Genomic DNA, 72,089 nt, shown 5'->3' with positions numbered 1-72,089 from the left:
ATTTCACCAGCCTTTATCCAAACAGTAAGCTTGGTGTTTTATCATGTGTGGGAAGCCGTAGCTCTCGCGAGATGTGGGAAGCCACAGCTCTCGTGATGTGGGTGGCCGCAGCTCTCGCCGCCATTACTAGATGGCGCCGGGCAGTCAGGGCGGTGGTCCAACTAAGTGATAAACAACCACTTAGCGCATGCGCGATGCTGAGATGACGTAGTCATAACTCCACCCTGGAGTATGCAAACGAAGGTTCTGGCGAACTCACCAATCAATGCATGAGGTTTTGGCAAATGCACCAATCAGGGCACAGCACGTCCCAATAGAGCATATATAAGCAGCAGTAGTTTGGGGTTTCGGGGTCTTTTACCGCATTATGAAAAATTAAATGCTTGTGGAAGAATCCTGTTGTGGTGCGTCTTTTCTTGCTGGCGAGACCTGGCACGCGACAATCATGATTTTGAGTTTTGCCCCACATTTCCCTTCTACTCTAATCAAGCCCTTCTAATGTGATCTCTTTCATAGCAGTCGATAGTGAGAGCTAGGCACCATCTAGTTCTTCTGGTCTCCAGTGGTGGAGGGTGATCGTTGCTTGAGTCACTAGTCATTGATTCATTGTGCCCAATCAGTTCTCCTCTTCTGCTGTCCTCTGGATAGGGAGAGACCAACTCTTGCCCCTTTCCTGATTGCTCAGGAACTTTGAAAATCCCAGAGACGATGGTCCTGATCCCCCAGCCTCAACAACTCATTCCCTCACAGTTTTTGCATGTCTCAGAGATTTTTTTCCACCCCCACCCCGTTTTATGACATTGGTCCCTGTATGCTCCACCATATACCTGGATCTATTTAACAACCTAGGTCAATACATTCTATAAACTTTTCAATGGCCGAGGATTCTGAAGAAGATTGCCAGGCTTCTCTTTCACAGCTCCTCTAAGTGGGTTGGGAATGACAACTTTTCCCTTAATAGCAGAGCTCATTAACTGTTTACACCCCTAGATACTTCTTACTCTTAGAAAACTCACTGCCATCGAATCCATGCTGACTCACAGCCAACTTATAGGGCAGCGTAGAACTGCCCCTGTGAGTGTCTGAGACTCGAACTCTTTATGGGAGCAGAATGCCTTATCTTTCTCCCACAAAGCAGCTGGTAGTTTCAAACTGCTGATATAGCAATTAGCAGCCCAACTTGTAGCCACTAGGCCACAAAGGCTCTTTTTCTTCTTAGCAAAGAGAGGGAAAATAAGCAAACGGAACATTCCCCTGGTGCTTCCCGTGGATGCTGCGATGGGAGCTGGATCCTGAAGGCCCGGATTGGCTAAAGCTCCATTTACATAGGAACACATGCCTCCCTTGTTAGTATTTGCATTGGGCAAGCCATTTCCTGCGCTGACATTTTGCATCTAGTTAAATGCCAGCAACTCCAGAGAGATGTAGCTTTTACCTGTGGCTCTGCCCTTCTGGACAAGCCTTTGGTGCTCGATGGGGCTACTTTCAGTCTATGATCTTACATGTCCTTTTGGATCCCTTCGTCTCTTGTTTTTGTTTTGATTAACACAAACTGGATGAACAGCTTCAGGCTTAATATAATCGCTGCTGAATATTTCATTGGGAAATGTTAAGAAGGCAGTTGGCATCCATGATCTAAGTGTATGCATAGAGATTTCTTTTCAGATGGTAATGTGGCTTTGAATAATTATTGTTATTATTAGTGAATTAAAGACAAATGTGCCTCAAAATGTGAACATTAGGTGTGTGTGTGTGTGTGTGTGTGTGTGTGTGCATGTTTTAAAGAGCACATGGCGTGGTGATAGAGAGGGCGAAGCACTGGTGAGGAGCACATGACAGTGTTCAGAGAGATGACAAAGGGTAGTGATGAAACAAAACAGATTCCAACCTCAAATCCTCTGCTCCCTGCCTCAGAGGGAGGTCGCAACAAGGAGCAGAAAAGCCAAGGGCATTTCCTGCCCTCTCACAGCTGGCAAGCGCCACAGAAGGCACAGGGTTTTAATGCCGAGGCTTTGCTGCTGTGAGGCAGGGAGGGGGGCTTGCCATAGTTTCCACACGCTGACATCACAAACATACCGCAAGTGGGTGCCTTTAACACACCAAAGTCAATGTTCTCACAGCACCGGAGGCTGACAGCATCATGCCAGTGCACCAGCTTGATGGGCACGCACTCTTTGTCCATCCCTGGGGGCTGAGGGCTGGTGGGCGGTATTCTTGTTTTGGCTTCAATGACCTCCATGGTTGGTGGTCCTTGGAGCTCTCTGCATGGCAGCTGCCTTCTTCCCTTGGAGTTGGTTTGCTTCAGTGTTGAATTGAATCCTTTTGTATCAGCCAAGTCATTGGTGTAAGGTACAGCCTCTTTAAGTCACAAAGAAAATATCTGCCCAGGTGGGATTACATCCACAGTAAAAAATCCCACTCCTGTAGAGCTCACTCCAGTTCATCATGGCCCTCTCCAGGGGGGTTCCATGGCTGGGCATCTTTATGGAAGCACACAGCCACAGTTTTTCTCCAGAGAAACAGCTAGTGGGTTCTGAACTACTGACCTTGTTGTGAATAGCCCCCTTCTTAACGTGTGCGCCAGAAGCCCTGCTCTGCGGTTTGATGAGCAGCCCTTCTGGCCATTGCTAAGGGCTACATGGCAAAGCCATTTGGTACAAGCAACGTTGTCATCAGCAAAGAATGAGTTTAGCTGGCCTCAGTAGGATACTCAGCCGGGAAGTGATAAACTGCTTGGCTTGGGTTTTATGCAGGAGAACCATGGGAGTTGAGATGTGCAGTCTCTTGATTTGAACCCAGACACTCTATCTCCCAGCCTGAACTCTCACCATCATACTCAACTTTTGGGGGTCAAATGTTTGACTCACCTGAGAGATGTGCAGGTGAAAGCTTGCCCCAGGAACATCTCCCTCTCATCCCTGTCATCTCAGAGAGTTCTCCAGATAAGGATTGGTGGGTCATGTGAAGGGACATATTGTAGCATTTCCCTTGCACTCCTCAAAGGCAAGAAAATGACCCACAGCACCTCGAGTTGCCAGCAGTGTCAAAGGGGATGTGCTCCTTGAGACTCAAGCTGAGTCCCCAGGAGACGAGCTCTCAACTGTGGAATTAGCGCTTTTGAAAAGGGGCAAATCTTCCAGCAGTTCTCTCTTCAGAGGCCTGGCCGTACGCTCTGCAGACTTGTGGGCACGCTCACTCTGGTGAACCCAAATTCTTGGGAGAGGCTGATCTGTCCCTAGAAAACTGGCCACATGCAAAAGCATAGAGACCAATATCTGTCTCCTGCTGGAAGGATCTGGAAGGAGAAGGGTGGCTGGAGTCCTCTAGGAGGGAAGTTGAGAGCCAGGAGAGGCAGCAAAGCCACAGTTCCAGCAGGTGGTGTCCTAAGGCTAAGGGAGCTTGCCAAGGATCAAGTGAGTCCTGGAGGTGTCTGCAGCCCATCTTGCTGAGGGCCTCCATTTATTTCATATATCTATGGATAATGGGAAGGGCCCCCAAGGCCCGCTGGCTGACCTCATATGATACGCCGTGAACTATCCACCTTGGCATCCTCCAAAGTCTCTGAAAGCTGCAGCCCCTCCCACCCACTGGCAGCCTTCTTGGACAGGATCTCCTCCACACTGCTGCAACCATGGGCTCACACACAAGGACCATTGTGAGGACGGTGCAGGACCAGGTGGTGCTTCAATCTCTTGTGTGTACTTTTGCTATGAGTCAGGAGCTCACTCAATGGTATCTAACAAGTTATTGTGAGATGACATAAGAGGACTTGGTGGAGGCCCTTCCAAGAGAGGGTTGGAACATAGCATGGTAAGAGGCCTGGTCAGGAATGTGCTCATTGTGCTCATTGTTTCCATCCCCTTCTCCCGGAAGCCAATGCTCTAGGGAGGAAAGGCAGGCCCAGAGACAGGGAAGGGCTAGGGAAGAGGGAGCGATAGGAGAGCAATAGAAAAGACAGGTTACTCTCCCTCATTCCCAGTATAGCTCCTCAAACCTCAGGTAAAGCCTCTGATTCTGAGGCTGAGGCTTATAATAGGATCAGACTGAACATTTAATCCCTCAAGCTGCCTGGAAAGTGTGGGAGCTGATTAAGATGGCAAGAGATGAAGAAGGAAGGAATCTACTGGTTACAGATGTGAAAGCACCTGTTAGTGAAGCCTTCTCAGTTTCTTATTGCCTTATCAATGTCATCAGTCCACTTAATGTACTCACTTTCCAAACGCCTATTAACCAATTGTACATACCTTGAGTTCTTTCTAGGAGGCAATAATAATATTCTCATTTCCGAGTTGAGGCCACAGAAGTTTGGACAACTTCTGGTTGTTGTTGTTGCTGGCAGGTGCTCATCAAGTTGGTTCCAACTCATAGCAACCCCTGTGCATACCGGAAGGGAGCATGGCCCCGTCCTGTGGCCCCTCTCTGAAGGGCACTTGCCTCAAATCTTTAAATTCAAAGCTTCTTGTTTTGTCAAATGAAATCATTTCTTCAGTCAATCTCAGAAATCTTTATGTAAAAACGTTGGAAACGCCTTTCACTCAAGGTCTAGGGAGGCTGAGTAAGGTGGGAGGGGCTCCAGGACAGATGGTGGGAATCACTCCTGCAGGTGGGTGGTAGGTTGGCGAGGCCAGTCTCACTTGCCTCCCTGGTGACTGACCTCAACCAGCAATGTGCAGCTGGACACATGGCATGAAGTGACCTCTGGTCTTCGTGGCGGTGGATGCCAGTAGACCGTCAGGTATGGGAGACCCATGAGAAAATAGGTTACTTTTCTCTTTCTCTCCAAGTTTCTCTGTGATCTCTTTATGCTGCCTGAGCCCGCATGCATACTGACAAAGGCAGACATGTGCACACACATGGCAAAGTAAATAGAGACGCCCACATTCACAGACGTATTCATCCACGTGCAAATAGGCACATATGTGCACATGCATGCCAAAGCAGACACAGACATCCATGAATGCACATGTATTCGTGAAAGTTGATTTTCATGGGGAAAAAGATCAGATCTATCACTGTCAAGTCCACTCCAACTCAAAGCAACTGTAGAACACAGAGGAGAACTGCCCCATTGGGTTTCCAAAGCTGTCATCTTGTCAGACACAGTCAGCCACCACTTTCTCCTGCAGAGCAGCTGGGGTTTTCCAACTGCCGACCTTTCACTTAGTAGCCGAGCACTTGCTGATTTTCATAGGAGTCTGGAAATCAGTTTCATTGCCTGCTAGTCACACCTCCTCTGTGAGTTAGCACAGCCTGGTAAGCTTGGAAGGAGAAAAATCTTCCTTCCCGAGGTAGTTGAGTGGTTTTCCCCTGAGGAAATGGTTCAGAAAAATATTTCCTTCAAGAAATCAGAACACTCTTGAAGAGAAATTTCCTGCCAAAACATTTGTTTGCTTGACACTGAGACAAGTGAAGCAGCCCCCTGACTTCCCCCTTGGGTCCTCTTTCTCATCATGACTGCTCTGCTCAGCTACAAGGCTCCAGGTCCTGGGAGCAAGGGTGCCCTTCTATTTGGAACCTCACAGGGCTACACTGTGAGTCAGGGAAAGACCTGGAAACTTGAGCATCCTGAAACGAGGCCTGCATAGCAATATCATCTGTCATCAGGCTCATCATTTCTCTCATTTTTTGTAAGATCATTGAGCCCTTGGAGCCCTGAGAAGTTCTCTCAGAGGAAGCCATCCTCCTCCCATGAATCCAAGAGGGACTGCTTAAAGATTGTTGTCTTCTACTTACAGGAATACCAGCAACCAATTGCCATTGAGTCAACTCGGACTCATGGAGAGCCCAAGTGTGTTAGAGAAGTCCGGTCCCTAGAATTTTCCATGGCTGGGGTGGGTTTTTTTCCAGAGGCATAGCACCAGGCCCTTCTTGGAAGGCACCTCTGGGTGAACTCAAACCTTTAACCCGTAGTTCGCAGCCTAGCTCATGAACAATACCATCCAAGGACGGTACAGTTACTTGCTAATGGTCACCTGCAGTAGATGAACCGAGGTCAAGTAACTGCCTGAGAAACATCAACCAGAGGAAAGCAGAGTGAACCCCAGGGTTCTTGGGAAGAGGGCCAGAGAGAGAAAAAGGAGAAAACAGCTTTCTCGGGACATCAGAAAGGAAAGGACTCCACTTTGTGGATGCCATAGAACAATCCCAAGCCAAGCATGGGTGAGAAACAGACCCCACCCAAACCCAGCGGGCTGGATTCTGTCGCCAAGTGTTGAACACCAGACATGGATATGACAGAGCCGCTAGTCGTCCGTGGAAAGAAACTGTTTGCCCATTGTCTGGTAGTTTTGTAGCATTTGAACAACCAGGCCTCTGCTGCCTCTTCTGGCCTGAAATATAATTGCAGCCATAACCGCCCAGCGTTTCAATGGGTAGAACTCCCTGGGGAGGGCTAACTACCCAAATCATTTGGGAGATCCTTTTAGGATTGTCCAGGAGATCTTTCTTTGGCTGTGTCTATAATATGAACGATGGTGTCTTTGTTTTAAAAAAATAAAGTTTTTATTGTAAGGTGGGTTAAGGTTTACAGAGAAAATCAGCTTTGCACGTAACAATTTATACACGTTTTGTTATGTGACATTGATGACAATCTCCTGCAATGTAATATCACTCATGCCATTGAAACTCTGCTTCCTGTTTTCATTCATCCTTCTCCCCTAACCTTGCCTGCCTTTTTAATTTGGCCTTGGGCAAATACTGCCTATTTGCTTTTGAATGGTTGATGGTTCTGAGGAATGTGTGCTCCTCAGTGCTATGATACATTTTGGTGTAGTTGTTCTTATCAGGTGCCATTGAGCCAGTTGCAACCCACATTGACCCTATGCCAAACAGACAGAAACACTACCTAGCCCTGAATAATTCTCCTAATTGTTCCCAAGCTTGAGCCCCTTGTTTCAGTCACTGTCAATCCATCTCCTTAAGGGGCTTCCTCTCTTTCACTGTCCCTCTACTTCACCTGGCATGATGTCCTTCTCCAGGGACTAGTCTCTCTTAATAACATGACCAAAGTATGTGAGAGGAAGTCTCACCATCCTTGCCTTTAAGGAGCCCTCTGACCATACTTCTTCTAAGACAGATCTGTTTGTTCCCTTGCCAGTCCATGTTACTTTCAATATTCTTCACCAGCACCACAATTCAGACATATCAATTCTTCTTCAGCCTTCCTTATTCAATGTCTGACTTTCACATACTTATGAGGCAATTTAAATTACTATGGCTTGGGTAAGGTGCACCTTAGTCCTCAAAGTAACATCCTTGCTTTTTAGCACTCTACAGACGTATTGTGCACCAAATGTATCCATATGGAATGCGTCATTTGATCTCATGATTGCAGCTTCCAAGAGCATTGATTATAGACCTCATCAAGACAAAAAATCCGTGACAACTTCAACAAATAACAACAAGTAAAAAAAACAACAAACTTCTCCATTTATCATGGTACCTATTGATCAAGTTGTGAGGATGTGTGTCTTCTTGACATTGAGTTGTAAACCATACTGAGGGCTGCAATCTTTTCTCATAAGGTTCACTTTATAAACCTGTCTATTTTTCAGGGGGTTGAATTCAGTTCCAGACCTGAAGGGTGATGAAGGACCATAGTAGTGGGGATCTCACTAGTCTATCTAACCAATAAACCTCATCTTTTACCATTATTATTATTACTATTGGTAGTAGTAGTATGACTTTCAGTTTTCTTACACATTACTCCCCACTCTATCTAGGACCATGTACCATGATCCCTTTCAGAGCAGCTGTTTGTCATAGGCAGGCACCATTTAGTTCTTCTGACCTTAGCATCATAGAGGCTGAGGTACGCATAGTCCATTACTGATTTGGACTAATTGTTGCCAGGCATCTTGAGCTTCTTCAATGTTATTCGCTCCAGACAGGGTGCAATAGTTTATTGTGCCAGCCTGGCCGATAAACACAAGTAGGATTAATCGAAGGGCAGAGGGATAAATGGCTTCGTGAGCCTCGCCTTGCTTGTTCTATGCCTCAATTTAAAGGGGTACACTACCTGTGGGATGCCTAGCTTGTGGACTCTGTCGCTGTAAGTTGAGGTCCATTTAATCCCACAGGATTGGAATGTTCGTCTCTGGAGCTGGGGACCGACAGTTGGTGACAGTTGGTGACTTGCCTTGCTGTTTGCTGCCTGGGTATATATAGCCCAGCTCTCTCTACAGAAAGGGACTGGCAACTGGCGGCTCTCAAGCCTTAAAGGACTGCTAGTGTCTCACTGTTTTATAATTTAACTGTTAGTTTCTTGTGTTATCTATCTGTATATAATTTAGTGGTTCATTTCTTGTATTGCATATCTAGCTTTATAAATATATTTATATATAATTACTAGCAATATGGTTTTGTCTCTCTAGAGAACCCTGTCCAACACATAGGGTGAGACCAAGAACCGACTTTTAGTTTGCTACTCACTAGCTTTTGAAGATCCCAGTCACTTCCCTGATGGATACAGAACATTGTCTTTGTGAGCTAGTTTGTACCAATTGATCTTGAGGTCTCTCAGAGCTATGTTCCTGATCCCCGATATTTAGGACACGCTCCCTCAAGGGGTTTTGTTCTAGCTAAGACATTTCCTAACTATGCCTCCTGGATGCACTATTATATTCATGGTCATATTTGTAGTATATGCTAATATGTATATAGAACTATTCTCTGGCAAACCTATATTTATTCATGGGGCTATTCCCATTCCCCTTCCCACAACTGCTCAGATTTTGTGGTTTTTCTATCTATCTATTTATCTCTCTAGCTATCCTTGTATGTTATTGTTATTATTGGAGTATTTATCTCTGTTGCCTTTAATGCTTGTAGTCTACTGAGAAAGGATAGTGTTTTGATGTTCCAAATGTTTCCCCATTTTCTGGGTTACATGACACAAACCAATAGAAGAAGAGAAAAGAAAAAAATTTAACCCAAGTAATAACACCAACAATAAAACCAATTTAGTCTTTTGGTTAAGAATTAGTCAGACTTTCCCACTCCTAGGCTAACCCTTGAAAGAAAATGAATGAGATAAAAGACCATAGGAAGGAAGAAAGGAGAGTGGGAGGCAAGGGAATAAAGAAAGAAGGTGGCAGGGTTGTGTGAACAATTAATGTGGACCTTCTTTGATGTGTATTAAAAATAATATTGACTGGTTTTTTCAATACTCACCAAAAATTATTTATATCAATCAAGAAAACCTCATTACCCTGGAATCAATTCTGACATATAGCAACCCTTTGGACAGAGTATAGAACTGCCCCTGTGGGTTTCCAAGGCTGTAAATCTTTACAGGAGTAGAAAATCTCATCTTTCTCCTGTGGAGTGGGGGTGGGGGGAGTTTCGAACTTCTGATGTTGCATTTAGAAGTCCAACTCATAATCTACCACACCAACAGGGCTCCTCCTTTCATCATTAATCTAGACTGTTTGACCTTCTTGGCTTACTGGGTTTGGTTTTCTCGCTTTGGAAGACATGGTACCAAAATACACACCATTTCCTAGCCCCCCAAAAAATCAAAAGTAAGCAAAACAAAACAGGAAAAACTAGCAACCCAATCCAAACTAACTAACCTATTTAGCCATATAGATAAAGGATACTTGTAGCCAACCTCTGTTTTGGGGGCAATAGGGATGGATGGGGACTCTGGTTAACAGGCACGTGTCAGCTCATCCACAGGGGACATTCAAATTCTAGCTCCAGACTGTTGTTGCCTTGGGGAAATGCAAGGATTTTAAGGCCTGATTTTCTGTTTGTAACTGAGATGCTGAGAATATAAAATTCGATGTGAAATCGTCAACTTTTCAAATATTGGATCACATTAGTTAAAACCACTTTTCAGGCTGCTCATCATCATACTAGCACATCATTAGGCTAAAATCATATCAAAGACATCTGGTTTGTCCCCTGTGCCCTTTAAGGACATCTGAAACATAAGGACGGGAATGGGACATTCATTCTTCCTCTAGACCCTCACCCTTTGCCTCCATCGGCTGGCGTTCATAGAAGAGGCAGACGGTTTTGTTCAACTTCAGCATAATCAGAGTCCTGAGAGTTAAACACAATACATATATAATTTAATACTAGTCATTTTAATATTAGCCCAAACAAAACCAACAAAAACCCAACCCATTGCTGTTATGTTGGTTCTGGTTCCCGAGGACCCTCTGGGTGCCAGGGAGAAACTACACATCACAGGATTCTCAAGCCTGTGGGCTTCTAGAAGCAGGCCATTAGTTATTTCTTCTGAGGGGTGCAGCTGCCCACCTCTTGATACGTTGAGTCCTTAACCATTTGTGCCACCCAGGGTCTCCCAGTCTTCGTATGTGACCCCCAAATTCCTTGACAGGTTACCTATAGGAAGGTAGAGTCTATGCCCTTTCCCCTTAAATTGGGATGTTCCATGACCTCTGTGACCAATAGATTATGGAGAAGATGACACTGTGACATCTAGTTTGGGCAACCCCCTTCCCTCCCACAAAGTGCTTCACAGCTTCTGAAAAATCCCTTCAAAGACTTCTTCTTGAGTGCTCACCCTTAGAATGTCCAGCCTCCACGTGCTACCTCTCAGGACACTTCTCAGCACCCGGACACTATGCTGAAAGAAGCCTGAGCCGCCTGGAAAGGCCACGTGGAGACACTCCAACCAACAACCCAGCTAAGCACCCAGCTTCAGCTTCCAGCCCTCTGAGTGCACATGTAGGCACTGGAGTCACCAGAGGCCCCTGCCCCAGCTCCCATGTGACTGCCAACTCATGGGAGACTCCAAGCACCACCCAGTGGCCTCCCAGCAACCACACGATGATGGTCCTTGTTTGAAGCCACTGCGTTTGGGGAGAGGGTGTTTCTTGCCCAGCCACAGGGATGAGAACCTATATCTCAACATCATGCAGGTGGGTGAGGGGGCCGTCTCTCGAGCAAGGCAGCTTCCCTTCTTGTCAACTCCTGGGGATTTTTGTTGTTCTTGCCACTGGTGCCCCAATTCCCCAGGAGCTAGAGGAAGGCAGGCAGCAGGCCTCAGGTGGCCAGGAGGCAGGAGCTTTTGTGGGATGCAGTTACAATGGGAGACATAACTTTAAAGGCAGGAGCCTGACTTTACCTTTGCCTCCTGGAGATTTGGGATGCAGAACACCTGTCAAATCCCATCTTCTGTCCAATCCTGATCATATGTCTGTCTTATGTTTGCACACAGGACACAGACTTGTGAACACCCAAAGAACAGGGTCTGGCGCCAAGAAACCAGCACCACAAGGAACTGATGTTTCTCCAGCAATGGGGAGGGGTGGGATGAGAGGAAGAAAGGAGTACAAATCACTGGATCAAAACAAGGTGGGGGAAGGAAGGAGCAAAGGAGAGAGTGAAGGAGGGAAACTGGGAGGCCTAAGGGAAAAGGCAGGGAAGGAAAGGAGAAAGGTGGCGGTGGGGAGAGAGGAGCGAAGAAGAAATGGAGGAGTTTGGGAGGGAAGATGGAAAGTGAAGGCAGGCAGGAAGACGTGAGCAAAGGGAGGGAAGGAAGAAAAGAGAAAGAGAAGGGCAAGAAGAAAGGAAGGTAGGGAAGAAAGGAAGAAAACGAGAAACCTAATGTCAATGGCACCCTCTATGTTTTTATTTCCTGTTTTTCTGAGGTAGCCTCTTCAGCAGAAGCAAATGGGCTGAATCGCCTCAAACTCTACCTAGGTAGAAAGCACGGGTTTCATTTCGCCAGGGCCTGTGAAAATGTTTGAAGTGAGCAGCATTAACACGGAGACAGCGATGACCCCACGTGGCTGTTGCACTCTGATGATACCAAGGCAATGGGAATGGGGGCTCATTATTTCACCAGGTGACAAAAAAAATTGTATTTTGATGTTTCACCCTGAATGTGGGGAAGGGTGGCGTGGGGGAGGAAGCAGGGGCCCTTTGTGGAGTCTCCTCTTGCCATTGTGATGTCCCTTGGCCTGGCAACAACCTGAGGTCCTGCACGCTGCCAGTGAGGGGCTTGGCTGCAGGCCCTAGCCCAGCATTTCTTATCAGATTTACTGTGACAAGTGATGGGAGAAAAGCAAGATGCTGTTAACAGCGCATCCGTTCAGACCCTGCTATTTAGAAATTTGGATTGATATTTTGTCAGAGAGAAGTAGCACTGATGTTAATCTTTGCACTACCCTTGGAAAAAATCATTCATAATCTTATAACAATAATCCATAGCATTTGTGGAGCTCTGAGAACCAAGGGATGGTCAGAAGCATTTTTAGACAGATGTCTCATTTCATCTTCAAAGCAACCCAGTGAGGAATAAGAAAAGTTGGCTTATGACTTCCCTTTTGGAAAGTGAGTCTTTGGAAGCACAGAGAGGTCCAGGTTTGCCCAAGGTCACATAGTCAATAAGTTAGAGAGCCTGGATTTGAACCTGAGCGGTCTGCTGCCAGAGGTACTTTTTTTGCACGTGTTTATTAAGGCAACTTGCAGCTCTGGCAAGGATTCAGATAGAATTGAGGATCATTTTTTTTTTAACAATTTATTAGGGGCTCATACAACTCTTATCACAGTTCATACATATACATACATCAATTGTGTAAAGCACATCTGTACAGTCTTTGCCCTAATAATTTTTTTCTCCTCTTTTCCTTTTTTACATTTTATTAGGGACTCATACAACTCTTATCACAATCCATACATATTCATACATCAATTGTATAAAGCACATCCATACATTCCCTACCCCAATCATTCTCAAAGCATTTGCTCTCCACTTAAGCCCTTTGCATCAGGTCCTCTTTTTTTCCCCTCCCTCCCCTTCCCCCCCTCCCTCATGTGCCCTTGGTAATTTATACATCGTTATTTTGTCATATCTTGCCCTATCCGGAGTCTCCCTTCCCCGGTTCTCTGCTGTCCCTCTCCCAGGGAAGAGGTCACATGTGGATCCTGTAATCAGTTCCCCCTTTCCAACCCACTCACCCTCCACTCTCCCAGCATCGCCCCTCACACCCTTGGTCCTGAAGGTATCGTCCACCAAGGATTCCCTGTACCTCCAGCCCTCATTTGTACCAGTGTACAGCCTCTGCCCTATCCAGCCCTAACAGTGTTTCTCTCTATCCTTGTGGAGCCCTGGTGATGGGCTGGGCTGCTAAGTAGTAGGTTAAAGGGGCTTTCCCCTCCTGTGAAAAGTTACACTCTCGGGAAACTCACGGGTGCCAGTCCTACCCTGTCCTCCAGGGTTGCTCTGAATCAAGGTCAACTCAATGGCAGTGAGTTTGGCTTTTTAATGTCTCTCCCTGTTGTTGTTGTTGTTAGTTTGCCATCCAGTTGGTTCTGGTCCATGGCAAACCTATTCACAGCAGAATGTAACAATAACAGCTCCTCCTCCATCCACCCAAGTGTTCCTATGCTCAGTCCTCTTGTTGTCGTCACTGTGTCAATCCAGCTCTTCAAGGGCCTTCAACCTTTTTTCACAGCCCTTCCATTTTTCTAAGCATGATGCCTCTCCAGGGACTGGTCTCCACTGACAACATGTCCAAAGTCTCACCATCCTTACTTCTAATGGGAATTCTGGCCGTACTTCCAAGACAGATTTTGTTTGTTCTTTTGGCAGTCCATGGTACTGTCAATATTCTTTGCCAGTACCATGGTTCAAATTCATACAGTTTACCTGGGTCTTCTTCACTCAATGGCAAGCTTTTCACATGCAGATGAGGCAAATGAAAATACTATGGTTTGGATCAGGTGTACTTCCTGCTTAAAGTAACATCCTAACTTTTCAACATTCTAAAGAGCTCTTATGCAGCAGATCTACCCAGTGCAATGTATCTTTTCATCTCTTGACTGCTGCTTCCAGGAGCATTGCTTGTGGATCCAGACAAGACAAAATCCTTGACAACTTCAGGTTTTTCTCGATTTATCATCATGTTACCTATTGGTTCAGTTGTGAGGATTTTGGTTTTCTTTGTGTTGAGTTGTATCCCACATTGAAGGCTGCAATCCTTGATCTTCACCAGCAAGTGCTTCAAGTCCCCCATCCTTGTCAGCAAGCCAAACTGTGTCGTCTGCATATAGCAGGTAGTTAATAATATTTCCTCCAAATCTGATTCTGTGTTCTTCTTCATATAATTTGGCTTCTCTGATTATTTGCTCACCATACAATTGAAAAAGTATAATAAGTGGGTGCAACCAGGATGCACACCTTTCTTGGTTCTTAAACCATGCAATCTACCCTTGTTCTATAAGTGTTCTGGAATTCTCTTCTCAAAACTATCCATGTTTTCTTATGATCCACACAGTCAGATAGCTTGGGTGTTAATAAAACATAAGTAACCATCTTTAGGGTATTCACTGCTTTCAGGCAAGATCCATCTGATATCTGATATCCTTTGTTCCACATCCTCTTCTGAATCTGGCTTAAATCTCTGGGAAACCAAACTCACTGCCTTGTAGTTGATGACAACTCATCCTGACCCTATAGTATAGGGTAGAACTAACTGCCCCTGTGAGTTTCTGAGACTGTAACTCATTATGGGAGTAGAAAACCTTGCCTTTCTCCCACGGAGTGACTGGTGGTTTTGAACTGCTGACCTTGGGGTTTGCAATCCAACCTGTAACCACTGTGCCACGATGGCTCTTGAATGCTGAATATGGTAACTTTCTGTCAATGAATCAATGCAACTGTTGTTGTATTAGCTTCAGTACAATTTGACTCACATGTGATGCCAATGATAGTGTTACATAATTTGACCATTCTGTTGGTCTCCCTTCTTTGGTATGTATACACATATGGATCTTTTCCAGTCCGTTAGCCAAGTAGCTGTATTCCAAATTTCCTGACATAGATGAGTGAGTGCTGCCAGTGCTTTATCAGCTTGTGGAAACATTTCAATAGATATTCCAGCAATTCCTGGCATCTTGTTTTGGGCTAGTGCTTTCCATGCATCTTGAATTTCTTCTTTCCTGACCATTGGTTCTTGCTCATATGTTACCTCCTGAAATGGTTGAATGTTGGTCTATTCTTTTTGATACAGTGACTCCATATTGTTTCCATCTTCCTCAGATGTTTCCTTCATCATTCAATATTTTGCCCATAGAATTTTTTAATATTGCACCTCAAGACTTGACATTTTTCTTCAGTTCTTTCAGTTTAAGATATGCTGAATATGTTCTGTTTTGGTTTTCTAACTCTAGGCTTTTGCACATTTTGTGATAATATTTTACTTTGTATTCTCGAGGTGTCCTTTGAAATTTTCTATTTAGCTCTTTACTTCATCATTTCTTCCTTTTGCTTTAGCTACTCTCTGATTAAGAGTAAGTTTCAGAGTCTCTTTGGACATGCACTTGTATCTTTTCTTTATTTCATTTTTTTTATAATTACACTGTGCTTTATTCAGAGATGTTCTCAAAATTTGGTTGGTTATTATCAAGGTTGTATATTGACTCTCGTGTACTTGTTTGCATTTTCTTGAACTTCAACTTGAGCTCACATATGAACAATTGCTGATCTGTTCCACAATCAGTCCCTGGACTGGTTTCAGTTGCTGATATTGAGCTTCTTTTATTGTCTCTTCCCACAGGTGTAGTCAATTTGATTTCCGTGTATTCCATCTGGAGAAGTCCACATTTATGGTCACCTTTTTTGTTGTTGATCAAATGTTTGAAGAAATCATTAATCATGCAAAATTCTAACATACAATCAAGATAAATTGGTAATTATTGGTGATTGGAGTGCAAATGTTGGAACCAAAGAGGAAAGAACAGAAGTTGGAAAATATAGTATATGCTATCAGCAATTTATTGGTCTTGCAAACTCTGTCATGCGATCTCCAGCTTGGTTTCTATCACCAAGACCATATTTTTCAACTACTGATCCTTCCTCTTTGTTTTCAACTTTTGCATTCCAATAGCATTTTGATAGCAAGTCTGACAAATTTGGGACTGAATATGGTGGTAGAATTATTCAATTTCTGCATCACCAGCTTTGTGTGGTTGGTGCATAAATTTGAACAATAGTTGTATTGATTGGTTCTCCTTGAAGGGGCATAGATAGCATCCTATCAAAGATAGCATTGTACATTAAAATAGATCTTAAAATGTCCTTTTGATGATGAATGCAATGTTGTTTCTCTTGATTGTGTCATTTCCAGCAGAGTAAACCGTAAGATTTTCTGTTTCAAAATGGTCAATATCAGTCCATTTCAGCTAACTAATGCTTACAATATCAATCTTTATGTATTCCATTTCATTTTTAATGACTTCCAATGTCCCTAGATTCATATTTCATACATCCCAAGTTTCAATTATTAATGACGATTTGAACTGTTTCTCCTCATTTTGAGTTGTGCCCCATCAGCAAATGAAGGTCCTGATGGCTATACTCGATTTGCATCAGTATGGTCGACTTGCCTATGAAAAGTCAGCTCTTCCTCTTCCTCAGCCGTATTTTGAGTACTTTCCAAGTTGAAGAGCTCATCTTCTGGCACACGTTCTGACAATGTTCTTCTGTTGTTCATGGGGGGTCTAGTAACTGACAGTGTTGCTGCTATCCATAGGGTTTTCAATGGCTCATTCTTCCCGTGCAGGCAGCCAATTCCTTCTTCATTGTCTGTTCTTTGTCTGGAAGCTCTTTGGGTGACCCTGCTGGTATATGAAATGCCAATCACATAGCTCCCAGTATCTCACAAAACAAAAGTCACCACAGTACCACAAAATGCCAGACAAGTGATGGACCTCTATTCTTAGTGAGGCGTGGCCTGGTGGGAGGAGTGTGCCCTTAGGTGGTTCTGATCCACTTACTGGAACAAATACTGTTAGTTCTTATTTCATAAATGTGAAATGCATAAAAGAGACCCCCCAAAAATATCCTCCAATTCAGACTTTCTGCCTTTTAAAAGAGGATAACCCACTCTGATTCAAAGTCATTGAGGTGTTTTGTTTTCCCCTCCCTCTGAGGCTACCGAGACTAGACTAATCACAGCTGAGGTGGAGCGACTGAAATGACTTAAAGCACCAGCTAGACTGGCTGTCAGAAGCAGCTACAGTCAACAGCTACAGACTGACAGAGCTGCTCAGCCAAGAGCTGAGGGTTCTCAACTCCCACTTCTACTGATGGGCACAGCCAGTGGCCTCTGGGAGTTGACTGGAACCCAGCAGCCAGCTGTGAGGAGCAAGCTAATTCATCTCAGCCTGGCCCAGGTCATCAAGTCACTGAAGGAGTATCGGGAAAGAGGGAAGAAATTTGGGGTCCCACATTTGGCCACAGACAAAAGTTGTTCTGTGTTTAGACAGTAGTTCTGGGCCTGAGTTTGGGGCAGGTGTGATGGAGGAAAGTCGGCTCCCTCCCTGCATCTGGGAACAGATGGTGGGGCTGCCCTGGAAACAGCAGGTCAGTCAGCTGGAGCAAAAAAGGCTTGGCCTCTAAAGCCCTGGCAGGGCAGACTGAAGCTACCTGGACTGTTTTTTCTTAACCCAATAGCTCCTGCTACCCTCACCACCCCCAACTAGGTAAAAGGGAAGAAAGATGCATTTTCTTTACAGAGGCAACTTTCTAGAAAGGAGACCAGCCCACCAGCTGTGAAAGGTCCCCTTAAACCATTTTACTTTGAGCAGGAGGAAGAAATGTTGAGATTCCCAGAGCCACGTGGAATTGTGGATCCTCTAGTTTAGGTTCCAGTGATGCCAGATCGATTTTTCTAGAGAAAGTCAAAATTCCTGTTTTCTTAAAAACCTCCTGATTTTTTCAAAGGCGATTCAATAACATTGGATAGAAGCCAAGTAGGCCAAAGAGCCCTGATGGCACAGTGGGTTATGTGTTGGGCAGCTAACTAGAAGGTCAGTAGTTTGAAACCACCAGTCACACTGGGGGAGCGGGGGTTGGGGGATAGGGTGGGGGGCTGTGCAGAGATGAGACCTTCTAGTCCATATAGAATTTCAGCCTCGGAAACCCACAGGGGCAGTTCCGCTCGGTCTTACAGGGTCACTGTGAGTTGGAATCTTCTAGATGGCAGTGAATAAGCAGGCCAACCAGAGTCCACACAGGTCCTCATTTGGCCATGGGAGTCCCCAGTCTGTGACCCTCACAGAATCGACCTTTGTGTATCGATGTTAAAAGTGAGATCCAGAGAGGGGAGTGCCTGTCCCCTTGAGGAGCACCGAGTTGACTTTCCAGTCTCCAATCTGGATTTCTACCCCTGAGCTCCAAATATACATTAATCACATTCATTTTTACCAGTTAGTACAGGAATCACCAAAGACAGCAATCAAAGGAAATCATAAAAAGTTTAACTTCCTGTATTTTTTCCATAAAACAACCCAGCAAACTGAATGGCCAGATCTAACCTCTGGCTAGCCAAAAAAGTACTACCATGAGCAGACGTCAAACAAGCATCCACTCTCCATCTTTGTGATTTGTTTCTCTAGTACACCACTCCAGGTAGCATAATGTGTTAGTCCAGGTAGACCAGAGAAACAAATTCACAGACACTCATGTGTATAAGAAAGAGCTTTGTATAAAAGAGCAATTGTATATTGAGAAACATCCCAGCCCAGTCCAGATCAAGTCCGTAAGTCCAATATTATCCCCTATGTCCAATACTGGTCAATAAATTCCTCTTTAGACTCATGTAGCCATGCAATAATGCCAAATGCAAGAATATCACAGACCAGTGGGTGGAAAGTCATGTAGATCCAGTAGCGGTGAAGGATCTTGGTGCTGGCAGGGGTCACTATGTGGCTCCTCCAGCTCCAGGGCTCTGGCTCTCTCAGTGTGTCTCCATGTGGTTTGTCAACAGGATTGTGTAGAAAAGAGACAGTGTGTTCCACCACAAGATAGCAATACAGGAATACCCAAAATCCTCTGGAGAAAGCCAGGCCCCACAGAGGCCTCATTCGCTGTGACCCTATTGACAGGCTAGACTTTACCCTTTCTCAAGTTATTAGATTATGTAACTGCCTACAGTGGGTTTTCCAACAATTCCTGGAGCCTTGTTTTTGACTAATGCTTTCAGTGCAACTTGGACTTCTTCTTTCAGTACCTTTGGTTCTTATATGATACCTCTTAACATGATGCAATATTGACTAGTTCTTTTTAGTATAGCGACTCCATATATTCCTTTAATCTTTAAAATTTTTTCAGTTTTATTGACATATAATTCAGATGTCATATAATACAATAGTTTAAACTTGTTAAAAAGAGGTGTGTAATGATCTGATCACTGAAGACAAATGGCTATCAAAAGATATAGGGTCTTAGAGACTTCAAAGTAAATAAGCAGCTCTCTAGCTCAGAAACAAGAAAACCCACATGGAAGAAGCACACCAGCCTGTGTGATCATGAGGTGCCAAAGGGATCAGTTATCAGGCATCAAAGAACAAAAAAAGTCATATAATTGTGTGCTCACCTTCCCGATATGATTGCTGAAGACAAATGGGCGCATAAACAAATGTGGTGAAACAAATCCTGGCTGTCAAAAGAGATAGCGTCTGGGCTCTTAAAGACTTGAAGGTAAACAAGCAGCCATCTAGCTCAGAAGCAACAAAGGCAACATGGAAGAAGCACACCAGCCTGTGTGATCATGATGTTTCAAAGGGATCAGGTATCAGGCATCAAAGAACAAAAAATTTATATCATTGTGAATGAGGGCAGTGAAGATTGGGAACCCAAGAACCATGTGTAGGCAAGTGGTCATCCCCTTTCAGAAGGGTTGTCGGGAGATGATCCAGTCGGTGCAGTGTAGCAATGATGAAACATACAACTTTCCTCTAATTCCTAAATGCTTCCTCTCCCAACCCCCTCCTGTATCATGATCCCAATTCTGCCGCACAAATCTGGCTAGACCAGAGGATGTACACTGGTACAGACAGGAACTTGAAACACAGGGAATCCAGGTCAGACGCTCTCTTTAGGACCAGTGCTAAGAATGGCTATACCGTGAGGGTGGAGGGAAAGTGGGGTATTAAGGGGGACCGATTACAAGGACCTACATAACCTCCACCCTGGGGGAAGGACAACAGAAAAGTGGGTGAAGGGAGATGTCGGACAGTGTAAGATATGACAAAATAATAATTTATAAATTATCAAGGGTTCATGAGGGAGGGGGTAGCGGGGAGGGTTGGAGAAAATGAGGAGTTGATACCAAGGGCTCAAGTAGAAAGCAAAGGTTTTGAGAATAATGATGGCAACAAATGTAGAAATGTGCTCGAAACAATGTATGTATGGGTTGTGATAAGAGATGTGCAAGCTCCTGATAAAATGATACAAACAAATACATAAACAAATAGAAAATAACTAGAGCAAAGCTATATGTTTCATTGTTGCTCCACTGCACCCTGAACACCTCTTCTCTTCCCACAACCGTTCTGTAAGGGGATGTCCACTTTCCTTCAGATGGGTTTTGGCCTCGTCCCTACTCCATACCCTTCCTCATTCACAATGATGTGATTTTTTTTGTTCTTTAATGCCTGATCCCTTCAACACCTCGTGATCACACATGCTGGTGTGCTTCTCCCACGTGGGCTTTGCTGTTTCTGAGCTAGATCGCGGATTGTTTATTTTCAAGCTTTTAAGGTGAGCATCACGGCATGCCAGTTCAATAGAACAAAGTGTTCTTGCAATTGAGGGAGAAAAGAAGTGGAGGTCCAATGTCCATCTGCTACCTTAATTCTAAACCTATCAATATTAACAAGGGTTTAGGAGGGAGGGGGTAGGGAGGGAGATAGAAAAACGAGGAGCTGATACCAAGGGCTCAATTAAAAAGGAAATGTGTTGAGAATGATGAGGTCAACAAATGCACAAATGTCCTAAACACAATGGAATGATGTATTGATTGTGAGAAGGGTTGTACAAGCCCCCAATAAAATGATTTTTAAAAAAAGGGGGGGACTGATTACAAGGATTTACATATAAGCCCCTCCATGGAGTTGCACAACAGAAAAGTGGATGAAGGGAGATGTGGGCACTGTAAGACATGACAAAATAATTGATAAATGATCAAGGTTCCATGAAGCAGGGGAAAAAGTGAGGAGCTGATATAAAGGGAGTAAGGAGAAAGCAAATGTTTTGAGAATGATGGCAAAAATGTACAAATGAGCGTGACACAATGTATGTACATATGGATAGTTATATGAGCCCTCAATAGAATGATTTTTATTTTTAAAAAAGGGAAAAGAGGAAGTTTCGGGGGGTGTGGGCGGTACATCTATTCCAAGCTATGCTGCTCCCTAAACTATGTGCTCAGATTAGTATTGGAAAATTCGTCTCACCTCATGGATAAAGTCAAATGGAACCCCAAGGACTCTTTCCGGAGGGCCGCGTTCCACTGGAACAAGGCACCGGTCACCGCCTCCCCACTTCCGGTCATATTTCTGTACCGCGTATGGAATTGTCCCTTTGCAACCACCGTAGCCACGCAACCTGCGTCCTTGCCTTCCCATTGGTTGGGGATTTTTTCGCCAAAGCGCAGGCGATTTCCTAGACCTGCGCTAATAAGCGCGGCGCGAACTAGGCTGCAGGGAGCCCGCAGACTCTTCGGTCAAGTGGGCGGCCGACAAGGAGGTCCCGGTACCAGGTCTACCCGCCATGTTCTGTGAAAAGGCGACGGAGGTGGTCCGCGAACTGCACCACACGCCAGAAGGGCAGCTGCCCGCCTTTAATATGACGGGCTGGACGGCAGAGGGCGGGATGGAGGTCCGGGGAGCTTGGCTGAAAGGGGCTGGAGGGTGAGCGGGATCTCCCCTGGGCTGCTCTTTTCGCGGTTTGCTTCAGATTCCCCTGAGGGTGTGAGCCAAGTTCCGGAAGGGAAAGTAACAGCATAACAAAAGGTTACTGTGGGAGAAAGAAGGAAGTTACTGTACAACTCAGCAATTGCGCTTCCTCAAAGTCTACTTCCTTCCGTTTTGCTTCATTTTTAGCTTTGTTGCTTTTCCTTTGCTTAGCCAAGTAAAAGGTTGCCTAATACGAACTAAAGTAAATTCGAATCCACCTCCATTCTGCCGAAGAAAGCTGGAAGCTTTCTGTTCTTTTAAAGATTGACAGCCTCAGAAACCCACAGAACCAGTCGTTTTTATTGGATCTAGCGTTTTATGCGCGTTAGTGTGCGCGCACGCACTCAGTGAGCAAAATGTGATGATGAAGTAGGCCTCTGGTGCCAGACTGAGATTCATACTCTGTTCGATCACTGTGGACTCAGGCTTTCTGTGCGTCCAGTGTTCTCACCAACAAAAATGGGCATGATGATGGTACAGAGCTCTTGGTGTAGTGAGGAACTGTACCTGACACACCCAGGGCTGAGTCCCTGTATGCTGTTTCTACAAGAAATAATAATAGTGCTAACAGTCGTATTGTTACTATTATGATTATTTGTCCACTACAATACCATGGAAGTAGGAATGATGTTCAGCACTTAGCTTGCAATTGTCTCTCCTCATAATTGTGTGAGATCTGAGCTGTCTCCCCCCACCTCAAACATGTGAGTGGAGAATTGAAGTTAGGAGATTTGTCAGTGGTGATATAGCCAGTAAAGAGCAGAGCTAGAGCTTGAACCCTGGAAGTCTGGCTCAAGAGCCTGTACGTTTAAGCATCGTAGTAAACAATCATAGGGCAGCAACTAGATAGATGTCAGTGAGAGGACCAAGAAACACAAGTGAATAGAATGCAATGTGGTAAGTGAAACTGGTGTTGCGTAGATGGGAGCATAAAGAGAAATGCTACTGGGGGGTTGGGAGTGGGTGTTCGAGCCTTGTATGAAGTATTAGCCCTCACACAGGCAGGTGATAAACAATGGCTTAAGACTCATGATCACAACTGGAAAGGTTATGTATGGAGATGTCAATGGTGGGTTCTAGGATTAGAAAAACTTCGGCATTATTCCACAGGCATTTGGAATCAGGTAGAGGTTTTCAGGTAGGGGTGTGGCGGGATGTTTTTATATTTTGGAGTACTTATTGGCAGTAAAATGAGGCCTGGAGTTATGCATTGGGCTGCTAGCCTAATGGTCAGCAATTCAAACACACCAGCCATTCTAAGGGAGAAAGATAGCCGCTTCTGTAAAGATTTACAGCTGTGTAAACCATAGGGAGCAATTTTCTCCGTCCTATAGGGTCATTTAATCAAAATGTACTTAATGGAAGTGGTTTTGGTTATTGGCAATATGGAAAATGCATCAGAAGAGAAGAACTAATGGAGGCAGAGAGATGAGCTAGTGGTGAGAAATGTGGATGATTGAAACTCAATTCTACAGATATTGATAAATGAGTTTTTTAAGTGATTGAAGACTAGCAGGACTTGTAACTTTTAGAATTGTGGAGATGAAATGGGTAATAAATGACATCAAGAGTAAACAAGGCTATTCATCATCATCAAATATTTTCAACATATAATTGGCTACAGGGTTGGTTGAACCCAAGACTGTATTTTGGCTGAAAGAATATGTGATGTCACTTCTTTTCAAATGGTCAACTATCTTATTAATATTTATGAATTTTAGAATTAAAACATTTGTCTAAGTGAAAAATTTCTATCTTAAGGTAGATGGTAGGAAAAATTCCTTTGGCCTTTCTTTTCTTGCAGTACAAACCAAAACTGTGTCTTTGGGGGAAAAAATTGGGAGAAATATTTTAAAACTTGTATTTGTTGTTTTTGCAGTGAAAATATGTACTTTCATGCTCGATTAAGCCTTTATTTTTGATATAGGTACATAAATAGCCAGAATTTATGCAATGGCTATGGATTTTAAATAAATTATATATATAAATTGAGGATAAATGTAGTACAGATAGACTTAGGGGATTAATTGAATGCATTGGGGAATCCATGGATATATATCAAAAGCAGTTTATATATTCCAGGAGGATGGACTCAGACAAATTCTGGAGGAGATGAAGGCTTTATATGAACAAAACCAATCCGATGTGTAAGTTTTCATAAGATTTTTTTTAAGTTATCAGAGTTAAGAATTAATTAGAAATAATATTAGCTAGTTGATTTTGCATCATATTTGGGTTTTTTTTAATCTCTGTGCACCTGATTATATTCTAACTATATAATTTAGCCCAGCTCTAAAGGACTTAATATTGCTTATTGTTATATCTGCATTTTGGGTGCTTTAATGCATATTTGTTGGTTGATTGATATGACGGAATTAGGATAGACCCAAATTGAGATACAAGTGAATAAAAGCACTAACAAAGTGGAATACATACATTTTACTTTTTAAAAAACTTAATAGATGTTTTAATGCATTGAGTAAAGAGAATAGACAATATATAGTAGGCAGTATAGACAATAGACAACATGATAGCTACATGTTGGGCTGCTGACTGCAAGATCAGCTGTTTGGAACCATCAGCTACTCTGAGGAGGAAAGATGAAGCTTTCTACTCCTATAAAGTGACAGTCTTAAAAATCCAGAGGGGCAGTTCTACCCTGTCCTATGGGCAGAACTGCTTTGGGTGGAAATCAACTCACTGGCAGAGTTTGGTTTGAGTATCGGCGCAGTAGAGATTATTCATAGTTGGAGTGGAGTTTATACAGAACTAGTGCTGCAGAAAGCTCAAAAGGTTTCTAGATTTACAGATAGTAAAAGTTCAGCCTGGGATTTGGCACAGTGAAGAATTTGAGCTGTAAGACAAAGTAATAGTGCCCTGTGATTTGGTCAAAAACAAACCAAGCTCACTGCCATTGAGTCAATGCCGACTCATAGTGACTCTATGGGACAGGATAGACTGCCTGTGTGGGTTTCTGAGCCTTTTTTAAAACAGTTTTATTGGTACTTAATCCACATATATCACACAATTCAATAGTTCAGTCATATCAAGAAGACTTACATAATCATTAACACAATCAATTCTTTAGAGATAAAATTACAAATAGTGAGTAAGAAAGAAAAGACCACCTTGTCTTAGAACAAGCAAGAAATGCTCTCACCTAAACAGCAGTTGTCAACCTGTTGGTTACGACCCGTTGGCGGTCAAACAACCCTTTCACAGGAGTCACCTAAGACCTGAAAACACATTTCCAATGGTCTTAGGAACCAAGACACTGTTCCTCTAGCTGTCTCTAGGCAGGGCTGCCCATATGCAGATATGCCCACATACGAGTAACTGGCGTGAAAACTGTTACCCATGCTACACTATGCTTTACAACAAAATTAATTTCATTTGTAGTTAGAAATTAGTCTTTCACAATAGAAAATGTTTTTGTGATTAATCACTCTGCTTTAATTATGTTCAAATTGTAACAATGAAAATACTTCCTGCTTATCAGGTTTTACATGACGATTCATAACAGTAGCAAAATTACAGTTATGAAGTAGCAACAAAAATAATTTTATGGTTGGGGGGGTCACCACAATATGAGGGACTGTAGTAAATGTATATTAGGAAGGTTGAAAACCACTGACCAAGAACAAGTTCAGGTTAGAAGGGAGGTCATCTGACCATGTATCCAGTTCATTCCAGCATAATCACACTTACAATGATCTCTATCTGATAGAAAAGCTGTTCGAGACACTTTCCTGTGACTAGAGGGGATCTGCTGGTGGCTTAATCTGACTAGATACTCTGCAGATGGGTTTGGGGCCCCCCTATCTTCTATAGCATTCTATAAATTGGGTCTTCGAAATTTGGGCTCTGATACTTTTCCCTTTGTCATTTTTGAAATTTGTTTTGCGTGCCTTTGGGTCACGCAAGCTGGTGTGCTTCTTCTTTGTGGACATAGTTCACTCCTCGTTTAGATGACTACTTGTTTGAATTTAAGACTCCACACACTATTCCGATTGATAGTGAGCACCATTTGTTTTCTTCACCACACTTAGCTATAGCACCCTTATCTTCAGTGATCATTACATGAGGTGGGCAAGGCCATGTTATCCAAACTAACTGTCTTTGGATTGGGACTAAAGTTAAATTGGGGCCAGAATCCATCTGCTTGTCCCTGGGATATGCATAGCTCGGGTTTACTTTGACAGCCATACTATGACAAATTAATACCCTGTAAGACCAACTACCCCACCAACAGCAACAAAACAACTAGCAGACAACTAAAGACAAACACAAACAAAACAAGCAAATGAAAGGCAGGGAAAAAAACCCATAGAAACAGAAAAGTAACACATTGTCAATCATTCCCCCTGGAGTATAAGATGATTGCACTGGCAACACCATCAAGTTTTCCGATGACACATCATTCTGCTGTAGGTTTGAGGAGTCTGCAAGTACAGTTCTAACTTGAGCCGAAACCCATGAGTTGTTGCTCCACACAGTTAGATCTCATATTCAGTTGAATTCTGTTTACCCTAAGCAGGGGGGATCGATGCCAGGGGAAACATCCTGGATCAATTCTTCCAAGTTTAAATCCCTGCCCAACAGATCAAAGCCAGTCATATCACTGAGAGGGGAGCATCAAGGTACTAAATATATGGTGATTCTGAGTCCCTTTTGATGGACTCCAACCAAATGGGGTTCCCCCCAAGGTCCAATGACCATCACTTCCACAGGTCCAGGGCAGCCACTCTGCTTCCTCTTCTATCTAAGCACCCCAGTCCTCAGTCCAAGGGTACAGGCACCTTTGAGGCCAGGCTCAGTTCATTCTGCTGGGCCTCTGTGTTAAGCGCTTGTGTAGCCCGAGTGATGCCATGCTGACCACAAGGTTTACCGTACCACAAGGTCAGCATCCAGTGACATCTTGGTGTTTAGTCCATGGCATGTTTTATTGAGCTTTGGCTAGAGACATATTTGTAGTGTTTACCCAGGAACATAAAATCTGTCCCTATAGGTTCCCTACAATCATTGTTTAGCACCCCTTCCCAATGTGAGGATATTTCTCCCCAATCACCTACCATGCTCGCCAACAGAACTATCAGTGATGTTCCTCTCCCCTGGCCTAAACTTGATTTCCTGGCAAGGTTCTTTCATTTCTGTGGGGATTTGCCCCAGCCTTGTCTTGGTGTAGACCCTCAGGTGGATGGTCTTATCCCATATCCCACCTCTTTGTGGAGTGACCCACTTTGGAGGATATTTTTGGTTTAAGGATTATTTTAGGACTTGGGTTTTTCCAGTTTACGTGGCTCTAGAAAGTCTAGCGTTCTTGGTAATTTGAAATTCAATTTTGAATTTTTCCCTTTTGATCAGCATTCGTTTATAGATTCTTTAATCAAAAAGTTCACACTATCAATAGAATTGCCATGTGCCCCTGGGGGTGATTGATAATGTTCTCTAATATAAAATTACAATGATGTCTCTTAAGATTAACCAGAGATGTACGTAAACCATAGATAACATGAATGGGATTTAGACTTGCATTTAATTCTAGCCCAATATGAGAATTAGTTCTTGTGACTTGGCCCTTTTTGATGCTCACTGAAGATATGGATGCTATAGCAAAGTGTAGTAAAGAAATTTAGATGGTATGATTTTTAGAAAGAATGGCGCATGGGGGTCTTATTTTTCAACAAGCAGCCTTCTGAGTGAAATGTCACCTAAGTCCACATGGAAGAAGCACATCAGCCTTTGTGACCAGAGGAGTGTGAATAATTAAAACTCAAATATGAAGGAGGGAATAGTATTAGAGCTTAAATTGTGAACACCTGATTTGCAGAAGGATATGGATGACAGTGGAAATCCAAAATCATTTGCAAGTTCCACACAAGTGGTTTAAGATTCCGGTGAATCCTCTCTGACTCAGTTGAAGGATGTCATTAGTCTTGCTATCAGACAGAGAGTGTTATAGAGATGATTACAATAAAGCATGATATCATTTGACCTCTGTTTTGACCCATTTTACTTCAGTAAAAACAAAGTGCAGGGGAAATATGTATGGATAAAGCTCTGTGAGTCCTCTCTGAGCATAGACAAGTGTTGTGGTTAGCCTTGCTGTTATGCAGAGTGCATTGGAAAGTGGATTATTGCAGATGCAATTCCTTTAAAATTTAGCACCATAGCCATTGATCTCCTTTTTGACCCATTTTAAATTGATTTTAGTTTTTTATATTTTCTATCTTTTCAGTTGGGATACTTTTGTTTTACTTTGTTATTTTTAGTAGGTTTTTTGCTGTTTTTAAATGTTTTAGTGTATATGAAATCTAGGGTAGGTATATCTATTGAGACAATATCTTGATTAATGGTTCCTGAGTTGTGGCCGGGGCGGTTTGAAGGAAGTGAGTACAATAATAACAGTGAGTACAAGAAGGAAGAAAATGTTCTAAATTCGATTGTGGTGATGATTGTACAACTCTTCTTAATATGATTGAACCATTTAATTATATAATTTGCGATGGACTTTTTAACAGTTTATTGGTATATAATTCACATATCGTTGTAGAATCATCACCATAATCAGGTTTAGATATTTTCTTCATTCTTGGACTCATTGTTATTAGCTCCCCATTTCCTCCCTACCTCCCCTGCCCTGCCCCAAGGAACCATGAATCCAGTTACTGCCTCTGATTCACCTATCTTGGATTTTATATACAGAAAAACAGTGAAAACAATAAAAACAACACTAACAAGACTATGAAAGTAAAACAAAAACCTCAGTCAAAAGAAAGCTACAAGTATCTTAAGAACTAGAACACATTTAGATGGCTCATAAGGGAGAGCAAATGGTGGGGTGCTGAGTTTGAACCTAACCGCATCCGCAGGAATCCACTGCGCTCTGCATGCTAGCGAGGCCCTCCACCCCTCGTCCATGGTCACAGTGAGGCTCCAAGGGTTTGCTTCATGAGTATTTTCCCTTCACTTTTTTTAAAAATTGAAACAGCTTTAAAATGGGTCCAAAGGAAAATCAAATAAGATATACTGCATTTTGATCTATGTCTGACATATTGATTTACAGTGTCTGATAATAGAGCTCTTCACATCCCTCAGCTATAACGAGAGGGAATTCACAAGAGGCTTGATCTCTTTGTGGACCCTCTAAATGGATTTTGGGCTTCCACTGACAACCATAGCCTTCTACAAACCAATTGTTCACAATTTAAGCTTTGATATCATTCCAGCCTTTAGATTTGGATTATGTTCACACAGGCTGATGTGCTCCTTCCATGTGACACCCCACTTAGATGGCTGCTTGTTTGAAAACAAACCTTTAAAATCCCCAACACTATTTTTTCTAATAGCTGGGCACCATCTAGGTTCTTCACCACATTTTGCTGTAGACTCATATCTTCAGTGATTTCTTCATGAGGGCAACCACTAAGCAGGACCATGTCATAAGAACTAGCTGTTCTTAGATTGGGACTAGAATTAAGTACAAGCCTAAAATCCACTCATGGTTTATAAATGACTCTGGTTCACCTAAGAGACATCATTGTCATTTTATGTTATAGAACATTATCAATTATCATCCCCTTGCTGACTCATGACAACTTTATAGGGCAGGGTAGAACTGTCCTGTGAGTCTCCCAGCCTGCACATCATCACAGGAGTAAAAAGCCTCATCCTTCCCCCACAGACTTGGCTGGTGACTTTAAACCGTTGATGTTTCACTTAGGAGTCTAATGTGTAGCCGGTACACTTTGATGGTGTCATTAGTTTAGCCAATGTTACAGAATTTAGAACATTGTTGAGAAAGGGAAATTATACAAATATGGGCCAGCTGTGAACTGCAATACATGAATTGTTGACTTGTGTAAATTAAACCTTTAAGTGACTGAGCACTATTTACAGAAACAACAGGAGTTGGTGATAGGGCAAACGTTCCAATAATATTTACAACAGCAGAGCCACACCTGCCATAAAAAGCAAAGAAGCATTAAAACAGACTGGTAGTTCTGGGCCACTGTTCTTGGTGGCAAGAGATTGAAACCAAGTCCCGTGCTGTGGTTGACTTCTTTCACTAGTTTAATGACATCGAGTCCCATCCATATTGTAGATTGTGCCAATTCTTCATTTCTCCGATTGGCTGAGTAACATCAGCAGCAGCAGTAGTGTGTACACATATATATCACATTTTCCTATTCATGGGCATTAGGTGGTTCTTATCTTCACCCATTGCAAATAGTATAGCAAGGAATGTTGGTGTACAAGTCTGTTTGCATGTCTTTTCAAATCTGGGTGTAGTAGATCAGATTTTTGTTGAGTTGCGACACTACTACCTACATTAGCGATACCATTTTACATTCCTACCAGCAATGGATACAGGAAATTTTTATTTTTTTGGTAGTGAGTTTGGTTAGGTTTATTTATTTTATTAAATCATTTTATTGGGGGCTTGTATAACTAACTCTTTGCACAATCCATAAATCCATCTATTATGTCAAGCACATTTGTTGCCATCATCATTCTCAAAACATTTTCTTTCTTCTTGAGTCTTTGGTATCCGCTCATTTTTTACCCTTCTTCTCCCTCCCTCCCTACCTCACAAAACTTTGATAATTTATAAAAATTTTTTCATGTCTTACACTGTCCAATATCTCCCTTCACCCACTTTTCTGTTTTCCACCCCCAGGGAGGGGGTTATATGTGGATCATTGGTTCCTCTTTTCTCCCCCACCTTCCCCTTACCCTCCTGGTATTGCTGCACTCATTGATCCTGAAGGGTTTATCTGCCCTGGATTCCCTGTGTTTCCGGCTCTTATCTGTATCAGTGTACAGCCTCTGGTCTACCCGGATTTGTAAGGTAGAATTGAGATCATGATAATTGGGGGAGGAAGCATTAAAGAACTAGAGGAAAGTTGCGTGTTTCATCAGTGTTATACTGCACACTGACTGGCTCGTCTCCTCCCTGTGACCCTGCTGTAAAGGGATGTCTACTTGCCTACAGATGGACTTTGAGTCTCCACTCCGCACTCCCCCTCATTCACAATGATGATTTTTTTTTGTTCTTTGATGACTGGTACCTGTTCCTATAGATACCTCGTGATCACACAGGTTAGTGTGCTTCATCCATGTGGGTCTCTATCTTCAAGCCTTTAAGATCCCAGAGGCCATATCTTTTGATAGCTGGTACCATCAGCTTTCTTTTTCACATTTGCTTATGCACCTGTTTTGTCTTCAGCAATCATGTAGGGAAGGTGAGCATCATGGAATGCCAATTTAATAGAACAAAGTGTTCTTGCATTGAGGGAGTATTTGAGTAGAGTCCCAATGTCCTTTAATACTAAACCTATAAATACATGCACATTAGATCTACTTCTCCATCATCATATATAAATATTGGCATGTACACACCTGTATTTAGACCTTCAAATACTCTGACTCCTAATTCTTTCCTCTATTTCCTTTTGCTTTCTTCTTGTCCCACTATCATGCTCAGTCTTCATTTGGATTTCAGTAATTCCTCTAGGTTATACTGCTCTTGATCAAGCCCTACCAGGCCTCCTGCACCCTCCTGGCCATTGATTTTGAATCACTTATTGTTCCCTTGTCCCTAGGTTTGTTAACACCCACTTCCTTTCCCCCCACCCCCGCCTCCCCTGCTCCCATATCTCCCCAGAACCAGCAGTCCGTTGTTTTCTCCTTCAGATTGTTTATCCCGCCTATTTTTTCTAGATAGAATTGCAGAGATAATAATATGCACAAAAAACAAGACAGAGCAAAACGAAGCAACAAAAGAAAACCAAAAAAAGACAAAAAAAAAAAAAAAGAAAAGCCTGTAAATAGTTCAAGGTCTGTTTGTTGACCTTTAGGAGTGTTTTCCAGTTGAGTCTGATGGGGTGGCACACTCTGGCCCCAAAGTCTATTTTTTGTACTCCCTCAAGACTTCTTTGCTCTGCTTCCTTTGCTGTTCTGTTGCATGGCTCTTAGTGTTTTGCCTCAGTGTGATGGGGTCAGATTGGGCACAGTTCCCACACTGTGTTTCCAGTGTTGTCCCCTGGTAGCACTATGGGTCAGTGAGGTACATCGTGTCTCATAGTGGACTGGCTATATGGTCCTCTCTGCTTTGACTTCTCTGAGTGGAAATATCGTCCTCAGGGCTTGGTGGGCCAGGATGTGTTCCACTTTGAACTACTTTCTTGTATTCATAACACTTGTAAATTCTTGTTTTAAAAATTTGTCCCCCATCTTCCTGATGTCCTTCTGAGAAAACAATCACTGTAAGCAATGTCTGGTTAAATTATATATCAAAAGAAATCTTTTTATTTACCCACCTATAAATGTGATTTTTTTAGGACATTTGATGTATGTTTTTAAGTACTTGGTATTTGGTGTATTTGTGCTTAGTTTGTACAATGTAGACCATAATCTGGTACCCATAGAGTGACAGCAGATATAAAAACCTAACAGCACAGGGTGTGCATTTTTCCTGTTTTCAGGGCCTAGTGCATTATGTGGAACAAAGCATGGTGGACCCTTTTTATATTCATCTAATTGCTTTAAAATGCTAAAGTAGATACTTACTCCTTTTGTTCTTCTGGTTTTAAAATGTGATCCATATCAAGTGTCTAAGAAGATGTGCATTTTATAGGGTGAAACTACTTCCTCTGTATATGAAAAAACCCTAAAGTATAGTAAAAAATATAGATGGGGAAATAGCAAATATTTGTTGAATGAATAAACTGCTGACTCCATGTCCAGCTACAGTAGTGTGGTGAGGATTCGGAAGTGCTCCTAGAAGCGGAGTGCTCATACAATAGAAACATCATGTAAGACCACCTTCTTCGGGCCATGATGTCAGGTTTTCTCTTACCTCAGTGAACAAATAGGACACTTGTCTTTTGAAATAATAGAAAGCAATCAGTGTGCAAAACTGTACAATACCAAATGGTTAAAGGAGATTAAATTATTATAGTATCATTGCATTGACAAGTTAGTTAACTTGGCTTTTTCTTACTTTAATCTTGTAATGTGTAAATAAAAGTTCTGAAGTAGAAGCAGCACAATTTGCTTAGGTAAACTGTTACGTACAAATAGGTAAAAATGTGTACGTGTATCAGTCCTTTGAAAAATATCATGGAAAAATTAATTTTTTTGGTTCTGTAGTGCCAGGAACTGGATTTAATGGTTTCTTGTGGGGATTGTAGGGGTGGTTGGTGGGAAACAGGAAGCTAATAACAATGAGTACAAGAAATAAGAAAATGTTCTAAAATTGATTGTAGTGGTAATTGTACAGTTTTTTGTATAATTCTTAATAACTATTGAATTGTTTGATGTGAATTGTTACATGTCAATAAAACTTAAAAATTTTTGTTGTTCTGCAGTGTATTTATCCATTTTCTCTTTAATTCTCTTCCTAGTAATGAAGCAAAATCAGACGGAAGAAGCAATTTGATACCAACCATCAAATTTCGGCACTGTTCTTTGTTAAGAAATCGACTCTGCACTATTGCGTACTTGTAAGCTGCTGTGATTTTACTTGTAGTAGCAGGAAACAAAGAAGAGTTTTCCATGGGGTTTCTCAATTAAGTTTCTGGTTGATAGCAACAGATCTCAGATTTATTTATCTCTGTGGTTATGCATGGAGCCCTGGTAGCATGGTTACTTGTTGGGCTGTGATCTACATGGTCCACAGTTCAAAACCACTAGTAGTTCCGAGGGGAAAAGGCCGTGTTTCTATTCCTGTAAATAATTACAATCTCGGAAACCCACAGGGGTTTGCTATGAGTCAGCATTGGCTTGATGGAAGTGAGAGTGTTTTCAGTGTTTATGCGCTGGACTGTTAACCAGAAACAGCATTTCAAAACCACCAGCTGTTCTGCGGGGAAAAGATGAGGCTTTCTACTCTTAAAAAAGAGTTACAATCTCGGAAACTCACTGGTGCGCTTCTATCCTGTCCTTACAGTGTCAGTATGAGTCAAACAACTCCATGTGGCAGTGAGTTATTTCTTTTAAGTTTGATTTAATGTAAGCATTTTAATTTCGTTTTTCCAGTTTAAAATTTGTATTGTAAAAGATTGCACTATTCTTGAAAGCAGAGAGAATAATATAGTGAAGCTCCTGGAGTTGTCTTATAAATTTAACAATACATTTTCCATAATTTATGACATATGTATGTTAGGCTACTTAAAACTAAGTACTAAACATCAGATAACATTTTACCACTATATACTTTAGGATACATGTCTAAGAAATAAGGGCCTTTCTGATCTTTTTCCACATTACTGCTGTGTCACCATCACAGTTACGACAATGAACAGTGCTAGGGGCATCAGCCCAGTTCCTATTCCCGATTTCTGGTAGTCCCAAAGATGTCTTCTTAGAGTAGATCTATTTGCATCAGAATCTTAAAAAAAAAAAAATCCACAAATGACAGTTTAGTTGATAAGATCCTTGAGTCCTTACTGATAGAACAATGTCTGATTTCCTGCTTGTTTGTATGCTAATACTCTCTCAATGTCCTAGGTATGACCGGTTACTGCGGATTCGTGCACTTAGGTGGGAATATGGCAGTGTGTTGCCTAATGTTTTACGATTTCACATGTCTGCTGAAGAAGTAAGTTAGCACTTTTTCAAGTTAATGATTTTGGGAAAATACTGAGATCCTGGCTTTTTTTTTTCTACAATGATGTTTACTGGTATTTCTCTGTTTTCTGTAAATTTTCTATATTTTGTTTGTGAGAATGTGTAGAGGTAAATATAAACTACTAACTCAGCAGTTTGTATATATAATTTATTGACACATACTTTTTGAATTAAGCAACCATTCTTACCATACTTTTCTGAGTTATTCCTCACTAGCATAAACTTACTACTCCAAGATTCCTAGCTAATCTTTTGAGTTGCTATCATTTGATCCATGATTTGATCACCTTTTCAGCAATAAGTTTTCAGCGTTTTTTAAGCAGTTAGTACTTACTGCGATAGGCATGGGAAGTATAAAACCAAACTCATTACTCTCAAGTCGATTGTGACTAAAACTGCCTCAGAGGTTTATAAGGCTATACATTATTTTTGTTTTGAACTGTCTTATTTGGCACATAATCCATATACACTATCAATCTTTATGGAAACCAACTGCCATATTTTTCTCTTACAGAGTAGCTAAGTGGATTCAAATTGCCAACCTTTCCATTAATAGTGACAAATGTAGCAACTGCCACTGGGGTACCCTCCTGGAAGGGAGTAGTAGTAACTAATTCTAGTGCTACAGGGAAAACTGACAAACAATGAAAAAAGGAGTTTCTTTTATTTATTAGTGATTCATCAGTGGAGTTGAAAAGCCGACATTATTCTTAGGAGATATGTAGTTTTCTAGTCAGCATGAATAAATATTCAGAATAAGATGAGTATTTGTCACTGAAGGTAGGGTGCTAGACCAGTATTTCAAGATAGAACATTAGAGTCAGAACACTTGGTTTCAACTCCTGACACTGCTTTCTAATCTTGGGCAAGTAACCTCATTGCTCTGTGTTCACTCCTTTATTTACAAAATGGGGTCATAGTGTGTCCTACTACAGCCTTGGTTCTCAACCTTCCTAATGCCACGACCCTTGAATAGAGTTCCTCATGTTGTGGTGATCCCCAATCTTAAAATCATTTTTGTTGCTACTTCATAACTGTAATTTTGCTACTGTTGTGAATTATAATGTAAACATCTGATATGTAGGATATATTTTTAGTTTACAAATTGAACATATTTAAAGCATAGTGATTAATCACAAAAATAGGTAATTATATCTTGTGAAATACTGATTTCTAATTATAAATAAATGAAATTTTGTCTTGAAGCATGGTGTAGCATGAGTAACAGTCTTAATATAACAATAGTGAACTACATTGCTACATTTTGCGACAGTGTGCGTAAAAAGCCAGAAGGTTGAGATAGTTTCTTTCTCACTAGATCAGAAATTCTCCAGACAGTCTTTGCAAGAGCACAAGATCATCTTCCACAACAAATCTACTTCTTTATTTAGACTTGATAACAAACAAGCTGGAAAACCCTGTTTCACAAAGATAAGTTGTTGGAAATGGAAGAAAAAGGTGCAACACAGTCTCCGACAGAACAGGACCTGACTGCAAACACTTGATCCAGAATTTTGTAACTGGCATTGTAGAGAAATCAGTTCTCGCTGCATCGCTGTTAGTTCAATAAACGTCTCTTGTGCTATCTCAGGAACATCTTCAACTTTGACTGTAAATGGACTTCTGGCAAGTGCAAATGAGGTGTCGGGTAGATTTGGAAAGTACGATGAAATTTCATCTGCAAGCATATGCAAGTGTTCTTTCACAGAAATTGTAATCCTTTTGTCTGGTTCAGTGTCATGTTCTTCAAAGAAAACAGATAGGGTAGGCATGTAAATTTTATTTTCTTTTTATTATTTTTTTGGTAAATTTTATTTTCATCCAATTTTTTCCCCCAAAGCTGATGTTTCCTTTGGAATGATCAGATATTTTCAGATAAATCAAGGCATGTTGCATTTTGTCCTTGCAGTAATAAATTGTAACTCATTCAAGATGGCAAAGATGGCAATCAAACTATTTTCTGTATCTCACTTTTATCGCTGCAAAATGCTTTGAACTGCGGTCATGTTTTCTGATAAAAAACGTTTTGAGTTCATCACCATGCTCAAAAACACCTTTTAAAACTTTTCCTCTGGACAACCGCCTCACTTCAGTTGCGAAAGCAGTAGACTGTTTAAAGTGCTCGCCTTTACAAAATTGACAGAATTTATGATGCTTCTCATTACTTCTTGTAACTCTTTTGGCCGTGTATTTGTTGCTAATATTTTCTGAGGAGTTATACAGTGAGTTCCGGTGACTTTCGGTGACTCAGTACCAAACGTTGAAATTCAGATTGACATCCTAGCATAGTGGAGCATCATCTGCAAACACCACAAACCTTTTCCCAAGAGATCTTATGCTCTTTCAGAATGAACCAACTATCAAATACATCACGTGTAGTAGTTGCCATTTTAAGAGGTTTGCAAAAAAAGAAACTCATATTTAAAGTCGCCATCATTAATATGCCTCAGGTAAACAGTAACTGTGAACAGTTTGCAACGTCTGTAGATTCATCACGCTGGATGCTAAATATTGGAAGTGGAGCAGATTTACTTTCCTGGATTATCTGATCAAGAATATCAGCAGCCTTGTCTGCTATTCTTCTGCAGGCAGTGTCATTTGATAAGAAAATTGCGCTCAATTTTGTAACAAATTCATCTCTGATCATAACTCGAACAATTTACTGGCCCCTGGCAACAGTGAATCCTCAGCAATGGTGTAGGGTTTCATAGCGCTGGTGATTCTGAGTGCCACCAAATATGAAACTTCAATGACTGCTACGTTTTGTTTGTGGTACTTGCCACCAGTGTCAAGTCTGGCTTTCTTGAGTTTATCATCAGCTTTGCTTTTAAAATAGTTGGTATCCTTGCCAGCAAAGCTCGGATATTTGCTATCAAAATGGCATATTAGTTTGTTCAGCTTCATAGATTCAACTAATAGAACTTCACAACAAGTAAGACATTGTAGTTTCTCAGTTCCTGCTGTCATTGAAGTAAAACCATACCATAAAAAATCCTCACTATCTTTTCTTAACGTTCTTCTACATGATCCATTGTCATGGGATGGTTGGCTAATGAAAATAATATATAACCATAGCTTTAATAATACAAAAGATGGCTCTCCCTCCTCCACCACTGCCACCTCCTCCTGCTGTTCCTGCAGCTGCCTGTGTGCTCGTTTGGTGCGGACCTGGTACCTCTTTTGAGAAGACTTCAGCATTCACCCTGGCCAACAAAAAACTCAAGGGAGGAGTCAAGACTGAGAACAATGATCAGATTAACTTGAAGGTGGTAGGGCAGGATGGTTCTGTGGTGCAGATTAAGATTCAGAGGCACACCCACTTAGTAAGCTAATGGAAGCCTATTGTGAACAGGGTTTGTCAATGAGTCAGATCTGATTTGATTCGACAGACAGCCAATCAATGAAACAGACACACCTGCACAGTTGGAAATGGAGGATGAAGATACAATTGATGTGTTCCAGCAGCAGACAGGAGGCATCTTCTAAGGGAGCCTGCTCCTTTCCTCCAGAACTCTCTTCCAGCCGACCAAGAATCCATTCTCGATTAGAAAACCACAGTTTGATTCCACCACCTCCTGACAACTACAGTATAGTTTTCTCTTTATTTCATTTCCCCTTCCTCATTCCTTTATTGTACACAAAGTAACTGGTGCATGTACACAAGCATATTAAATTTTTCCCTTTGTTTATTTATTCGTTTACTAAATCACCAATGGTATGTTTTGATCAACATCAGGTGGAGATGGGATGGGGAAAACACTGGTTCTGTGAAAGCTCCCCTTCTCCATCAGTGGCTTGCTCATTCAGCTTCTCTCTTTGTATTTCAGTAGGTTATTTTGCTCTCACTGTTTAACAAAAACAAAAAAAATGACATGAAAAAAATCCTTGCATGCCTTGTTCGATTGAAGAATTTTTATGTTTTTCATTTATCATTGTAAAACCAAGGACAGTTTTATAACATTTTTGTATGTAGCTATTACATGTAGGGCAATCTGTCTTTAAGTAGGCGTAAATTACTCTCAATGAAGCCTAGATAGTTTTCCCTTCAAGTCAAGCGCCTTGTTTAAATTTCTTATTTAAAAAAAAATAGTACTAAAGATGATACATGGCACAATTTAGTCAATACAGTTTATTAAAATTTCCTATGATTTAACATTCTCTATGTTGTGTTTTTACATACCTGTTACTATCACAAGGAGCAGTATTCACATCAACCACAGCTGAATATAAAAAGACCAATCAGCATCCAGATAAAGTTCCCATGGTACAGATATCGATTTTTTGCAGTAGTTTATGATTTTACCCAGAAATAATAATTCATGAAGTGTCATTTACCACCAATACTGCTGCTTTTAACACTGTCGCTGCTTTTAACACAGTAGCTGCTTTTAACACAGCAGCTGCTCTCTACGCATGTGTGACTTGTCCACATAAACACATTGTGGTGCCAACCCTGTCACATCCACCTTTATTTGTACAAGTTGAATGTGATGGGGTTGTCTGATTATGTCCTTACGCTGCGTACACGTATGTGGGCAGACCCTCCTGGAGATGGATAGAGGAGCAGTGACTTGGTTCCTAAGACCATTGGAAATACATGTTTTCCAATGGTCTTAAGTGACTCCTGTGAAAGGGTCCTTTGACCCCAAAAGAGGTCGTAACCCACAGGTTGAGAACTGCTGTATTAACAGGGTTGTTACAGGATGATTAAGGCTGCCCATTTGGAACATAGCATAGAACGGAATGTGATCAATGCTGTTATTGTGTGAGTTTGGTATAGTATATCACTTATGAAAGAAAGTGTTAGTCTGGGTTGACTAGAGGAACAGTCATACACTCATGTGTATAAGAACTTTATATAAAAGAGCAATTATATATTGAGAAAACATCTCAGCCCAGTTCAGATCAAGTTCATAAGTCCGATATTAGCCTATATGTTCGGTACTAGTCGATAAATTCCTCTTTAGATTCACAGTATATGTAATGATGCCAAATGCAGGAATATCGCAGGCCAGTGGGTAGAAGGTCTTGTGGATCCAGTGGCAGTGTATGCATTTCAGTGTTGGCACGGGTCTCCTCCAGCTCTCTGACTGTCTCAGCGCAGAAAAGGAAGGCAGAGAGACTGGGTTTGATCTCCATTGAGCTACTTATTTCTGTCATGCCTCAAAATGAGGTCATCAAGCTGCAATTTTATTGACAGGCTGACAGGATATAATGTAATTGCCACGGCATGTATTCAGTAAATTTGCCATGAGTTTTATAAACAATTTACTTGCTAACTGCATTTAAAAAATTTAACTTGAGTTTAATTGACATAATTCATATACCACACAACCCAGTGGTTTAAATATATTAAAAAGAGCTGTGCAGTTATGATCTCCATCAATTTTAGAACATTTTCTTCAGTCTTAAACTCACCATTTGCCCCAGCCTGCCCTGTCCTAACCCAAAGAAACTGAATCCATTTATAGTCTTCACAGTAACTAAGTCCTATCCTAGATTTTATTTAAAGAAAATCATATGCGTATGGATTGTGATAAGAGTTGTATGAGCCCCTAATAAAATGTAAAACACAAAATAAAAAAAAAACACCTAACTATCCTAAGTCATCATGGCAAAATATTGAATGCTCAATAAACCACTGAAAACTCCAAAAAAAAAGAAAGAAAATCATATGCAAAAAAACAGCCCTCAATCCAAAAGAAAATATAAAAACTAGAACAAATTTAAAAGGGACCAAAAGAGAGAAAAACAATAACGTTAAAAATTATCTGTGTTAATCTACTTTCCAATGCACTCAGTGTATAACAAGACTATTTCCATTCTTTGTTCATGGTCTAAGGAGATTCACTGGAGGCTTAATCTGTGTGGGAACTGTGCAAATGGAGTTTGGGCTTCCACTGTCATCCGCAGTCTGCTCAGGTTTTAATCTCTAATACCATTGCCTCCTCTGATCTTGAATTGCTAAGTACATTTCCATGCTTTATTTTTATTCTGTTCATGTTCTGGAGAAAGAAACAAAGTACCTCAGCTTCTTGAGGGAACTACTAAATAATTACGTTACCAGTTAATTTTTCAGGTTCTTTTTCCATGGTCTTTGTGCCGGAATCTTACATTAAGTGGACTTGAGGGGTGCCTCTTTATTATGGTGAAATGAACAGAACATGTTCTTTCTCTAATAACAATAGCTATAGTATTTTTTTAAAAACATAGAGTGTTTAAGAGTAATAGTTCTTGTAGGATTTTATCTTAAAATTTAAGTAACCAATAGATGAGGATTTTATTTTAAACATAAATACATGAACTTGTCGTGCATAAACTTTTTTAGTTTAGTACAAGGTAGTCATGACAAGGCACACAAGTAAGACTTCAAGATGCTGATTTTCGAACCAGAAAATTATAATTAAGAATTATAATGTTAGTCTTGAGATTAGATTTCCATACTTTAGACTTCATTTTGACCTTGAGTTCAATGGAAATCCCTTATAGCTGGGGTCCAAATTCGGTGTTAATAGAGTCTCTACAAGGTCTAGTCTATGGAGAGAATCACTGCCTCTGCCTTTTCCTTCTCAGAGCATAAACCGAAATTCAGTTTCTATATGTGAACATTTCACTTTGAACTCACCGATAAGGGATAGGTGATGCCATCTTTAACAAAGATTAGTGTATTATTTTTTTCCATGAAGGTAGACAAATAGTAGTTTACAAGTTAGAGACTCCAAGACACTTTAGAGAGAGATAATCTTATGTCATAATTTCTTTTTTAAAAATCATTTTATTGGGGCTCATACAACTATTATCACAATCCATACATACATACATTAATTGTGTAAAACACCCACTGCCATTGACTTTTAACAATCCTTAAGGATGAGCAAAGTAGAACTGGCTCTTTAGGTTTCTGAAGCTGTATTTCTTTATAGGAGCAGAAATCCCCTTTCTCCCTAGGTGTAACTGGTTGAGTCAAACTGTTGACCTTGGCTTTAGCCAACACATAACCCAATACTAACCAACATAGTAGTGGTGGGTGCCTTCTCGTCAGTTCCGCCTCATAGTGGCCCTGTCTAGATCAGCATGAAGTACTACTGGACTCTGCATCCTCACAATTGTTATGTTTGAACCCATTGTTGAGTTACCGTATCAATTCATCTCCTTGAGTTGTTTTTGTTTTTCCCACTGACTTTGCACTGTACCAAGTATTGTGTCGTTTTCTAAGGACTGGTCTCCTGAAAACATGCCCAAAACTTGTGAGACAAGTCTTGCCATACTCATCTCTAAGGATCAGTCTGGCTGTGATCTTCCGAGACAGATTTGTTTGTTCAGTTAGCAGTCCATGGTACTTTCGGTGCTCTTTGCCTACATGCTAATTCAAAGGCATCTATTCTTTGGTCTTTATTAATTGTTGTCCAACTTTCATATGCTTATGAGGCAATGGAAAATCCCATGGCTAAGGTCAATGGAAAATCCCATGGCATTGCTCAGTCCTCAAAGTGTGACATCCTTGCTCTTCATCACTTTAAAGTAGAATTTCAGAAATCCAAAATATGTTTAGTGAAAGAAATTTGTCACAAAATAATAAATACTGTGTGGATCTATTTAAAGTACAAATAATGAACAGCACTAAACTAGTGTTTTAGGGATGCATTCTTGGGTGATAATGTAAAATTTTCAGAATGGAACAAAATGATAAGTCCCCATTTTGGGGCTGAGGATGTGTTACTCCTTGACCAGGCTGTTTCTTAATAATGTCATTAACCTGTACATCTTTGTTTTGCCTACCTTTCTGTAATTATACATAAATAAGATTCTGAGGAGATTGCAACTAATGTCACAAAACAAAATATATATAAATTATTGTATAAAACATGAGTTTTCTCTGTAAACTTTCACCCTAACCATAATAGACTTTAAAAAATAACAAATGCCTTTTATTATTATTTCCTTCCCCCAGCCCTTTGGCAACTCTTAATCTACTTTTTTACATTTATAGAATTCCGATGACTGACTTTCCTACAAATGCAGTCGTAAAATAATGTGACCTCTTGCGCCACTTTACATGTGATAAAGGTTTACCCTTGTCAGATACAACTTAGAACTGAATTCCAAAGTAAGCCTCACTATCTTCTATTGTGTGCACTCCTCATTTTGCTTGTCCTTCCTTCTCTTTGGGGACATTTGCATTGTCTGCTCAAGCATGTTGTTCCATTCTTATAAAAAGAGTCCGTGCAGTATTTAAAGCGACCATAACTGAATCATGTGTTTTTCGTAGTGTTGTTTCTGGTTGAATGGTTTTTTTAGATCTGTGCTTAGGTCTACTGGTTTGTAAGCTATGTGATAACAAGAATTTTGTCTGTTTTGGTTGAATGCTCCATCCTAAGTGCACAGACAGTTCCTGACTCGTAGAAGACAACCATTAATGTTCGCTATATAAATACAGGAATGCCACACTCATGATCTACATGGGCGTATGTGCTGTTTGAAGTCACGATTACACAATGTTGGCAAGCTTGTTTTCTTTGTCACTTGGTAAAAAGACCATTTTTCTGTTTTCAGATAGAATGGTTCAATTGTTATAAGAAGTCCCTTGCTACTTACATGAGGTCATTGGGAGGAAATGAAGGTTTGGACATAACACAGGATATGAAGCCTCCCCAAAGCTTATATATTGAAGTAAGTTTTACCTCTTGAGAATGGATTTTATTGAATGTGTGGATTATGCTCCTATTATGTAAGAAGGAGATATGAATATAGTTTTGTTAGGTGCCACCAAGTCCTATTCATAGTAACTAGATGTACAACAGAATGAAACACTGCCTTGCCCCGCACCCTCTTCTCAAACATTGCTGTTTGAGCCCATTATTGCAGTCATGGTGTCAATGTGTACCACTGAGAGGCTTCCTCTTTTTGACCATCCAGGGACTTGCCATCCAGATGACATATACACGGAGTCGGCCTCTTTAAGGGGCACTCCCGCTGTAGCTCTTCCAGCATAGCTTTGTTTGCTCTTCTGGCTGTTGATGTTTTGTCAGTGCTTTTCTGCGATATCATAATTCATAGTTATCAATTCACCTCTGTCTTATTCATTGTTCACCTTTCATATACATATTAGGTGATTAAAAAATAGCATGGCTGGGGTCAGATAAACCGAGGACTAGTTTTCATAGTTTTACTGAGATAAAAGGACCCCTGGTGGTACAGTGGTTACACATTGGGTTGCGATCAGCATGGTCCGCAGTTCAAAACCCACAAAAACTCTGTCCCTTGACTCCACCCCTTGAGGGATAAGATGGGGTTCCTGCCAGGTCTAGAGGCCAGGTGTGTGGATTTCTCACCCAATGGGGGGGGGGGTTAAATTAAACCTCTCAAGTCTACTTTGAGATTGGTGCGGGAAGTGCTAGGCTTCTCTTTCCCCCTTGCCCCCTAATTGTGTTGTTTTGCTAACACATTTCCTGCTTGGGGGTGGCAAGGTGAGGAATGTTGAGCAAGGGCTGGTGGAACTGTAGAACAAAGCAAAAGTTAAGCTTGGCTAGTGACTGTCTGCACCAAGCTGACTCTGCAAAGCTGTTCTTCACCAGAGGACAGCAAGCCAAGAGGCTTGGTCAGCTGGGTTAGCTCAGGGACCAGAAAAAATTGGCTATGCCAGGCAGGAGGGACGCTTCCCCAGCGTGTGGACAGCCTATAACAAAGAGGGGAATCTGTTAGTAGTTGCTACTGCTCTCTCAGTTTAAGAAGCTTGGATGTACTTCATATTGAGATTCTCTTCCATGAAGTTTAGGATATCGCTCCTAGTGGACCTTCTCTATAATTGCTGAGAGTTGTCCGAGTTTGTTGTCTGACAGTCATTTTGCTGACTCTGCTGCTCTTTAACACTTTAAAGAAGTCTTTTGCAGCATTTATCTCATGGCTTGATTTCTTCACTAATTCCATGAATGTTGATTATGCATTGAAATAAATGAAATCCGTGTCAATTTATTTTTTTCTCTTTTTATCATTGTGTTTATTGGCCCGAGCATGAGGCTTTTTTTTTCCATCGAGCCATAATCCCTACAGAAAGCTTTAGTCTCAGTTCTTCATTAATGTGTTGAATCCTCTTAGCTTTCCATAAGCAAAGTTGTATCATATGCATATCACAAGGTCTCTGCTTTTACACTGGACATTTTAATACTTTCATATTGAAAGTTACTACCACTAAGGAAGTACTTACCAAGGAGCTTCAAATGTTTCTGGGATTTTTTTCAGTTTTTAAATTCCATATTTGCACACACTTGAAGTCCCTGTCATATAGTTGTCATTTTGTTACTTGTTAAGTGGGTTATCCTCTCTTTGCTCCTCATTTCTTCCAGTAGTACCACGTACTTTGGCGCTTAGTTAATTTTTGGATTTTGAACCATCTTTATTATCCTCTTTTGTATACTTTTGAATATTGAATAAAGAAGACCAAAGAAAAATGTTTGCATTCAACTTAGGTGTTGGCTAAATATGTTAGGTAGCCAGAATAGGGGCCATAAAGGGGGAGTGTTAGTCTGGGTAGACAAGAGAAACAAATTCATAGAAACTCATGTTTATAAGAAAGAGGTTTATATAGAAGAACAACTGAATATTGCGAAAACGTCCCAGCCCAGTCCAGGTCAAGTCCGTGAGCCCAATATTAGCCCATATGTCTGATACCAATCTGTAAAGGCCTCGTCAGACTCACGAAACATGCAATGACTCCGATTGCAGGACGATCTTGAACCAGCGAGTAGAAAGTTTTTGGATCCAGTAGCATTGTAAACATCTCAGCGCTGGCAGGGTTCTTCTCTATGTAGCTTCTCTGGCTCCAGAGGTCTGTTGCATCAGGGTAGGTCCGTGTGGCTTTCCCAGCTACCAGGACGTAGTGCCATGTGTCTTGCCAGTAGAGCATCTCCAAGGAAGTGAGCTGAGAGAGAGAAGCGTCTCCTGTTTAAGGAGGAAATACTGGAGTTCCCAGAATTCTCAGGCGAAGGCAATGCCCACACAGAGGCCTCACTGGCTATCCTGATTGACCAACTAGACTCCACCACTTCACTCTTAATCCTCTCAAGTCCCAAATTGACATCAGATTACATAAGCACCACAAGGGGGTTGTCTCCGCACTAACTGCATAAGGCTAAAGCAAAAGGATTGGAAGAAATCAGGCATCCATTAAATTTTAGAACAATCAAACTGAGCATGCTCAGACAAGAGCTCCCTCCGCCCCGAGGGGAGGTCCACCAGGGCACACAGATTAGGCTCAGTTACATTACCTCACACAGGTGGGCCTAAACTCAAGCCAGTGGAACCAACCAATACCTTCAACCATGCTTCCCCCAGCCGTTGTGGAGAGGAGGGAATAAAGACCCTGCCTTGACTTCCTTCCATTCCAGCATTCTCCACAAGTGGGGGGTGGGAGCCCTTTTGGCCCCTGGGATTTCCTGGTTCCACGTGCTGGGTTACGTGTTCCTGTTCTTTCTATGTGTTTTTTCCCCATTCAGCAGTGAACCCATGTGCAGTTCTGCGGATCCTTGTATGCTTTCTTAAAACAATGTGTATTTTTTGAGGCTGTAATACCTGAAACTTCCCTTTTCCCCATAAAAATCACTTGGATTACAAACCTGCTTCTGCTGTGTGAATTCTTTCAGGTACCTGAATCCAGGAACCTAACACCTTTTTCTCTATATTGCTTCATCTTGCAATCTACTCTCCTTGTATTTCAATCTAAAGGAATGTCTCAACATTCCCTCAGGTTTTATTTGTTTTCTTGAATTTTATCCTCATTTATAAAGGAAAGTTTTGCTGGCTATAGGAATCTTGGATGGCTGTTCATTTCTTTCATTATTTTAAATATGTGACTCTATTACCTCCTGGTTTCCAGGGTTTCTATATATGTAAATTGGTACTTCATTTTATTTGATATTGTCAAGATTTTATCTTTTTTTTAAAGAGTTTGATGATAAGATATTTTGGTGTGGATCTCTCAGGCTTTCTTCTGATTTGGAAATTCTTAAGTGTCATTGATATGTACATTCTTGTCCTTTGTCAAGTTTTGGTAATGTTCTGCTGTTGTCTATTAAGTTTTATTTAGTTACCCTTTGCCCTCTTCTGGGACTTCCATAATATTTGCATTGATTTGCTTGATGGTGTTCCTTGGGATCATGTTTCTTTACTTTTGTTCCTCAGACTCAATAAGCTGTTCTGTTCTTCTGCCAACTCAAATATCCTGTTGAGTTATCCAGTAACGTTGTTTCTCTTATTTGTTAGTGCTAGTAATTGGATTGGCTTCTTTAAATGTAGGAAGACATATCAGAGGGCCGTATTTGACTTTCTCTGGCTTCACTGTTTCCATGAGGCAGAGTTCAGACATGCCTCCATCCTTCATCCTTCAATATCTATTCTGACACCACCCACTCCTCCCTCACACACTGCCTTTCTGTCGGGTTCAATTATCGGTCCCAGTTGGCCTCACAGAACTCACAGACAATATTCACAATTTAGTGGGCTTATTAAGGAAGGTAACTAGTTACCACAAGTCAGCATCAGGAAACAGTAAGTGTACCTCTCCTGTCATCCAGCAGTCATGTCAGTCTTTAGTCCTTAGCCTCTCAGTCACATAGTCCCTTTGCCTCTTTGGGCCAGAAAGGCAGCCCACTGCTCTGCCTCAAAGTATCATAGTCTCAGTATTGCTCCTCTGTTTTATGTCATGGACGCCTTGCCTCAGCTCTGGTCTTGGCCTAGTCCCTCTGTTCTGTCCCATGGTCTCTGTGATGCAGCCTTTGATGCCTCCATCTCAGTCTCTACCACTTCAGACAAAGATCTCAAGTATGTCCCACTAGGGCCTCTTACACCTTGATGGTCCAGCATTTCTCTGTGTTCCTGCTTCTGAGATGGCTTTTCCACATAACCATCCCTCCAAAATGGGATTTTAACCATAGCCATATAGGCTAGAATTGATAATACAATGCATAAGAGATGATTGCTAGATGGGCCTTATTCATTGACTACATCTCTTCATCTCTTTCTTAGGATCCCTGCTGGCATTGTAGGATAGGCATTGATTGGACTGCTAACCATAAGGTTCCAGAACCAAACTCTCTGGTATGGAGTCAATGCTGATTCCTAGGGATCCCCTATGGGTTTCTGAGTAGAAAGCCCAGGCTTTCTCCTACTGGTACTGGTAGTTTTGAACTGTCGACCATGCAGATTGCAACCCAGTGATTAACTGCTGTACCACCAGGGTTCTGAGGTTCTTACGGTTCAAATTTACCAACTGTTGCTCAGGGGAAAGATGAGACTCTTAGTTTCTGTAAGGATTTACAGCCTTGGAAAACCAATATAGGGTCATTGTGAGTTAGAATCAACTAGAGGGCGGTGATAGAATCTCTTTATAGATATTTTAATTTATGTATATATATATTGCTAACCCAGTTTTCTTTTGTTCTTTGGGCCTGTTTTTTTTTCCTAATTGTTTTATTAGGGGCTCATAGAACTCTTATCACAATCCATATATATACGTACATCAATTGTATAAAGCACATCTGTACATTCTTTGCCCTAATCATTTTTTTTACATTTTATTAGGGGCTCATACAATTATTATCACAATCCACACATATACATACATCAATTGTGTAAAGCACATTCCTACATTCTTTGCCCTAATCATTTTGAAAGCATTTGCTCTCCACTTAAGCCCTTTGCATTAGGTCCTCTTTTTTCCCCCCTCCCTCCCTTGCCCCCCCTCCCTCATGAGCCCTTGATAATTTATAGATTGTTATTTTGTCATATCTTTCCCTATCCGGAGTCTCCCTTACCCCCCGCCCCCCACCCTTCTCTGCCGTCCGTCTCCCAGAGAGGAGGTCACATGTCGATCCTTGTAATCAGTTCCCCCTTTCCAACCCACTCACCCTCCACTCTCCCAGCATTGCCCCTCATACCATTGGTCCTGAAGTTATCATCCACCCTGGATTCCCTGTGCTTTCAGCTCCCATATGCACCAGTGTAGAATTAGGATCATGGTAGTTGGGGGGAGGAAGCATCCCGGATCCGGGGGAAAGCTGTGTTCTTTTTTTTTTTTCTTTCTTTTTTTACATTTCATTAGTGGCTCATACAACTCTTATCACAATCCACACATATACATACATCAATTGTATAAAGCACATCCCTACATTCTTTGCCCTAATCACTCTCAAAGCATTTGCTCTTCACTTTAACTTTGCATCAGGTCCTCTTTTTTTTCTCCCCTCCCTCATGTGCCCTTGGTAATTTATACATTGTTATTTTGTCATATCTTTCCCTATCCGGAGTCTCCTTTACCCCCCCCCCCACCCTTCTCTGCCGTCTGTCTCCCAGAGAGGAGGTCACATGTGGATCCTTGTAATCAGTTCCCCCTTTCCAACCCACTCACCCTCCACTCTCCCAGCATTGCCCCTCATACCAATGGTCCTGAAGTTATCATCCACCCTGGATTCCCTGTGCCTCCAGCTCCCATATGCACCAGTGTACAACCTCTGCCCTATCCAGTCCTGCAAGGTAGAATTCGGATCATGGTAGTTGGGGGAGGAAGCATCCAGGATCTGGGAGAAAGCTGTGTTCTTCATCGGTACTGCATCGCACCCTGACTGACCCATCTCCTCTCCTAAACCCCTCTATGAGGGGATCTCCAGTGGCCGACAAATGGGCTTTGAGTCTCCACGCTGCACTTACCCCTTCATTCACTATGGTGTGTGTGTGTGTGTGTGTGTGTGTGTTTGTGTGTGTGTGTGTAAAATTAAAAACTTTTATACAATAGCCTATACTCCAGGATAAAGTGTAGCTATCTGCTTTATACTCCTCCTGGATCATTGCAGTATCCCCACTTTGGGAAACACTGCTATAGAGGGACAGGAGTATGGAAATACTTATAGTGCCCTCTCTGCAACAAACTTTGATTCACAGTTTTAAGGTAATAGTGATGTGTGAGCTGAACTATATTAAGCTTATATTTTATAGGTCAAAAATGATTGGATGTTGGCACTTTAATTTCAAGCATCTTAATGTAATCTAACATTCCATCTTCCATAAATTTTGTTTTATTTTTAAAATACTAAATGAAAATTAATTGATTGCTAAGTTACTGTGTAAGCAAAATGAAAGAGCATGAAACTGAATCTTTTAAATGTATTTTTAAGTATTCCTGAGAAACAAGAGATTGGAAGACTTGATTTCCTTTGAAAAACAGTTTGTTCACTCCCTCAATGCATGAATATCTCCTTTTATTAGATTGGAACTCTATGATGCTCACTCTCCCGACACAACGTCTGGAGCCAAAGTGGGTGAACAAGTAAATATGGTGAAGAAAGCTGATGGTGCCCGGTTATCAAAAGAGATAGTGACTGGGGTCTTAAAGGCTTGAAGATAAACAAGCGGCCATCTAGCTCAGAAGCAACAAAGTCCACATGGAAGAACACACCAGCCTGTGTGATCGAGTGGTCCCGAAGGGATCAGTTACCAGGCATCAAAGAACAAAAAATCATATCATTGACTGTACACCTCCATGATAGGATCGCTGAAGACAAATGGGTGCATAAGCAAATGTGGTGAAGAAAGCTGATGGTGCCTGGCTATCAAAAGAGATAGTGTCTGGGGTCTTAAAGGCTTGAAGGTGAAAAAGCGGCCATCTAGCTCAGAAGCAAAAAAGCCCACATGGAATAAGCACACCGGCCAGTGCGATCGCGAGGTGCCAAGGGACCAGGTATAAGGCATCATGCAAAAAAAAAAAGATATGTGTGTATGTATGTGTACATGTGTGTATATGTATATATGTATATGTATATATGTATATATATACCATATTAAATGAAGGGGGAAGTGCAGAGTGGAGACCCAAGGCCCAAGTGTCGGCCAATGGAGATCCCCTCATAGAGGGGTTTAGGAGAGGAGATGGGTTAATTAGGGTGCGAGGTAGTACCGATGAAGAACACAACTTTCCTCCAGATCCTGGATGCTTCCTCCCCCCAACTACCATGATACGAATTCTACCTTGCAGGGCTGGATAGGGCAGAGGCTGTACACTGGTACATATGAGGGCTGGAGGTACAGGGAATCCAAGGTGGATGATACCTTCAGGACCAAGGGTGTGAGGGACGATGCTGGGAGAGTGGAGGGTGAGTGGGTTGGAAAGGGGGTACTGATTACAAGGATCCACATGTGACCTCTTCCCTGGGAGAGGGACAGCAGAGAAGGGGGGTAAGGGAGACTCCGGATAGGGCAAGATATGACAAAATAACGATGTATAAATTACCAAGTGCACACGAGGGAGGGGGGAAAGGGGAGGGAGGGGGAAAAAATAAAAAAGAGGACCTGATGCAAGGGGCTTAAGTGGAGAGCAAATGCCTTGAGAATGATTGGGGCAAGGGAATGTATGGATGTGCTTTATACAATTGATGTATGTATATGTATGGATTGTGATAAGAGTTGTATGAGTCCCTAATAAAATGTAAAAAAGGAAAAGAGAAAAATATGATTAGGGCAAAGACTCTACAGATGTGCTTTATACAATTGATGTATGTATATGTATGAACTGTGATAAGAATTGTATGAGCCCCAATAAATTGTTAAAAAGAAAAACAGTTTGTTTTTAGATGTATGTTCTTTTATCCTGATGGATTTTGGGAAGGATCTGGTCAATCTAGTTGAGGTAAAATGCTCTTTTCTTTCTTGTTTGCCACTGTTATGTCCCTCATTTTTATTCCTTCTGATTAATATAGTGCATTGTTTGAGAGGAAAACGTCCAACTATGTAGTCTCCTTTTATCTAAATCCCTGGTTTCCTTATTGGTAATACCATCCATGTATACATTTGCAAAGCTTATGTTTCCCTTCCCGGTGACGTAGGAAATTGAGATCTTTAGGTTTAGGACCACAGTAAATATCTGGGAATAGTAAGGGTCCTAAGTACACAGAGGAGGAAACAGACACATAAAATACAGTACTTTTACTGTTCGGGCATTTATATAATCCCACTTCATGTTATGATCACTGCATATTTTAAAAGGTAATTTGGATAAAATATCTGATTTTCTTTTCAGGTACGGTGTCTAAGAGACTATGGAGAATTTGAAGTTGATGATGGTACCTCTGTGATACTAAGAAAAAACAGCCAGGTATTTATTGTCTTAAGAATGTATACTTTGAACTTCAATAAAAGTATTGAATGAAGAAAATGTTCGAATCAATAGTAAAATAATTACCTTGTGATGACAATTTATAGCACAGGCATTATGTTTAATATAGATCACCTTGTTTTGTACTTTTTGTAAATGTTAAGACTTACAAATATTGAATATACAATGGACTGCAAAAAGTGGGAAAATTCCATTCTGTGATTCCATTTATCTACCATGTGTTCTAAGCAATGTACTAGTAAAATTTTTATCTATTAATTACAAACAGATATAATTTTTATGAGTATATTACTTGGGCTTTGTTTGTTGTTTTTTCATTCTCTTTTGTTTTGTTTTTTCTATAGCACCTATATCTTTAGTGACTTCTTTAAGCATTAAAGAGGGCCACATCCTAAGAACGCATAGTTCTTAGATTGGGGCTAGATTTAAATGGGAGCACAAAATCCATTCACATATCTGTGGTTTATATATGTCTCTGGTTCACTTTAGAAACAACATTATCATTTTATGATAACGAAAACTTTTCAAACCATCTTCCTGGGACATAAGGTAACGATAGTGTTATTCATTTAGCTAATGATACAGAATTTAAAACACGGTTGAGAAAAGCATATAGAAGTATAGGCTGGTTTCAGACATCAATTCATGCTCGAATTGTTGACTTATATAGATTAAATTCAAGTTTCTGAACAATTTATTAAAAAATCTTTTCTGGGGGGACTCATACAGCTCTTATTACAATTCATCCATACATACATTGTGTCAAGCACATTTGTACATTTGTTGCCATATAATTTTCAAAACATTTTCTTTCTACTTGAGCCCTTGGTATCAGCTCCTCATTTTCACCCTCCTTCCCCCACCCTCCCTCACGAACCCTTGATTATTTATAAATTATTATTATTTTGGCATATCTCACACTGTCCAACGTCTCCCTTCACCCACTTTTCTGTTGTCTGTCCCCCATGGAGGAGTTTATATGTAGATCTTTATAATCCCTTGCCCCTTTCTACCCTACCTTCCCTCCACCCTCCCGGTATCGCCACTCTCACTACTAGTCCTCAGAGGGTCATCTGTCCTGGATTGCCTCTGTTTCTAGTTCCTGTCTGTACCAGTGTACATCCTCTGGTCTACCCGTATTTGTAAGGTAGAATTGGGATCATGATAGTGGGAGGGAGGAAGCATTAAAGAACTAGAGGAAAGCTGTATGTTTTATCTTTACTATACTATACCCTGACTGGTTTGTCTCCTCCCCAAGGCCCTTCTGTAAGGGTATGTCCAGTTGCCTATAGATGGGTTTTGTGTCCCCATTTCGCACTCCCACTCATCACAGTGAAAGGACTTTTTGTTTTTTGATGCCTGATACCTGATCCCATTGACACCTCGTGATCACACAGGCTGGGCTGGACACTATTTACACAAATAATTAGGGTTGATGTTGGAACAAAACTTTCAACAAAATTCATTCCAAAAGGTAGCAACATGCATACCTGACTAATACATGTCATAACAAAATAAGAAGAGCATTAAAGTAGTAAATATTTGGTATTCCTGGATCACCATTCATTAGGCACCCTGAAGGCCAGAGAGTCAAACCAAAGTCCAATAACTGCCAATTCCATAACTTGGGATAGCAGTCATCATCTTCTCACACTGATGAATTTCAGTCTTAAATCAAAGGGCTCCTGATGAGTTTGAATGAAAGCCCAGTTTACAAACTCCAGTGAATGTAGCTTCCACATGGATTCTTTCTGGTGTGGCCTATGAAAGATATTGTGTGCCTCCAAAGAACAATATTAAGTCCACGAGTCTGTAGCACACACCCTGGATTACCAAGAGCTGGATAGAAAGTAGGTCCAAAAGGTCCAATTAAGTGGGCCTCTACTCAAGTACTCCCTCAACGCAATAACACTTTGTTCTAGTCACCTGGCATTCTGTGATAACCTTCCCGCCAGAATTGCTGAAGACAAATGGGTGCATAAGCAAATGTAATGAAGAAAGGTGATGGTGTCCAGCAATGCAAAGATATACTCTGGGGTCTTACAGGCTTGAAGATGAACAAGTGACTCTCTCTAAGAAGCAACAAAGCCCACATGGAAGAAGCACACCAGCTTGTGTGATAAAGAGGTGTCGAAGGGATCAGGTATCTGGCATCAAAGACCCAGAACAAAAAGCCTTATTGATGTGATTGAGGGGGAGGGTGGACTGGAGACCCCAAACCCATTTGTAGACAGCTGTGAGAGTAGTGGTAACAAGAGGGGGCACTGATCACAATGTAACCCCTCCTTGGGCATGGGCAGTAGAAAAGAGGGTAAAGAGAGACCTCGGACAGTGTAAGACATGAAAAATTAATAACAATTTATGAATTATTAAGAGTTCGTGAAGAAGGGAAGAGGGAAAAATGAGGAGCCCATGCCAAGGGCTCAAGTAGAATGAAATTGTTTTGAAAATGATGATGGCAACAATGAACAAATGTGCTAGACACAATGGATGGATGCATAGATTGTGATAAGAGCTGTATGAGCCCCCAAGAAAATGATTTTGATCAGAATTGTGTTCTATCTATAGATTTATTGCTTTCAGTAATATTCACATTTTGATTTTTCTGTAGTTTCCTTTGTACAGGTCTTTTGTTTCTTTGGTTAAGTTTATTCCCAGGTATTCATCTTTTGTATGGATATTATAAATGATATTGTTTTCTCTTTTTTTATTTTTTTTCTTGATGTTTTTATTTTGGAGCTCTTCAATAGCATATTAAAATTGATTTCTGCTTATTAATCTTGTATGCCATTACTTTAACAGATTCGTTAGTACTTTCCAACAATCTTTCTGTGGAGTCCTTGGGGCTCTCACTATGTAAAATCATACTATCTGCAAATAGTGACAGCTTGACCTATTTTTTGCCCAATTATATTCCTTTTATTTTAAAATTTTTTTGCTGTCTGTCTGGCTAAGATGTTTATTGTAGTACAATGTTGAATAAGAATATTGATGAGGGACACTCTTATCTACTTCCTGTTTTCATTTTTTCTAAATGATCGTGATCAGGTTTTGAGGATTATGCTCATTTCATAGAATGCGTGTGGGAGTTTGCTGTCAGTTTCTATATTTTGGAATAGTCTGCACAGAATTAGTTATGGCTCTTCCCTGAATACTTGCTAGCATTCTCCTGTGAAGGCAACATACATACTTCTTTAGAATCTTTCTTGGTTGGAAGTCTCTTGGTGACCTCTAATTCTTCTTTTGCTCTACATGTATCTTTTTATTTCATTTGGATCTTTTGTGATGGCACCCTTTTCATCTCAAATTCTAGATATTTGCATCTTTCTTTTCCTTTGTTAAGTTTTCTAGCAGTTTGTCGATTTTGTTAATCTTTTCATAACCAACTTTTTGTCTTGTTGATTTCTCCCCCATTTTTCAGTTCATTTATTTCTGCTTCAATTTTTATTAGTTCTTTCCCTTTATTGTTGAAGAACTTATGTGGTTTCCCTCTTTCTACTTCTTGGAAGTGTTTTATTAGTATTGGTTTTGGATTTCTCTCATATTTCGTGTGTGTATTGATTGCTATAAATTGACTTCAGATAACTGCATTTGTTGTATCCGAGTTTTTGGTATGATGTGTTATAGGTTTGCTTGTTTTAAGGAGTTTCTTAATTTCTCGTTTTCGTTTACTCTAGTGTCCAGTCATTTTGAAATGGTATGTTGTTCAGTCTCCATGTGTTTGTCTTTTTGTTCCTTTTCTTTCTGTTGTAGATTTCCAGTTTTATAACATTGTGATCTGAGAAAATGAATTGTTGAATTCAAAATTCCTTTATTTTTTCCTCCTCAGGAAATAACCTTTATTTCTCCCTTGTATTTGAGGGATATTTTTGTTCAGTATAATATTCTTGGCTGGCTTCCTTCCGCCCCACCCCCCCTTCCACCCGTCACAATTGTATATATGTCATTCCATTGTCTTCTTGCCTGCAGGTCTTTTGCTGAGAAGTCTGAATTTATCCTTTTCAACTTTCCTTTGTAGATGACTTTTCCTTTTTCTCTAGCTGCCCTCAGATTCTCTCCTTTTCTTTATGTCTTGATGTTTTCTCTTTGGTTGTCCATTCTTCTCAGCTTGTTGAATAGTGTGTTGAAATTTTCTTCCATGGTTTCTTGTACTATTCTCTGTAGATTTTTTTTTTGGTGGTGTTCTTTTCCCAGCATTTCTTTTCTTTTTTCTTTTCTTAGATGGGTTCTTATGATAGTGTCCTACAGGATTTATTTGGATGCTTCCGGGTTTTTTTGTTGATTGCTTCTCTTGTCTACTGTCGTGAGGGTAATTGTCTTCAAGCTCATTTATTTTATTTTCCTTTTCCATTTTATTCCTCTAGCCTTTTACTATGTTGCCTAATTCAGTTATCTCATTGCTTGTCTTCTAGAATCCTTTGGTTTAAGGATTTTAGTTTCTCAATTTCTTCTGTTTTTCTCATGAACATTCCCCAGATCTCTTGACCTAAGCATCATTCTTCTGAATTCTGTTACTGGTGGTTCACAATCACATCTTCAGACTATTCCATTGGTTTGAGTGCTACTTGGTTGTTCATGTTTGTTTTTCTTGAATTTGGAAGCTTTCTGTGCTTGACTGCTGTTTCTTCAGCATTGTGGTGTGTGAGCTGCTGGTCATACAGAGGTAGAGTTTGTCTAGTGACACAGGTGAGTTCTAATAGGAGCTGGAAAACATACAGTGGTGAAATGAAAAGAAGGGGAAAGGTGCCTAAGTGGGGATAGTGGCTGGGAAAAATAGAATAAAATAAAAGTAATGATAAGAATAAAGTAATGATAGTAATAAGTGACTGTGAATAAGCCAACAGACTTGCAAAAATAATGGGAAAATATTTTCAGAGGGGTAATCACAATAAGGAGCTCTGGTCATATAATGGTTATGTATTGAGTTGTAATCCGAAAGGTCAACATTTTAAAACCACCAGCTGCTCCGCCAAAAAAAGGAGACTTTCTATTCCCATAAACAGTTACAGTCTCAGAAACTCACCGGACAGTTTTACCCTGTCCTATAGGATCACTGTGAGTTGACACTTGCGGGCAGAGAGTTAATCTCAATTAATAGGTTTCATGGAAAGATATTTAACGAGAGAACAGCAAGAAAATAGAAAGATAATTGATAGAAGTACAAGGATCAAAAAAAAAGACTTGGGTATGGTTGTGGGTACCAGATTCTGCTATTGTGGCAATGTGAATGAATGTGAGCATATCTGTGCACTTAGGAGGTCCTGGAAAGCCCATGCTAGAGTGGGTATGCTGGGATACACAGACCTGTCTCTTCCTGGGAGGAATGTGGATTCTCAGGAGGGTGGAGTCACTCCAGAAGAGGAAGTAGGAGATCAAAAAAGAGAGAGAGAGAGAGTATTAAAATAGAACAAAAGTACAAAATCCAAAAATATATATAATAAAGCTACCTTGTGGGTGGGGATTCCTGCTCTTTTAGTAGTCTGTGTGTACATGTATGCGGTATCACGGCGCTGGCACACGGGATGGAATGCCTTGTAGAACAAAGCAGGAAAAGAGGAGGAAGATGGGGAAATGGTACAAAGCATACCTTGGGTACTGAGCATGTGTGTACCAAGCTGCCCAAGTGATCTGCTAGCTATCTGTGTCCCTAGAGGCCAGGGAGGTAGAGGGTTGGCTGGCTGACTGTCTTTTCTCAGGGGCCACGAAGAATCACGATGCTTGTAGAAGCAACTCATGTTGCTGCTCATCCGTAAAGGGGAGTCTGTCAGCAGGCCTTGCTGCTTTCCACTTTGAGAAACTTGGGTCAACTTGGCTTTTAAGTTGAATTTCTTGCTACCAGGAAGTGCAGAATCTCTCTCATAGTGGAAACTCTTTGGTAGTTGCTGAGCACATCTTCCCGGGCTTGTTATATGGTGGCCATCTTACCCCATTTTCTGTCTTTTTCTACTTGAGGTATTATAGTAGTATAGATGTATTTTTTTTCTCACAACAACAACCTTACATTATTTATTGTTAAACTTGATTAGGAAGCAAAAAAACAAGGAATAAACCAGATTATTTGCCGATTGAAGTTCAATTCATCAGATGGGGACAAAAATCTTAATTCATGATTTGAGCCTGGGAAAATGCGGCCATGCGTGCCATCCTTCAGGGGGCTCCTTACAGACCCAGCTTGGTTCTTCTCCAATGTCTTCTCTTGGAGTTGTACCTGATTTTATTACCGGTTTTCATTCGAATCCATTGGGGAATGGGCAGATTCTGCTTCTGTTTCTTGGCCAGGAATCTCTTGATCCTGAAAGTCTTATGAGATGACATGGTGAAGTCGGAGCACCACCACACTCGGGGTGGCAGAGAGACGGAGAGGTAGATGTATTTTTTAATATCATTTTACTAGGGGCTCTTACACCTCTTATAGAAATCCATATATCAATTGTATCAAGCACATTTGTACATATGTTGTCACCATTATTTTCAAAACATTTTCTAATTGAGGCCTTGGTATCAGCTCCTGTTTTATTTCCCTCCCTCCCTCCCTCACCCTCATGACTCCTTGTTAAATTATAAATTATTATTATTTTCATATTTTACACTGTCTGCAGTCTCCCTTTACTCTGTTGCTTGTCCCCTGCAGGTGGGGAGTGGCTTATATGTCGATCATTGTGACTGGTTTTCCTTTTCTCCCCTTCCTCTCCCATCTTCCCCTTCCCCTCATGGTATTGCTACTCCCATTACTGTTCCTGAGGGATTTATCTGTCCTGGATTCCGTGTACCAAGAGCTCTGATATGTACTAGGGTACATGTTCCTGTCAAGCCAGATTTGTAAGCTAGAACTGGGGTCAGGATAGTGGGGTGCCAAGGTCAATTAAAGAGCTAGAGTAGTGTGTATTTTGTTGGTGCTAAACTTCACCCTGACTGACTTGACCCTTCTGTGAGGAGATGTCCAATTGTTTACAAATGGGCCTTGGGTCTCCACTCCAAACCCCCCCCCCCCAATTCATATCTATATGATGGTTTGTTTTGGGTCATCTGATACCTGATCCTGTTGACACCTTGTGATCACACAGGCTGTGTGCTTCTTTCATGTGGGTTTTATTGCTTCCCTGCTAGATGGCCGCTTGTTTAACTTCAAGCCTTTAAGACCCCAAACACTGTATCTTTTCATAGCTAGGCACCATCAGCTTTCTTCACCACATTTGCTAATGCACCCATTTGACTTTAGCTATCATGTCAGGAAGGTGAGCATCACAGAATGCCAGGTTATTAGAAGGAAGTGTTCTTGCGTTGCAGGAGGACTTGAATAGAGAACCAATATTCATCTGCAACCTTGATATTAAACATAAATATATGAACATAGACCCATATCCCTATCATTATATAAGTATATTTTTATATATGTGTGTATATTTACACCTCTATAAATGTCTTTTGCCTCCAACAAACGATCCTTGAACTAACTACAAGTTTTCTTTCTTGATGTGTTTTGTTTTGTTCTTTGTCAGTGATTTGTTGTTGTTTTGTTGTCTGGTTGTATACTGTTGCTTTGTTTTCCTCTGTCTTATTTTCGTGTATGTTATTGTCTCCACAGGTCTGTCTAAATAAGACAGGCTGGATGAACTATCTGGAGGAAAAACAATGGACCGACAGTTCCGGGGGGGGCTTGGGATATTGGAAGTGGGGGGGTAAGGAAGTGGTGTTAACAAACCCAGGGACAAGGGAACAACATGGGACCCAAAATGGTAGTGAGGAGGGAGTGGCAGGCCTGGTAGGGAATGATCAAGGGTAAGGTTACATAAAGAAGAGGTATAGCTGTAACCCAGGTGGGGATGGAGCTTGGTAGTAGGGCAGGAGGAAAGTCAAGGGAGATGGAGGAAAGAGCTAGGAGTCAAAGGGCATTTATAGAGGTCTAGACAAAGACATGTACATGCAAATATATATATGAGGATGGGGAAATAGATCTATGTTTCTGTATTTATAGGTTTAGTTTTAAGGTGGCAGAAGGACCTTGGACCTCTACTCAAGCACTCCCTCAATGCATGAATACTTTCTTTTATTAAGTTGGCACTCTACGATGCTCACCCTCCCTACACAACTGCTGAAGCCAAAGTGCGTGAACAAGTAAATGTAGTGAAGAAAGCTGATGGTGCCCGGCTATCAAACGAGATAGTGTCTGGGGTCTTAAAGGCTTGAAGATAAACAAGCGGCCATCTAACTCAGAAGGCACAAAGCCCACATGGAAGAACACACCAGCCTGTGTGATCGCGTGGTCCTGAAGGGATCATTTATCAGGTATCAAAGAACAAAAAAATCATATCATTGGGTGCACACCTCCATGATACGATCACCAATGACAAACGGGTGCATAAGCAAATGTGGCGAAGAAAGCTGATGGTACCCGGCCATCAAAAGAGATAGTGTCTGGGGTCTTAAAGGCTTGAAGGTGAACAAGCGGCCATCTAGCTCAGAAGCAATAAAGCCCACATGGAAGAAGCACACCAGCCTGTGCAATCACGAGGTGCCAAAGGCATCATGCAATATATATATATATATATATATATATATATATATATATATATATATATATATATATATATATATATATATATATACCATAGTGAATGAAGGGGGAAGTGCAGAGTGGAGACCCAGAGCCCATTTGTCAACCACTGGAGATCCCCTCATAGAGGGGTTTAGGAGAGGAGATGGGTCAGTCAGGGTGCGATGTAGTACCGATGAAGAACACAGCTTTCCCCCAGATCCTGGATACTTCCTTCCCCCAACTACCATGATCCGAATTCTACCTTGCAGGACTCGATAGGGCAGAGGTTGTATGTACACTGGTGCATATGGGAGCTGGAGACACAGGGAATCCAGGGTGGATGATACCTTCAGGACCAGGGGTCTGAGGGGTGATACTAGGAGAGTGAGGGTGAGTGGGTTGGAAAGGGGGAACCGATTACAAGGATCCACATGTGACCTCCTCCCTGGGAGATGGACGGCAGAGAAAGGGAGGAAGGGAGCCTCCGGATAGGGAAAGATATGACAAAATAACAATCTATAAATTATCAAAGGCTCATGAGGGAGGGGGCAACCGGGGAGGGAGGGGGAAAAAAGAGGACCTGTTGCAAAGGGCTTAAGTGGAGGGCAAATGCTTTGAAAATGATTAGGGCAAAGAATGTAGGGGTGTGCTTTATACAATTTATGTATGTATTTGTATGGATTGTGATAAGAGTTGTATGAGCCCCTAATAAAATGTAAAAAAAAATGTCTTTTGCCTCCTTTCCTCCTCTATTTCCCTTTACTTTCCTCCTGTCCCACTATCATGTTTGACCTTCATTTGGCTCTCAGTAATTCCTCTTTCAGCTACATTGCACTTGATCTAACCCCACCAGGCATTCTACACCTTCCTCTCCATCAATTTTAGATCTCTTGTTGTTCCCTGTCCGTGGGTCTGTTGGCTCCCCTCCCCCTTCCCTAGCTCTCCCTTTCTATTATCCCCTGGAACCGTCGGTCCCATTTTCTTCTCAGGATTGTAGGATTTGAATTTTTCTAATATGGTTATAAAGTTCTTTCCTGTTGTTTTGTTTATATAGTGGATAACATTGTTTGTTTTTCTAATATGTAACCATCATTGCACCCTTGTTATGAATTCATGTTGGTCATGATGATTTACTTTACTGAGATATTTATTGTTGGCTTTATTAGGTAGGGTTTTGTTGAGATATTTTTACATTTATGTTCATAAGGGATATTGCTGTATTATTTTCTTTCCTGGCTATGTTTCTGTCTGATTTGGGTATAATGATTTTACAAGTTTCATAAAATGAATTTGGGGACTTTCCATTTTTATTATGTCCTACAATGGTTTGAATAAAATTGGTGTCAACTCTTCTTTGAATGTATTGGGAGTTTTTAATTGCATGACTCGTTTCTCTTTTCAATATGTATGTTTACTTTTCCTGCTTCAGTGTGTTCGTGTATGATAGATGGTGGTGTTGTTGCTGTTATTGGAAGGTGCTGTGGAGTTATTCCAACTCAGTGTTCCTATGGACAATAGAGCAAAACCCTGCTCCATACTGTGCAGTCCTCACTATTGTTCTTATCTTTGAGCCCAGTGATGCAGCTACTGTGTCAATCCATCTTGTTGAAGGTTTTCCTCGGTTCTAAAACCCGGTACTTTTATCATGCGTGGGACACGTCTCCAAGGTCTGTCTCCCTGGACAAAATGTCCAAAGTACATTAAACCAAGTCTCGTCATTTTCTGCTACAGAGCCTTCTGGATGCACTTTTTCTAAGACAATTTTTGTTTTCAGTTCCTCTTTTTAAGTAACTTATTTTTCCTCAATTGCTGTCAGGATTCCTGTCATTTGTAACTTTCATCATGATATGTCATGATTATTTTATTTCAGTCAGCCCTGCTTTTGGTTTGTTTAGCTTCATGAGTACATTTTTTACCATGTCATGATATATTAAGGAAGTTTCCTTCTCTCTGCTCTTTTGATTGTTTTGTTTGTTTCTTCCTGTTTTTTTGTCCAATCACACATAATGTACTTGATGTTGTCCCACAGAATTCTGTGATTTTCTCTAGATTTTCTTGTCTATTTTAAAAATTATTCCTTTACCAAATTAGGTTGAGAGATTTTCTTTAATCTCACTGATGAACTCTCTCTGATTCAATTCTAGTCCATTTGCTCTTTTTTAAAATTAAAAGATCATACTACTGGGGACTCAGTTAGTTTATTGTGCCAACCTGGCCGATAAACACATGTGGGGTTAATTGAAGGGCAGAGGGATAAATGGCTCAGTGAGCCTCACCTTTCTAGTTCTCGGGTCTCTTGCTTTGTGGTCACACCAGGGTGCAACTGCTTTCGCAGTTCCCTGCTTCAGCTTGCAAGACAGACTTCCTGCAAGACATCCCCAGGGAGAAGCCACATGAACGTACCCCGATGCAGCCCTGGGTGCTGGAGCACCCACGTGGAGACCCCTGCCAGCGCTGAGATGCTTACATATTCATTGACTCAGCTTTCCTCTGCAGTCGACATCATTGTGTCTGTTTTGTGAGATGGAGCAGGACTTTGTGGACTGTTATTGGACTAATGGGTTAATGTTGGACTTGTGGGCTTGGGCAGCACTGGGTTGGGATATTTTCTTGATGCGCACTTAACCTTTACATACAACTCTCTCTTATACACAAGTTGCTGTAGATTTACTTCTCCAAAGTACCTAGACTAATAAAGGGGCTCTTAGAGCTCTTATAACAATCAATACATCAATTGTATCAAGCATATTTGTACATATGTTGCCAAGATTATTTTCTAAACATTTACTTTCTATTTGAGCCCTTACTATTAGACCCCAGGGACTCTCAAGGGGCAGGATTGTACTAGGAGGCCAAGAGGTGCAGTCCTTATGCCCTTGTGATGATACTGGCCTTGCTGTGCCCCAGGGTCAGTTAGCCCCTAGGGCAAGGCAGGGCATGAAGTGAGACCAGTGTTAAGAGCTCCACTGGTGTAGGCAGTCCCCAAAGGAGAGAGGGCCACCGTTGATCCCAAACCCTAGCGAGGTGATCTCCTGGCTGTCTTTTCAGGCAAGTGGGGGAGATATGTCAGTTACGTGGGCGCTGACAGAAAATGAACCAGCCATGTGATGGACATGGGGCTTAGAGGAGCCAGCAGAGAGCAGGCTGCCACGGTCAGGCCTTATCAGGGGTTTAGAGGCCAGGGTCAAAATATCAGTCCCTCTTTTTCCCCTCCCTCCCCACCCCACCTTGACCCCTTGATAAATTATAAATTATTATTATTTTCATATCTTAACCAACCACTCTCTCCCATCACCCTTGGTTTCTGTTGATCGTCCCCCTGGGGTGGGGGTGTGGTTATGTGTCAATCATTGGAGTCACCTTTCTCCTGCCCTCCTGGTATCACTACTTCCATTGTTATTCCTTGATTCAGTGTGTGTCTCGAGCTCTTATCTGTATCTGTGTACATGTTCTGGTCTAGCCCGCAGTGAAAGGCAGGACTGGAGTCATGGTAGTGGGGGGTGAGGAACCTCAAGGAACCAGAGGAATATTGTATATTTCATTGGTGTTATACTGCATCCTAGTTGACTCATCCCTTGTGACCCTTTTGCAAGGAGATGTTCCATTATCTACAGATGGATTTGGAGGGGGGGTGTGGGGTGTGTGTGTGTGTGTTTTGCGTCTTCTGATGCCTGTTACCTGATCCCATCTCATGATCACACAGGCTGGTGTGCTTCTTCCATGTGGGTTTGTTTATCAGCTAGACAGCTGCTTGTTTAACCTCAAGCCTTTTAGATCCCAGATGCTATATCTTTTGATAGAAGAGGTACCATCAGCTTTCTTTTTTTTTTTAATATTAGCATGGTGTGTTTTATTTTTGCAGTACTTTCACATATCCTGCTCCAATTAGTGATACTTATTTTCCCCAGAGATAAAGAAAACAAGGGAATGGGTTATTAAGCTAAACTGAAATAAGGTATGAATAGCAAACTAGTAAATGTACAAGTAATTTTCTCACATAACACTTGATCACTAGAGTATGAATAGCAGCTTCTCCAACTCTGACACCAAGCGATTACATTTAATGCGATGGAAAGTTAATGTCCAAGCCTGGGTGAGCAGCATCTGACACTTGTCAGAGCCAGTCTTAGTTTTCTGTTGTTGTTGTGGTCGGGTGCTGTCGAACCAGCTCCACCTCACAGTGACCCTCTAGACAAGAGAGCACACCCCATCCAGTCCTGAACCATCCCCAGTATCGCTCTATTTTTGCATCATTGTTGCAGGCAATCCATCAGCTTTCTTTACCACATTTGCTTGTGCACCCATTTTGTCTTCACCGATCATGCCAGGAGGGTGAGCATCACAACATGCCAGGTTCTTAGAACAAAGTATTCTTGTATTGAAGGCAGGCCCTGAGCAGAGACCTAACGTCCATCTACTACATCAATGTCTTGCCATATATGATGTACATAGACCAATACCTCTATTTTTATGAATTAATGTATTTACATAGGTACACACTTATGCTTATACCTCTATCTATAGCTTTGCTTCCTAGATCTTTCCTGTTTCTTTTTACCTTTCTTCTACCTCACCATCACACTCACCCTTCTTCCACCTTAGTAGTTCTTCTCAGCTAAATTGCTGTTACCCCAACACCACCAGGATCTCTATGTCCTCCTCATTGTTGATTTTAATTCCTTAGTTGTTCTCCTGTCTTTGGCGTTGTTTGCTTACCACTCCCTTCCCCTGCCTCCTTCTACTCGCAAAGTCCTTTGCTCTTCTAATGCGTTATCTGTTTCTCTCATCTTAGTATTAATCTTCTGAATTTCTCTTTGCTGTGGTATACGGTTTCTAGTTTCAATTGATGTGTTGTTTTAGTGCTTTCCTGAATTACTCTAAAGTGTGTGTGTGTGTGTGTGTGTTCAGTTTTTCTTTAGCTTCGCAATCTTTCTTTTCTCCCGGTTCATTGATAGTATAAAAGTATAATTTTTAATAGTTTATCAGGTAATTTCAATGCCTTTTCTTCCTGAAAAAAGGTCTTCTAGCTCTATATTGGTCATGTGCTTCAGCTGTTCTGTCTTGTTTCTTCATATAAACTTAAATTGCCTTTGCCACTGAGATGTTGTAGTATTAGTGTTTTTGTGTTTAATTGATCTTAGTATTTGAGACTGCAGACACTCCACCTATCTAGTGGTTGTTGTAAAGGATAATTTGAGAATGTGTGTGGTACTGTTTGTTGTTATTATAGCACAGTTAGCAATGGTTTGTTTGGTGGTCTCACTTACGTAAAGATGATCAGGTGGTACAGGAGTATGTATTGTCTGTCACTGTATAGGTATGACTACAGTCATAGAGGTGGCTAGGCCTGCGATTGCTGTCCACTGTCAGGTAGAACAGGAAGGGACAAAAAAAATTGCCAACGAAGAAATAATTTTTGAAAAAGAAACCAGCAAGAGACAGCGGACAAACAAGAGCAAGTGAAAGGAATTTAATAACTAGAAGTGTGTGTGTGTGTGTGTGTGTGTGTGTGTGTGTGTCAAAAACCAAGGTAGAGAAAAATAAAAGAGAAGCTAATCAAAACATAAAAAAGGAAAGGAAGGGAACTGGAAAAGTAAATTAAAATGGAAAGAATAGAAGTAGAAGCAGAAATAAAGAAGAAAGCAGAGTGCAGAAGTGATTAAAATAAATAAAAGGAAGTGAAGGAAAAGGAAAAACAAAGAGAAAACTTGGGGTGAGGACCTTTTTGTATAGGTCACAGCCTCTAGGGGGTTGAATATTGATTCCAGATGGAGCTTGGCAGGCCTATCTGTTTTCTGTGGTCCACGTACCTGATCCAGTAGGGTGTTTTTACAGCTTAGGTGATAGCTGAGGGGAATCTTTCTGGTAGAGAAGCAGCTGGGTCAGAATGGCTAATCATGGGGGAACTTTCCACGTGTCCAAGAGCAGCGAGGGATCCAGCATTGTATTTTTTGCTAGTGCTATGAGGAGAATCTCAAGCATTTCTGGGCATGGGGGTGATAATCCATCTCTAGGCATGGGGATGTTAAACCATGAGGGCATAGCTTTGTCTTCAAGCAGAAATGGACTTACAAGGATATCTCTGTCTGGTGTATGGGTGAAGGTAGGGGCTGGCAATTGTGATATCAGGAGGGTGTGGGAAACAAGTGAGGATCCTTTCTTAGTGCCAGCTACCAATGTGCCAGGCTTCTGTCTGGATGGAATGCGTCAGGCTAGCTGACAATTCACCTGTCTGTTCTTGCACCACTTTTGTTTCCCTTCATCTTCTAGTTAGTTTTCAGTCCACTTTTCTATAATTTCTTCTGAAGCTCAAGGTTCCAAGATTACCTAGTTTTACTAGACCTCTTGTATCTTTGTTGTAAGTTGTCTGTATACTTATTCATTATACCTGATGTCCTTAATTCATAAGTTCTTCTTTTTTTAAAAAAATATATATACTAGTTACACTCCTGGAAAATTCAGTGTTTATTAAAGTTGGGCAAAAAACCACTTCTGTGTTTACAAGTTTCTTATTGAATTTAATTTAAACTATACAATTCATTTAAGTAATTCTGATTAAAATACCAATAGCTTTAACAAAATTTGAATAAAGCAATAAATATAGTAAACTTAACTTAATTCCTTATTAACTACTTGTTGCTGTTGAGTTGATTATGATCTATCACCGTTGGAATTTTAAAATAAGCTATTAGTTTGTTTTTTATTGATGTAAAATATAATCCAAGAGGTTATTTTCCAATAATTTCTTTTCTGTGTCCCTTTTTTCCCTCAGCATTTTTTACCTCGTTGGAAGTGTGAACAGTTAATCAGACAAGGAATTCTGGAACATGTGCTGTCATAGCTTCACATTTAGACAGAGTCCAGCTCTTGGAGACATCTGTACATCTTTCCATCTACCTGACACCACTGTTTAATTGTTAAAATTACAGGCATTCTTTATGTAAAACCAGAATTACTTGACTACATAGTTTTAGTGCTCATTTCTAAGAATTTATTAGAATCCTAAGAATTCTCATCCTTGCAGTAATCTCTATCCATATATATAACATTTTATATTAGTGGTTTGTTAATTACCTTTGAGTCTTTTTCCTCTTTTCCCCCCAAACACAGTTGCATTTGGCTGTACAAGAAGAAGGCAGACCCTCATGGGTCTTACATTCGGCAGGGATGCTGTAGCATTCCTGGTGAAGCCAAGAAGCCCAAGATTCTTGAATATTTATTAATGTTTCACACAAGCAAGTTACGATGATGTGTAAGACCTCTTGCTATATTTAATGTGTAACCACAATTGTTTATCATCTGATTTGCGAAGGCAGACAGTAATGGCTAGCCTGGCACATGACTATCAATAAACTTGTGCATCAGCAACAACTAAATGCCATAAGCAAGGTAGCTTAAAACAAAGGGAAGTTTATTCTCGGTTCTGGAGGCCAGAAATCTGAAGGCAAGTGTTGACAGCACCTTGTTCTCTCTCTGAAATAAGGGAGGTCCGTATATCGTTTTTCTCAGCTTTTGGGAACTGCCAGCAATTCTTAGAGTTGCTTAGCTTGTAGTCAATCATTCATTATCTATTTAATTGTGTTTTTGGATTCAAATGCCTTTTAAAGATACCAATCACCATTTTGAAATAACAGTGAAAGCAAATAATAATTTATAAGTGTATGTATATATATAGGTAGATATGAGTTGAACCGGTGGTCTGTGGGAGTATACCTGTGTGGCAGGGACTATTTTGATATACTTATTTGTACTGTAAATATGTCAATGTGTCCACGTATGTGATAGAGCATACAGGGTACAAAGTTATGAAAACTTATTCATATCCAAAAACACCTTCAAGTTCTGAGGCACTGGACTGGAAGGGTAAAGACCATAGTTTGGAGACTGTCTAGGGCAATTGGTGTAACAGTCTTTAAACCGAATGTTTTGCATTTTATTTGGATGAGTAGCAGTTACAGGGAGTCTTATAAGCTTGCGTGGTGACCAGTTAAGTTCCAACTGTTAGTCTCTTTCCATTTGGAAAAGAGTTGAAATCAAAGACCCAAACAATTAGGTTAAAGAACTATTGGACCACATGAACTCCTACCTCCTGAGGGGTACCAACTCCCACAATCAAACGGGTCCAGTTGTGTAATTGAGGGGTAAAATTAAAGAGACAACAGACAAAATAAAGTATACAATTGCTCACCTTCAGGACGGCCATGATCTCAACAGCCAGGTCCACACACAGAGAGAAAATGTATCATATTTCTAATCATGCTGTATATACATTTTGAGGACATTCAAGCCCCCTAGTGACAGGTAACCATATGCGTAACAGGAAGGGGCTGTACAATAGGTTTATGCGTGACAGGAAGGGGACGAGCTAGGAATACACACACAATAGGAAGGGGGAAACACTGGGGATACACCTGTGACAAGATACCCTCTAAGCAGCTGACCTCCAAGTGTACAGTCATTTACCATGTGTCATAATAAGGTTGTGACAACCTGGGGAAAACCTTTCTGTATCCCACAACCTCTCTAACCTTAAGACGAGGAGAACTGGAAGGTTCTTGGCTACCACTCTAGTAAAAATCGAAGATCCTGAACAGAGTAGGAGAGAAAAGACCAGCTTCACTGGTCTGATAAAGACAGGTAGAGAATCCCCTCTCCCCCTAAGACTATAACCCTTAAACATCCGTCAAACCTGAAAATGAACCTATTCCCAGAGATCATTTTTATGCCATACTGGACAGACCTGTAAAATAGTAACACTTGTGAGGACTCATGAGAACAAAGTATACTGACAATCATATGAGAAGAAATGTTGCTAAAAGCCAAGTTCAGAAGGCAGGAAGAGGGTGAAATGGGAACCCAAAAAGGATGTTTAAGGGATTACAACTAATGTCACAAAAGAAACAAATTAAGAATTGTTGAATGCGAAACTAATTCTGTAAACAGGTACAATGATGAAGTGTTCTTTAATTAAATAAAAACTTAGTATTAGATTGTTGTTGCTGTGCATGTTGGGTGCTGTTTAAGATTTTCAACTCAGCAACCCCATAAGTGTTTGTTGGGGCTGTAGTTTTGGTCATCTCTACTATATTTTAAATTATGAAATGATGAAATGTTAAGTAAGTGAGTAAAGCTTTTCCAAAAAGTCATGTGGAAATAGAACTAAAAGATAATCAAGAAGGACTTCTGCCAAGATTAAATAGACACCGAGAGATTGAGACAGAGTCACAGAACAGAGGCAGGGTTCAGACAAAAATGAGTGAAAGAAAAAGATTTTATTGAGGGAAAAGAACTCCCAGATGGATTCCGCAACCCAACAAGAATAGGTTAAGGAAGTCGCGCATGGTGCTAGGGTGGCAGGATATATACATATTATATGAGCTTAAAGGCATATGGGCCGGTAAGGGGAAGGGAGGTTCTTTGTACTGCGGCTGCAAGTTTCGGAGCAGGAGATGACCTGTCCATAAATCATCTTGTTCTCAGCAAACTTGCTTCCTGGCACGCTGGGGGGGAGTCTGTGTTCTGCCCGGGGGTAAGCTTTGTGACATGCTGGAGGCAGCTGCTTTGAAGTTCAGCAGGTCATTTGTCTTCTTGAGAGGCTGGTGCAAGGGGCTGCCTGGTCCGGACCTGGCCCAAACAGACACACTACCAAGATCCTGTACAAGAAATATGTGAAAGACCAAATAAAACACGAATGAAAATCCAGGGACCCTCAGTTTTAGAGGAGAGGATAGAGAGATTATTTGAATGCTGACTACAAGAAGCTGAATAAAATCTAAATATGAAGACACGAGACTAGTAAATTCTCAACTGACATTACAGCACATCCATTATGAAATTTGTGTTTAATGTGAAATCATCACTATAATCAACATTGGAAGATTTTCTTCTTGTACCCATTGCTGTTGAACATTATGAAGTTTTGTGAACAGGGTTTGATCAGAACAATGAGCTGACAACTGCCCCATATCAATAGCTGGCAGCCCAGGTGCCCAGCCCTCCCCCTCCCCCCACCCATTTACCATAGGAGTTCTACCTACAGGTGGGGGCCACTTTTTGACTAATGATAGTGGCCAACATCTTCTAAATCTGTTCTCAACTGCACTCCGCAGTGAACAGAGAATTATAGTCATTCCCGTTCTGTGTCACACCCATAAGGAGACAGGTGCTTAGCACCTAACAACATATAATCACCAATTAAGTACAAATAGTACCATTACAGTACACTGAAGAATTCAATTTCATTTCACCCAAAGAAACAATTCACCAAAATAAAGATCTAGAAACCCTTTCTAAGGAAGAAATGTCATGGGAACTTCCTAATAGTTAATAATTGGGCATTTTACAGAGAATATTGCAAGGCAAACAAAACTTTGGGAAAATTCAGGGACGACTACAATAACAAAATAAATGAAACATTAGAAATTATACCAACACAGCAAATTAAAATCCAAAAGATTACAGAAGTAGGTAGCATTGAAGGTAAGTCAATGAAATGTAATCAAGAAGAAACATTCATCAAGAGAAGACCAAGCTCATTAAGCTGATCATTTTTAGGTGCTATTTAGTTGGTTCCTCATAGCAACCCAGTGTACAAAAGAGCAAAATACTACCGTCCTGTGCCTCTTCACAATTAGGTTTGAACTTGTAACCATTTTATCAGTCCATTGTGAGAATCTTTTTTACTACCCTATTTTAACAAGTCTGATGTCCAACATCTTGAGACAATATGCTCAAAGTATGTGAAATGAAATCTTGTCATCTTTACCATTAAGGATCATTCTAGCTGTATTTGTTCTAGAATACTTGTTCTGCCTGTCCCTGGTCTTCTCACTGTTCTTCATCAATACCATGATTCAAATGTATCCATTCTTCTCTGGTCTCAATGCCCAAATGCCACACTCTCTTGGGTCAGACAGGTCTCAGTCTCAAAGTGACTCCCTTGCTCTTCAACACTAAAATGTCTTGTGCAGCAGATTTGTCCAGTGCAATACTGTTTGTTTTCTTGACTGCTCCTTCCATGGGCATTGCTTGTCAATCCAAGCAGAATGACATTTTAGATAATATTAGTCTTTACCATAATGTTGACTACTGATTATAAGGGTTTTGGTTTCCTTTGCATTGAGTTGTATTCCATACTGAAGATTGCAACCCTTGATCTTCATCAGCAAGTGTTTCAGGTCCTCACCTGTAGCAGTTGAGGTGTCATCTGTATATTGTAAGTTGTTAATAAACACTCTCTCCAATCCTGGGCCTGTCTTCATATGTTCTTAGATTATTACTTCACCATATATTTTGATTAAATATGGCGAAAGAAAGCAGCTCTGACATGAATATTAGCTGCTTTTAAACAGCCCCATATTGTTCTATTCCAATGAATGCCTCAAATACCACTTGGTTTGTACAGGGATGATCAAGGGTTGAGGAATTCCCATTTTTCCAAATGTGATCAATAGTTATGATCTATGTACCCTGTTACCTTTACAACGCAAGTAGCAACAGTTGTTATCTTTGTTCAGCCAAGATCCATCTCATATAATCAATGATAAATCCTTTGTTCCACATCCTCTCCTGAATCTGACTTGAATTTCTGGCAGCACTCTGTTGATTGTAACCATTGATGAATTTTTTTCAGCAAAAGTTGATTTAACAGATATTAATATAAGAAGTTTGATAACTTCTGCAGTCTGTTGTGTCACCTTTCTTTGACGTAGGCACAGATTTTCAGTTGGCCTTGTAACCTTGTGCCAAATTTCTTAGGCATAGACGAGCCTGTATATTACTTCGCTGAAGAAACATTTCCATTGACCAATTGCAGGAACTTTATTTTTTGCGAATGCCTTTGATAGGGCTTGGACTTCTTCCTTCAATACCATTGGTTTGTGATCAGAAGTTACCTCTTAAAATAGCTGAATGTACTTTTCAGTACAGTGAGTGTTCTTCCCATCATCTTTGGGTACTTCCTGCTTTGTTCAATATTTTGCCCATAGGAATCCTTAATGTTTAACTCAATGCTTGGATTTTTTTTTTCAGTCCTTCAGCATG

General features: G+C 41.0%; 1 long non-coding RNA gene across 1 annotated transcript; it reads left to right on the top strand.

Moving 5' to 3' along the window:
- The first annotated feature begins 34,233 nt into the window (after window positions 1–34,233).
- LOC142435848 (uncharacterized) lies at window positions 34,234–51,487 on the top strand. The gene is made up of 3 exons (XR_012781611.1): window positions 34,234–34,324; window positions 42,907–43,023; window positions 51,416–51,487. It is a non-coding gene; the product is annotated as an uncharacterized LOC142435848 (long non-coding RNA).
- Window positions 51,488–72,089: the final 20,602 nt, after the last annotated feature.

Source organism: Tenrec ecaudatus (assembly GCF_050624435.1).
Source record: "Tenrec ecaudatus isolate mTenEca1 chromosome 2 unlocalized genomic scaffold, mTenEca1.hap1 SUPER_2_unloc_14, whole genome shotgun sequence".
NCBI classification, from domain to species: Eukaryota; Metazoa; Chordata; class Mammalia; order Afrosoricida; family Tenrecidae; genus Tenrec; species Tenrec ecaudatus.
Note: the sequence above shows the minus strand (reverse complement) of the source record. Positions and strands in the feature narration are given on the sequence as shown.